This window comes from Numenius arquata, chromosome 6 (assembly GCF_964106895.1).
Source record: "Numenius arquata chromosome 6, bNumArq3.hap1.1, whole genome shotgun sequence".
Classification (NCBI taxonomy): Eukaryota; Metazoa; Chordata; class Aves; order Charadriiformes; family Scolopacidae; genus Numenius; species Numenius arquata.
The window spans coordinates 56745043-56817131 of record NC_133581.1 but is presented as its reverse complement, the minus strand read 5'-3'; the positions used below and the strand labels follow the sequence as shown (position 1 = coordinate 56817131).

The 72089-nt window shown below is 34.9% G+C and overlaps 1 protein-coding gene across 1 annotated transcript; it reads right to left on the bottom strand.

Moving 5' to 3' along the window:
- Positions 1-12004: 12004 nt before the first annotated feature.
- On the bottom strand, positions 12005-71691 carry TTC6 (tetratricopeptide repeat domain 6). The gene is made up of 26 exons (XM_074149578.1): positions 71550-71691; positions 70909-71447; positions 63973-64065; positions 60082-60212; positions 56534-56743; positions 42924-43218; positions 40706-41191; positions 37660-37789; positions 36051-36226; positions 35485-35621; positions 33017-33186; positions 32412-32532; positions 30980-31130; positions 29999-30081; positions 28831-28912; positions 27831-27974; positions 23934-24083; positions 23532-23672; positions 22794-22907; positions 21307-21426; positions 20744-20817; positions 19013-19223; positions 15567-15719; positions 15198-15368; positions 13552-13777; positions 12005-12141 (listed from the first exon to the last, which is right to left on the bottom strand). Exons 1-26 carry the CDS (start codon positions 71689-71691, stop codon positions 12005-12007), a joined length of 4587 nt encoding a protein of 1528 aa, XP_074005679.1.
- Positions 71692-72089: the final 398 nt, after the last annotated feature.

The following is a 72089-nucleotide window of genomic DNA, read 5'->3' as shown; positions in this document are numbered from 1 at the left end:
TATTTTCCATGAAAATATCTTGCATTCAAGAAATGAAAGCTACATAAAAGCTTTAATTTTCTCAGTGCCAATGAACTTTATCAAATCTTAGTACCAACTGCAGCTGAAGAAACGCATGCAAAATTCAATTACCAAGGAAAATGACCATGCTAGATTCTGAAGATATTTTATTTGCTAATGTCCATAAATAAAAATATTTTCATCAACATAAAAATCCTATGTGTTTATCACAATTCAATTAATTTGTTTTCATACCCCCATAGATTTTTCCCCCTATTAAGTGAGATTCTTACTGTTTTATTTGTTCTTGTCACTATATTATTTATTTTTTTTTCAGATAAACACAATTAGGAATTTTTTTCCTACTCATTATAGTTAATTTTCTTTGTTAGCTTAGAATTTCAGCTCATGTTTGAGTCTGAAGAGAACCATCTGGATCTCATGCCTGGAGAACTCAACCATGAGGATGAGAGGGGAAAGAGGAAGGAACATTCTCAAACTTCAGTCAGTGTTTTGCTTTAATTTCTCTCTTTCACCACAGCTATTTTCTGTTGCAATAAAACAAAATGCTCACAGGAATAAAAAGAAATGCTAAAATAATTTAGTTCTAAAAATTTCTAATAGATTCTAGATACAACTCCAACACCCCCCACCCCCACCCCCCCCCAAAAAAAAAAAACACCAACCAAAAAACCCCCAAACTATTCAGAATACCAAGCCAGGAAAACTAAAGCGTTCATCACTTACTGGCAGTATGGCACAAGAAAAATCACAAGTTTGAGTAAAATTTTCAAAAAAGAATAGTCTCACATTGATTAAGAGGACAACTGGACTTTTTTGCTTTTACAGAGAATAAAACAAATCTGAAAACTTTCTACAATTCTGAGAATAAACAGGAAACTTAAACAGCCTTGAGAAATGACATTCCAAATTTTGTTTTTAATGGACTAAGATTTTATTTTAAAGTAATTAAAATGTTATTACCTCACTTAAACTCCTCTCAGCTTTTTGAGTGAAGTAAAACACAACTTCTCAAGCAGTAAAGAGCTGTTTCAAAGCAAAGTTGAAGTACTCTGTTCCGTAAACATCAAAATAGAATTCAAATAAATTATTTTATTTTGCTGGGCTTTTGTATAAAGAAGAATTCACTGACATGGGCATGCTTCCACAAAATGATCAGGTTTAACAAAGACAACATTTTTGACAGAAAAACCTTCTGTCCAAAAATTTCTGATTAACACTAATCATACTGTCTTTAAGTGAAAACAAATTAGGAAGCAGCTACATCCCAGATTTTCAGATTCATACAGACACCTAAATACACAGATAGTCCCCAGCTGGAATATTTTAAAGTACATAAATGTGTACTTTGCTTTTGGAAATGGGAATTAGCCTTCTAATCCTTTCAGATACTTTTGAGAAATTAATTTAAATCTGATTTTGCTATCACATTTTGAACTATTCTTGTTTCCCTTTTTCTCAGAGAATATGCAGAAAATTCTCGCTTTAAGCTCAACAGTTTAATGTTTTAATTCTATTTTGTTTAAAGAAGAATTGTTTTGGGAAATCTTGGCAACTGTTTCCCAGAACAGAAGGTAGGAAATCTTCACCATTCATGTTGGACTGTGTTTTGTCATTCCTACTTGACAACACAGAGTCACACCAGTAGCTGGACTAACGGATCATTAGGGAAGGATTGGGATATCAGCACAGTTGGCTCTACTCTGCTCTTGGCTGCCTTGTTTGTTCTAAACAAGTAATCCATCTGTTGTTATTTTCCAAAACTTAGAGGAGGGACTAATAACCAGAGCTAGGGAGCTGCAGTTGCCACAAACCCCCTGGCTGGACTAAGCTGGCTGCTCTACATGTCATCCCAATTCCTGGCAACTGACAGAAAATACTGCCAGCATTCCTAAAATAGCCATCTCTCTTCATCTATCTAGGTCTAGCTTTCATTTCTGCAACATTTCAGACCATCACAATACTTTTGGATGCAAGAGTATGTTATTCTACACTTTGCTCTAGTATAACCAATACCAGAGAAATTGAAAGAGAAGAAAAAAAGTAGAGGAAAGAGAAAGAGGGTGTGTATACAATTATTATAGCCAAGTTTCAGGAAGAAATATCCACCTGCATCTGGAGAGACCTGATTTACCTCACTGCCCTGTATATCTTAGTACGTAAATCAGCCATATTGTTCACATTTCATTTTCACTCTGCTAGTCTGCCCGGCTTCACCATTCAGTGTTTCCAATCTTGTTTTGGACAGTCAAATCAGTACACCTGATGCAGTAACCCAACATTTCTGCATGCAGCCTGCACAATCTCACCAGTCGTGTTATCACCTCTTCAAGACAACAAGTTACTTGTGTCCTCTCATTTGCATTCACTTGCCTCTCTCAAAATAAGAGTTATATGGTCACTAGCAACTGGAACAAATCTTGAGTTGGCTCTGTGCCTCCCTTCTATCTGGGGGAGAATCTGTGCGCTGCCACGTGGAGGATGCCATGCCAGAAGTGCTTCCATTTACCAAGCTGATGGGTTAAGAGCACTTCTGCACATGGGCTAGGAATGGACAGATGTTCTCCCAGAACACACTCTGAAGTGTTTCACAGAGAAGGGCTGCTAAGAGAAGTACTAAGGGTTCAGGATTTCAAGTGCTGAAACAGTGCCTAACTGCAGTTTCTTTATGAATGCAACTACATGGGTATGGCTCAATATTGCAGATGCTCACACTCCCAAAGCAGCAGCAAAGAGAAAAAACAGAGTTTGCAGTTTGTCAGACCCAAATTGTAAGGTACAACTTTGGTGTTAAAAGCCATCAATACAACAGTAATCACCAGGAGCAAGCGAGTGGCACAGTGTCACTTTGGACCACAGCAGTGCTGCAGACCACAACCTCATCTATGATGCTGCAACCACCTCCAGCCCTGTCTTAGTGCAGTGGCTACACCAAAAGTTGGAGTCCTTGCAGGGCTTCAGAGACAGTTACCTGCAATGTCTACAACATCTGCTGCAAAGGATGTCTTCTCCTTAGAGGGCTGTTAGGTCCCCCTTGCACTGACCCAACCCTTTTACACAAAACTCTGCTAAGCCATGAGACCAAGAACACCATCCTGAGATGGAGAACAACAGCTGAAAAAAGTTGATGCACAAATACAGTATAGTTATACCCACGTTTTTTGGAGTGATACCTCCACAAAAAGTAATCCTCTGTGTCCTGCCCTTTTCTTATATAGATGTCTCATTTACTTTTTTTTAAATATATGAATCAGAAGTTTCACATTTACATTTTAAAATCTGCCAGACTATTTGCAGTGTCCCTTGATACAGAAATAAACACTGTAATACTTAATGAGACTAGGCAAGTCAGCAAGTTTTTCAATATTGCTGGAAAATAAAATGTACTTTTTCCCTGCGAGCTCATGAGAACAACCAGCAGAGAAGGATGGAGTGTTAGATAATGCTATTATTAGAAAACAAGGCTAATGGTTCTTGTACTAATTAGCTCCCTATTGAGACTACCTTATCACATTTGTTCTGCTTGATATACAGTTTAGTCACTAAAGAGCTAGTCTTCAATGATGCAGGTTTTCTTTCTTTACTTCATAGCTTCTGAACAGCTTTAATTAGAATTAAAGTACTATTTGGAAAGCCTCTAGCTAAATAATTTTTGGATTTCTGAGATAACTGGTTAAAGACTAGTGTACAAATTTCTCATTAAATCAAGAAGTTTATAGTTGATAACTGCATGGATACCAAGCTTGTCAGAATTATCAGCATGTAAACTAGGGCTAGGGAAAAAGTTTAAAAAGCACAAATAAGATACCATTTGTGCTTTTGAAGTAAGTACAAATGGTTTCTTATTTACACTTTTCAACTCTGTCCTAATGGAGACTGGTTTTGAAGATTATGCCTGCCAGCATCTGGGTCAGAATCCATGCAGCCACACAGCACGCACTCTGGAACCAGGCATAGAAGGAGCGACATGGGGCGGGCATTGCCCCTTGCTGAGCACCTCCCAAGAGTCCTGGGGAAGCCAGCCCTCCCCACACCACAAGCCCAGCCTTTGCAGTGGGGACAAGCAAAAAGGTTCATCCCCACCCAGAGAGCTTAGAGTATCTCTCCAACATTCATAGCCACCTGACGTTTTGGGAGAAGGACAACTGAGAGGAGCAGAACCCTGCTCCGCCACACCCTTGAGACACATTTTACCCCCTTTATACCTTTTACCCCTATATACCCCTATATATTTCTGTTTATAAATAGCAGAGGCGACATCACCTAATAGAGATGAACCTCTGTAGATGGAGAGCTCATTTACACCACACAGGTCTATTTGGGGAAGTCACTCTCAAGTAAAACAGCACATGAGCCTCCAGTGCATTTTTTTGTTTCATTTTACCTCCCTGTGAGAACAGCCTTAGTAAAGAGTCAGCTGATGAGACCGCTAAATGGCGCTGCGCATACTACTTGAAAAAAACACTTAACTGCTAAGTTGTTCATATGTTATAAATTTACATTTTAGGAACGGTAAATAAACTCTTTGCCACACTGCATCACTTTCAAACAGATCAGGAAAAGCTGATAAATAACACCATCTTTTCCAATAACAGGTCAGTCACACCAGTCTAGTTCTTGTAAACACGGGAAAAAGCAGTGGCAAGGGAGAGAGTATTTGTCATTCTTCTGTAGCTTGTAGCTTTGATTTAAAACCAAGCTCTTTTCACTGAATTTAATGAATTCTGAATCAGGATTTTCGTGACCATCACATGCACATACGCATCTAGTCACAAAAAAAAAAAAAAAAAAAAAAAAAAAAAAAAAAAGACGATTGCAATTCAATTAATTCAATTAAGAGTCTCAAGAGCAGAGAAATCAGGCTTGCAGCTCTGATAATGCGTGGTGCCTGCGTTCCTTTTACTAGAGCTGACAAAGGCTTGCTCTGGAACGTCACAGCCTCTGCTTGCCACTCTGACCCCGGGCTCTGGGGGTTTTTCCTCACCGTGAAAGCACTTTGCCTTTTTCACTCTCTGCAAACAAAGCATTGTGTCCATTTTGAGAATGGGGGGAAAAAAAGGCCAGAGAGGAGGAAAGGCTCATGAAGAGAGGTGTGGCCACTTTTTAGCTTTTCTGTTTGAATTCTAACAGGTAGCAATGATAACGCTTTCTTTTTGCAACAAAAAAGAATTTACTGACTTGGGAGAGCGAACAAAAAGAAACGTTGTAAAATATAACTGCTGGGAGCAGTTAAAAGGTTTCACACAGTTTGCCTTTCTTTTCTGAGAAAAGTACCTCATAACCAGAAGAGAAAAAAATCAGGACAGGAAAACAGCTGTTATTCAGGGCTTGTGCTGCTTATTACCTGTATTATTGAGCATGTGTATACATATATATGGGGATGGGCTTGTGCACATGTCCATATACATGTATGTTTACATTATAATATTACGGTTTTATGTTACATAAATGCTTGTAAGGTATGACAATCTCAGTTATCGTTTTATTAGAAAAGAACTGTGTGTAGCATATCAAAAAGGAAATGAGAGAACAATAGCGTCAATTAAACCAGAAGCATTAGAAAACACCAGCATATACCTCCTCATAATACCTCCTCACAACGGTTGCCAGAGCCGGAGGCTGCTGCTGCAGCGTGTTTGTTGGGAGTAGAGCTGTTCCACTCAAGACTGCAGACTGCCATCTTCTGGTGGCCTTATTTAAAGTCACACTTTGTAAGAGAGTCGTCTTCTGAATAAGGTTCCTTAAAACATCGCCTTTATGCACATTGACTTTTTCAGAGCACATTTTGCAAACACATTCATTCCAGTATTTTTTTTTTCCCTGATAACTCAAGAAATGGCTCAGGTTGCATCTATATTGCTTTTCAGGCTTTGGTCCGTTGCCAGCTTGAATCCAAATTCGTGTTCACACAAGCCCATGCTCAAGCACAGGCTTGAGGCTTGGGTTGGGGTGGGACAGAAGACATAACAGGTAACTTGAGCTTATATTCTTTCTACCCAGGGATGCTCTTACCTTAAGCATAGTAGATGGCTCAGGTATACCACGGCTGACCAAGGGGCTTACCATACCAGACTAGACCATCTGGTGTTCCATCTGCCCTTGTGGCAATGGTACCCAGCCAGTGTTATAAGAAGGGGGCAGTCGGAGTGTCCCATAGTAAGAAACATCCTTTGTGCTCAGTCTCAGGCAGCCTTTGCTCAGTAGTGTCTATATAGTGGGCATTACACCAGTCCTGCCTCCTACTCCTCACAGTCTGCTCATAGAAAGCTCAAGCAGGTTTAAGGTTGAGCTGGTACTTGGTCTTGTCTCAGCCTTATAAAATGCAGTACAGGTGTAGCATATACATAAATAATGTGGAAAGAAATGGTATATTTCTCATTCAAATTAGAAGCACGTTACTGAGAGTTTTCTTACTTCCTTCTGCTAGAGTGCTAAAATGCTAGAGTGTATTGCATTTGTTTTAATTTGTTGAAAATGACAAATCTGCTATCATTTGGCAGAGTCTTCAAAACAAAATAAGATTCTGAGATATGTTTCTTAGGGAAAAAGTGTTGAGATAAAAATAATACAGACACTAAGATTTGATTCATCTCCCTAACCACGCAAAGAGAAAATTCACTTTCATATGCATACCTGGAAAGGCAAGACTAAAACGCAATTGCTCTGCTCTAAAACAACAGTCTAGTGAGAATCCCATAGCAGCAGCCATAAGATTATCCTCTCTGTGCAATAAAGTTTTCAGTCTTCCCCCACTTAAATGAACAAAGCCAGCAGTGCATTAGAATTTACTGCATTCTTTCAGGCCAAAGAAAAGTAAACTGAAAAAACTACAAACTCAGATATAATGATAGACCACTTGCATTCACTACATTTTGACAAAGAGGTTTCCCAAACTATCTTTTAAAACTCCCAGGTTTTCTTCTAAAGAGCAGCATCTTTCCTACAAGGCTTGCTTCTACTGTAGCAGTGCAGAATTTGGTTCCCTTTCACACATTCTTCCCTTTCACTGTGATGGCGGTCTCATACAGCAATCTCGTCAAACTGCTGTCTCAGCCATACAGTCACCAGCTACAAATTTGTATTCTGAATTGGCTGCATTGCTGGTTTGTGTGGCCAGCTGGGAAGGTCTTGTATTTTTTGTCAGGTATCCTGTCCCAAATCCCTGCTTCTCAATTAAAAACAATGCCACCCACATACCCAAACTATCTGGAACTCAGAAGAGCGGCTGACACTGGAGTTCAGCTGAGAACACAACTTCTTCATTTGCTTTTATTCGTTTTATTTACTGTCAATGAAGTTTTCGTTTTGTCACTTCAATGTCAATTTTCTTTATTATTGTCCTTCTCTGTAAGCTACAAACAACTATGTACATCTTGTTCATGCTAACTCCAAGGTAAACCTAAATATTTTTCAGCAATGATTTTAAAAGTAAATTTTAACTAATTATTTTACAAAGGTGGAGATCTTGAAGACATGGGAAAATCACTGACATTTGTCATTTACAATTTGTGAAATAACAAACTGCAAAATTTGAGACCCTTACTTTTCTGTCACAGGCTGCCCACCTCACTGCCACTGGTTGTCAGGCTCTCTCTCAAACTAGATTGTTAAACTAGAGATATACTACTGATATGTAAATGTTCTCCTAACTTGAGTTCTAAATAAATTGGATATAGTCTGATAAAAACTGAGGCCTGATCAAGTAACTTCAGGCAAAGGTCTGCTGCAAAACAACTAAAAAATACCTGAACAACTTCCTCAAACTTATAAATAAACTAACTTCCCTGCTTTCTTTCAAAAACTACCACTTTCTTTTGCCTTTCAATGGAGGTAACAAAAGATCTGCTTCATCATCACTTTGGTGGTGTACCCCCATCCAAAAATTCTAAATTGTAAAATATTGAAAGAAAACGCTTTAACATTCAGTTGATAGACATATGGATGTAACTTACTACTCTGTAAAAGATTATTCACAACTTCCTGTTCCTTTATTGGGTTTCATATGGAAATATTTGCTTTGGTCCTTTTTTAATAACAAGTCACCTAGTGCATTCTCTATTAATCAAACAGTATTACCTGTTTCCCCGTCATGCATGTATTATCAGTATTTTAAAAAGGGAAGAAATACCTGAATGCAACTGAGGTTCCTTAGTAACTCTGTTTTTTTAACAGCGGTCTAGCAAAAGGATTTTCTAGAAAAAGAGAATGAAAGGAAATAAATGCAGAAGAAATGAAGCTCAGATTATCAGATTTTAAATCAAAATAGAACTAATACCATCGCACAGCAAGGGACAAGAGCTTCTCTTAAACAGCATTTGTGAAGCAAAATCACTTTGATAATCCCCAGTATGAAAATTTACTGGTTCTATTATTAGCAATGGAAGTAACCTCAGAGTTTAACACCTGTCCCATACTGGGTTGGGCAAAATTCAGAATGCTACAAATCTATCATAGTTCCTCCCAACAGGGAAGTTCAAATGCTACTGTTCAGCCTATAAAATACAATTGCAATTTATTAGTGGAATAGTGATTCTTAGAGCCACTAATGACTATTAATCTATTTGTTTTTAAAAAGACATGAAAGAAGTGCTATTATACAAAATATTTCCACCTACTTTTCAAAACCTTTAGAAAATATAAAATCTCTTTTAGGTCAGAAAGGAAATTTAAAAGAGATATTTGAAGGAAAAAAAAATATGATAATCTATTTTTCAAAGAATGCAGTGAGCTTTGATCATGAAACTTGAAACTTTCATGTTCTATTGTGCAAATAAATTCTCCATCTACTTCCCATTTTCTTTAAAAAGCACCTAACATGGTCCCTGAATTGTGAATGAGAGTGATGCTAAATGATGAAATTGGAAATACAATGGGACACCAGCCATTTCCTAAGCATTGTGTAATAGATGAAAAGCTCTAAAAATTTAACTCCATGCAGACAACCATAGAATTAATAAATATTCAGTTTTCAAGGATTATAAAAATAGATCTACACCATCCAGAATAAGAAAATTACAAGCAGAAGACAGATTACAATAGCCCATATAATTTCAGTCAAGTCACTCTATCAATAGTGAATCATAACTAATTGCATCTGGTTTCAGTTTTTCAATTTGAAGATAAAAATCTTTCAAGTGTCCAATTCTGTTTGATGTTCAAGAGAAGTTAAGCTAAAGAAAATCCACAGTGAATATCACAAGAAAAGGATCCAAGGGAAAGGTCTGACCTCTCTTCGTTCTGATTTAAGTTTGATGATGCACTATACATGATGAGGGTACCACTCTCTCACAATCCATCAGCAAGTAATTCATAAAGAGGTCAAAGAAAGGAAAAGGCCATAGGATCATGCATAATTTAGCAATTTCATCAATAAAAAATTCTTCAGATAATAAAAAAGAGCACTGAAAGAGGCATGTGGAGAAGGAGAAAGGGAACAAAAATACCACCAACACCATCCTGCAAGCAAACTTTTGACTTTCCGTGTGGATACGGAAAACTAGGTGAATAATTCCCCAATATGCATCAACAGCCATGATTATCATGCAAGGAAATACAGACACATATATTTATACTTTGTACATTACATTTAATCCACTTGGACTGGTGATGATACTGCAAAAATAAATAAGGTAAATAAATAACAAAAAAGAACGAGGGAAAAAGCAGTAAATAATTCAGTCACCTTGGACTTCAAAAACAGCTTTAGTAACATGACAGTCAATGTTAAAGGCACAAAAGGAAAACCTCTGATGAGTAAAACTCTTTACAGAAACATGTAGCTACAATGGTCTAATCAGACACGACACAGTTATTCTGATTCTTGATTTCTATATTAGTCACAAAGAATTTCTTCCTACTGTGTATTGCAGTCTAACAGATTTTATTTGTATTGTAGTGTGTACTTCTAACAGCTATTACTATTTCAAATTACTGGAGAACAGAAAAGCAGAAATTTTTTTTTTATCATCCCATGGTCACATATTTTAATCTAATTTTAAGAAAAACTGTCATTCCAAATAGATTTCTAGTAAGTAATACTCTAATGTGTAATACTAGGAGGAAATATTAATATGCAACATGCTACAATGTCTAGAAATATTTTAATTAATTGCTTATATCTATAAACATTCATTTTAAAACAACAGAGACACTAATAATGAATAAACAAAAATTAAATACAGAATTTTTTTTAACTTAGTTAACATACATGAAAGCTAAAGCATGATGCATCTATTCCAGTCAACCTTATGACCACAGATCTTGCAAGTGCAAAGTCTCATCTCAAAGATATTAAACAAGATAAGAGGGTAGTCAAGGAGAGTACAGATGGAGTCAAATGCTTTACTGAGTTAACTACTCTTATCTGATATACTCTGAATTTCCTTGTCACGGTACTTTTTTTTTTTTCAAGCCAGATATAGAAAAAGTTAAAAGCATAAAAGCATGTGATATTACAAATGCAAAAAAATTAAGATACCAGAACAAAGCTAAAATTCCAGTCACTGTCTATCTTATTGGCTAAAGATACACTGCATAGATATACAAGAACAGATATTTTTACAGAAATAGCGTATAGCAATGTGTTAGGTACTCAGAGAAAATAAAATGCAATGCTTTGAGACAAAGTAATGACAACATTTTTCACTTTCAACTCAATAGCACTTAAAAAAAGAAACCACTTGACTCTAGGAGTTATGAAATTAAATGGGCTAATATAGCTCTTTCTTTAATACTATTTTTATATAAAATAGATGATTTAATTTTGATTTTATTCTGGATTATTCTATACTATCTTGGGATTATTTCACATACAGAACATTAGGTAATTATGGGCACATATCGGCTTGTGTTATTTCTATTGTTTTGTGAAAGTCCCTCTCACCTTTTCCTTTTGCCCTTTTTCAAGGGAAAAATGATAGCATTTTACGTCGAAGCGTAATTGAAAGTACACATACAACTCCTATACCCACTGGGATTATGCACTGAAGAGCCATTTGTGCATTTAGGAATCTTTCCAGTGTCTGAACCACAGGGCTGCTTGCATGCTGAATAAAACCTTAACATTCCTTCTTTTTCTCTTTTCTGAGACAAAGACATCTGCTTTGCTTCATCCTTTCTCTATCTTTACCATACTATGCCAGACTTGGGGGTTTCATTTAGTACATGGGTAGGGCCTGACAATTTTTAAATTTTGGTCACATAGATTCACATTTCAATCTCCATGTTTAGGTGACAGCCTTAAGACCATTCTTACAGTTTAGAACACAAAATTATGATCTATTATTTATGCATTTTTTACCTGCCTCTTCAAGATGGCAAAGTGTAATATATTTAAGTGGGAGCAAATAACATCAACTTTTTAATCACAAACTGAATCAGATCCTTCTCAAATTTCAGTCCTCAGAGTAGTTCTCACACACTGCAACAGATGGACCTCCCACAATGATTTTCCCCTGCCATGTGAGTGATAGGGAATAAAAAAATCTTATAAAAAGGTATAGATGGAAGATCAGGAAGAAAGTGAGACCTAGTTAGCAGCCACAAACATTTGGTAGCCATCTTAGAATTTTTATTTCCCACATGGTCCAGGTAACATATAATTAGCATCACTTTAAGCATTTATATTTGGGGGACAAGGGGAAATGTAGTCTCTTTTTTCCTTCTCTAACCAATATGGTTGAGGTCTTCTGCCTATAAATTCCTCTTCTCTGTCCTTCATTTTGCACACAACACAATCAATTATGTATTGACACTAACAAATAAAGAACAATCAATAACTAATAAAAATTAAATGTCTTATTCCATTCTTAAATAACTTTTGTTAGTTTTGCACAATCAAGCTAATAATATTATTTAGGAGAATAAAATGTGTGTAGAATATATAAAAATGAAAAATTATAAATTTGTCTTGTATGTTGGACTTTTTTAATTATAGGTCTAAGAAACCTGTAAATAGAACCCAAGCAGTATGAGAGGTATCTTTTCATATGGAATCAACCTGTTCTTGAATGCTGATTGCTTGTTTGTAGTCTTCTACAGCCTCTTTATTGAAACCCAATTTACCACGAATATCAGCTCTAAATTTATACATCAAGGCATCATTAGGCTGAAGTGACAATGCTGTAAAAATAAGAAATAGAATGTTAGGCAATTTTTTGTTGTGTTTGTGGCTTTTTTTTTTAACATTATCACATAATTATAAAGAAAATCATCGTCCATAAACTTTTGTCAGTGCTCAAATTCTTCTGCAGACATGCTTTCACAAGAGAAAACATATTACACACATTAACTTTACATCAAAAGGTAGGCAACTTTGTATACTTTGGATTTTTTTTCCTTTTTGATGCCATTTATGAATCCCACTTTCATTTCATACTGACAGTAGAAACTATGCTTTCCTCTGAAACACAAGCAAAATCTTAGAGAAGAAAACTACTACCATCCAACTTCTGGAACATGGCACAAACCCAGTATCTTACTCAGTTTCTCCATTGTGCAAATAGGATTTAGATACTTGTTGGAAAGCTTAATCTGCTGTTTTAAAATTCTGCTTTAGAGAGAAAGTTTTTTTTAAACCAGTCAGCTCCCTGGTCTAGTCAATTTTCACCATCTAACACTATGAAAGCATTAGTCATGAAAACCATAAAGTAAAAACATTATTTTGACAAATTCCTCTTTAAAAGTAAACTAATTTCTAGGAAAAAAAAAAAAAAAAAAAGAAAACAAAACAAAATCTAAAGAGGGTTATCCTCCCCGGAAAGATCATTTCCTGTGCAACAAAGTGTTGTCAAATCAAAGTCACATTACTAAATTTTGTTTCAATAACATTAAGACAAACTAAATACAGCTTTAGTTACTGGAGGAAGTGTGCCTGTGTATCCAGAGTTGCTGAATCTCACATTAGTAGCAATGACAAAAGCAGCAATGGAGTAATATAGCTCAGCTGGTTTCAACCTGAATAAAAGGTTTGGGTTTTATAAAGATCAAGATGAAAGTTTGATTCAGTTTCTCTTCTCTATGAACCATGTCTATTCCCAAAAGAAAAGCTTATGGAAACCAAATACTGTATCAAAACTTGTTCTACAAACAGCACGTTCATTAAATTTCATTTTTATATATAAAATAAGCTATCTGAATGCCATTTTCTAGGCACCTAGATATCTCCACACATACACACACAAACTCACAAAATTTTTTTGAGCCTTGGTAAGTATAGTATTTTCCCATAATTTCTTGCCACAATTTCATTTAGGGCTCTGTTCAGCTGCTAATCATACACATTATATGAAAGTTTATCTGCTAATTTACATACTTTCAATTTTGAAAATGGGAAAAACCCAACAGTTAATTAGCATGGTTACTTTAACTTCCTCTTTTTAATCACATCGTAATATCTGATCAAATTAGGTAGCAAATATACTAGCAGAAATACACACATACTTTCTGAATCATTAAATAAAGTCAAGCAATTTGTTATCATAATTGTTAGTATACTACCAAACAGAATCATGACATGTAAATAAAGATTACCTGTTGAAATGTCTTTCTCAGCTAGTTCATATTGCTTCAATCCATTATAGAAATTTGCCCTGTTAAAATACACTGCTGCAGAGGATGGGCAGAGACAAATTGCCTTCTCAAAGTCTTCTTTTGCTTCTTCAATATTGTTCAGTAACGTATTTGTAACGGCCCGATTCATAACAGCAGCTTCATTTCTTGGGTCAAGTTCTAATACCTTGGAATAGTAGCAATAGGCCTAGAAAACACATGAATTGGAGACAAAGTACACTGCTAAAATTTGAGGAAATGGCTTATGTACAACTTGTAAATTCCAGCTTGTTTCTTTAAGCCGTTAGTATTTTTAAGTCTTTACTTGTTCTGTTTAGCGTTCTTTGTGCTCAGAAAAGAGACAGCACCACCACGTTTATCCACAAATAGGTCAACCACCATCCAAACAAACTTTTGAAAAATAACAGCTGTTTATGTTAAATTGTAATTATAGCAGAAGAAATAAGCTACACGCTAAGGCCAATTTAAATTAACATAGAAAATTGTTTATAATGCAGCACCTATTCTTGAACTTCTTCATAATTAGACAGCCTCTGTGAGACAGTAAGGAGTCACAGAAACACAGTAATGAGGAAGAACAGCCTATGCAAGACCAGTCATGGAATAATGACACCAGACGCATAAGAAAAGAGATTACATGATCACAGAAGCAGCCATATGCAGGGCACTGATCTTGGACTCCTAAGGAATTTCTGATCCAAGTCTAACTTATGCTCAAGAACAGCAAGGAACCTAACTCAGAGAAACATACAAGAACATAAAAATTTTTTTCTTTTTTTTTTTTTTCCCCCCTATTTCTTGTGCTGTATGAAGTACAATCTAGGCTAAAAATTGTATGCCAAGCCTGTACTATACATGATGAATTCCTTAATAAGTGAGCTGCAAGCTGAATTGTTTACAGAGGCAACTCTAGGAGAGATTAATTCAAGTAGATGAAATGTGCTGAAGCACCCATGCTGGTTCTGGGCTTCCATAGCTGCTGGACCACAAAGCTCCAATCAAACAAAAGCCTGAGCCTATGTCCAGGAAATGTGACTGGAAGACCAAAGGAAAAATCATTGCAGGGGCCTCTTCACAGAGACAAAAATAAATTGTCCTTGCCTTCAAACAGGTTTCAAATTCTCTCACAAGAGGAGTTTCAGTATCCAGCTCTTCTGTATTTCAAGATGCCCACTGTTTTTAAGAAGAATTAGGTGATTTAAAATTCCAAAGTTACTGTGGTAACAGGAGGAAGATCTGACTTCTTGATTAAAGTTCATCAGCACAAGACTCTTTTCATTCTCCTTGTCATGGTGCTATAGTGACTCTGGGTAAGTTATTTAATGTATGGGAGCTAGGCTGGGGAGGGATGTTACTGAACATTAGTGGGATTTTGGTATCTCAATTATAAACAAAATTTTTTGTGATGTGTATCCTAGCTGTTAGTTCATTCATATCAATGATAAAATACATAGCAGCAGGGCAATTATTTATTATTAATTACTAGAGATTAATTCATCTCCTGGTAGAGGACCATGAAATTCAATGGAAGAAAGCTTCGTGTTAATGAAGTATTCATTTAAGGAAAAGAGTTCTGAAGACAGTATAAAGAGACACTACAGACTTACCTGTGAAAACTGCCGATTATGGAAATAGATATTTGCTGCATTGAAATAGGCTAATGCATAGTTTGGGTCAACAGAAATTGCTTGTTGATAGTCCTTCATGGCATAGGGTAGATATCCCATTAACTGATTGATGACACCCCGATTTGTTAGCAGCGGAGCAGTGGTAGTGAGCTGAAAGGAAAATGTAGACACACTCTTATTCAGGGAAAAGTTACACTTCTACAGTAATTTATTCTGGTTTTCAAAGATACATTTACTTTTAACAAAATTTTAATTGGATTACCAAACTGGCAACTATTAATATACAGTATTGACTGGATTCAGAGCAACAGGTTGATTTTAGTAAAATCACTTTAAGCTAACATCTACCTTTAGTGCAGCATTTATATCTTGAAATGCGGCAAAACTTTCACCCGCTTGAAGACAGACTGAAGCTCGTCCATCATATGCAGCATGGCATTTTGGATCAATGCGAATGGCAACTGTAAATTGGCTCCATGCTCTCTGAAGTTTTCCAAGGGCCTAAAATGAATTCCAGTATGTCCACAATAAGAAAGATAAGAAATGCCAAACATACTAATGATCTCACTTTAAAAATTACAGTAGAGAATGGAAGCATGCTTATATTTACAAACACAGTTAATTAAATTACAGAAAAAAATGAATTCAAATATCTTGCTAACTCTCAAACATCTTGTTAATTATGCAATATTAATTGTCTTTGCAACTATGCAATGTATCTGCCACAACTGTTTTAACTGCAAGTATTACCTTTTCTACATCATATAATCACAGAATGGTTGAGTTTGGAAGGGATCTCTGGAAATCATCTAGCCACTGCTCAAAGCGGGGACAACTGGGACAGGTTGCCCAGGACCATGTACAGTCAGAATTTGAACATTTTCAAGGATGGAGACTCCACAACCTCCCTGTAAAATCTGTTCCAGTGTTTGATCATTGTTACATTTAAAAAAAAAAAAAAAGTTTTCTGATGTTTAAATGGATGTTAAATGGTATTTCAGTCTGTGCCTGTTGCCTCCTGTCCTGTCACTGTGCACCATTAAGAAGTGCCTGGCTCCACTTCATTTATACTCCTTCATCAGATATTTATACCTATTTAAAAGATTCCCCCTTTAGCCTTCATCTCTCTTTCCCTTCTCTTTATAAGACAGATGCTTCAAGCCCTTAATCATCTTAGTGGCTCTTCGCTGGATGAGCGCCAGTATGTTCATATCTCTCTTGTACTGGAGAGCCCAGAACTGGACACAGTACTCCAGATGTGGCCTCACTAGGACTGAGTAGAGGAGAAGGATCAGCTGCCTCAACCTTCTGCCAATGTTACTCCTAACATGGTATCATTTGGTATCATTGGCCTTTACTGCAAGGGACATCACTGACAACTTCAGCTTGTTGCCCATCAGGACCCTCACGTCCTTTTCTGCAAAGCTGCTTTTAAGCCAGTCAGCTCCCAGCTTGTAGTCATGCATGAAATTATTCCTCCTCAGATGCAGAACTTCTCACTTTTCTTTGTTATACTTTGTGAGGTTCCTGTCTGCCATTTCTCCAGGCTGTCCAGCCCATCATCCCTCTAAATGGTAGCACAACCATTTGGTGTATCAAGCAGTCCTCCCAATTTTGTATCATTTGCAAACTTGCTGAAGGTGTACTCCACTCCATCATCCAGTTCATTAATTAAGATGTTAAAAAATATTGGACACATTACTGACCCCTTAGAGTAATTCACTTGTGACTGGCCTCCAGATGGACTTTATGGCACTAATAATGACACTTTGAGCCTCACAGGTCAATCAGTTTTCATTTCACCTCACTGTCCGCTTATTTAAACCATATTTCACCAGTTTTTCATGAAGACCTTATGAAAGACTACTGAAAGCTTTGCTAAAGCGGAGATAAACAACATTCACTGCTCCTCTCTCACTCATGAAGCTAGTAATTTCATCATAGAATGCTATCAGGTTGATCAGCATAATTTCTCCTCTATAAACTCATGCAGACAACTCCCAATCACCTTGTTGTCCTTCATGTCTTTAGAAATGGTTTCCAGAATTATTTGCTTCATTGCCCTTCCAGGGACTGAAGTGAGGCTGACCTGCCTGGAGTTCCCCAGATCTGACTTCTTGCCATTCTTGAAGATAGGAGTGACATTTACCTTCTTCTGGTCTTCAGGAACCTCTACTGATCACTTATGACCTTTCGAAGATAATTGAGAGTGGCCTCACAGTGATGTTGGCTAGTTCCTCACCACTTGTGAGTGTATTCCATTAGATCCCACAGACTCGTGTGTGTTCATTTTGCTTAAATGTTCCCTAATCTGATCCTCCTCCACCAAGAGCAAGTCTTCCTTCCTCTGGACTTTTCCACTGGTCACAGGGACTTGGGATTCCTAAAAGCCAGTCTTACCAGTAAAGACCAAGGTGACGAAGGCATTGAGCACTTCTACATGTCCTTTGTCACCGCATCCCTAGTCACATTCAGCAGCAGGCCCATATTTTCCCACATTTTCCTTTTGCTACTGATGTACTTGTAGAAGACTTTCTTGCGGACCTTCATGCCCCTCACTGGATTCAACTCTTGATGGGCTGGTGACCTGAAGACTTATATGTTGGACTTCACATAGCAATAAAATTAAACCACTAGGTAGTTCAGCAAAAGCATCTTCCCTGGATGGTCAGATGGTATACCTGGATGTATACCTGGATAGTATGCAGTACCTTGTGAAGGACTTAGCGCAGTCAAGGAAGTGCTTAATTCTGGGCATTGTACCTAATATACCTATTAATTAGGCAAAGGTGGAAGGTGAATCATCTAGTTCCCCACATCAAAATACTTCTCCACTTGTGCCTATGTTTAAGCCCCCAAAGATATAATAAGGCTTAAGAAAAGGCATCTAGTGAGATTTAGGCTTCTCAGAAATTAAGCACCTGCCACTATGTGAACCTTCTGGGTTGCCTCCTGAACCTAAAAAATCTAATTCCTACCTATGTCCTACTCCTACCCTACTTACCTATGTAGTCACTCCAGGTTTTTCTCTTGCACAGTACTTCCCAAAGCACTGTGAAAGCATTAGTTAGAATTTAAGTGAATTGGCAAAGCTGTAAATGGAAATTTTCATGACACACATGCAGGACTACCTGACACAGGGTACTAACATTAGTGCCTCATTTACATCAGAAAAAATTAATTTTCAACAAGATTCATGACAATTCAAGACATTTCAGACAACTGGATATAATAAAGCACGGTAACTAAATGACAGAAATCAGACACAGACAAAAAATTTCAAGTCATATCATATATCCCTTTGCTAATATAGAAGTTGACTTTCTATGTAGGTACGTAGTTTTCAGACATCATTATATATATCGTCTTTACCAAGGGATTTTAGCAGATTCGCTAACAGTATAGTTTGGATAATTTAGATTTTGTTTTACACAGATTTGTAAACACTTTGGCTGCTTTTTACTTCAGTAAACTGCTCATACACACAAAACATGCCAGTTCTTAACGTTAGCTTATCAGAGAACCATATACGCAAATCAAACTAGCGTAAGGTTACCTGATATTCCATTATTCAAGAGCAGAACTCCAACAAGATTGAGCACAATAGCGAAAAGAAAATCATGGTCTATCCATTTAGTTTAAAAGAAAGAAGATGCCATAAAGCTTGTCTAAAGTACATGCATTAATTTCTGTTTATTATGATTACTTTATGCATTACATAAATATATGCATGTAAGATTGATGGTATTTTGTTTGATTGAACATAACACTGACAATGAATTTTGGTGTGTTACCTGCAAGTTGTATCCTAAGCAAATTCTGGCATTTATACATGTTGGATTCAGATGAACTGCTCTCAAGAAGTCTTTCTGTGCTTGTTTATAACCAGTCTCATGTCCATTTTCCATGTACGAGTTTCCTCGTCCAACATAGGCATGCACAGAAACAGGATCTAGTCTGAGAACCTGGTCAAATGATCTCACAGCTTCTTCAAACTTGTGAAGTCTAAAAATAGATATATTAATGTTTGCTGTTTAAAAATTCTATTAAAAAAATCTCAGTTTATGAATGATCAGCAAATACTACCCCATAAAGCCCACTAAAAGTAGTTGTTCTGATTAAAAGGACATTTCTTTTTTTCCCTAAGTTTTCTTTCTATATGTGCACCCTGATGGTTATAACAGTGAAGGTAGTCAGGGTAAGGCCTTGCAGACTTCAGTTGGAATTCCTTGGCCTGAGAAAGAAAACAGCAAAACTCCCATTAATTTTTGCTGGGACAAGATTTCAACAGTTGTACTCAACAGAGAGACTTTATCCGAGTCACTCATGCTGTCCAAATGTCATGACCAAACATGTTTTTGGTAGTGTGTTTAGGCACAGATGTGTCAGCCATAAATAATTTACTTCTCATATAAGCCTTCTCTCTGTTTTTTTCTCATACCAGTTCTTGAACTTATCCAAACTATGCTAAACTTAAAGAGTAAAATGAGGCAATATTTAGGGTTCCAAGCATAGATCATTCTGATCTAAGAGTAAGCCAAATGTGGAACCCCATCCTTAGATAAAACTTGAAGCATCTGAAATATACTGAATATGAATAAAAAGGATTAAATACCTCAAATGTCAACGAATGCTAGTAAGTACCTTTACACATAAAGCAAAAACTTTAAAAAGTCAAAGTACAAAATCATTTTACCAAGATGATACTGAAAGATAAGATATTGTGTCTGTGTCTACATCTGTAGACCTGTGTCTACCTGAAGCACAGTCTGACTTCTTTACCGAAAGAGGAAAGATTAAATGTATTTAGCTAACAATAACTTTAAGGGATGTAAACCAAATGCTTTTTAAAAGCACACCACTTGTTGCAAAAACAAATCAGGGCTTCATTCCAACCCCGTTGATAGGCAGTCATGAGGTTAGAGACTGCAGGATGGATCCCAAATGCATCTTAAAATGGGTTATACAGCTAAGTTATATAGTCACTTTTTATGACAGGTGATATTTGTGTGAAATAGGAGCAATCAACTCCAAATGCCACTATGATAAATAGACTAAGATACTAATGAATATCTCATTTCTTCCAATTTATATTTTTTTTAAGTGATTAACAGATTTATTTTAGTCTTTCTAAATAAATCTTATCTTGATGAAACTACCTTTTAGAATTTCCAAATAAAAAAATCAGGCGAGGAAGACCAGTGAGGCTTTTGCTTTTCTTTAAAGGCCAAAGTGCATATTTAAACAGAAATTGCTTTCTAACTAATTCTGAACAAACCAACCCAGCTCTGCTTATCTTGTAATTCTTTGTTCTTCAGTCCTTCTCTTAATTCTCTCACCCTAATATTTCCTCCTGACAGTCATGAACACATAGTTGCTCAATACCAGAAGATTCTAATACCAGTTATTAAACTTGAAAAATATCTAATTTTCTTTTTCCATTCCTCTTTTTCACTTTCCCCTCCCCCAGTTCTCAGTTTACTCAATATGTTCTACTCTCCGTCAAAAAAAATTACATATATTACCTATGACAGCAGATTCCAATAGCTTGAAAGACCTGACTATCATCTGGACTAAGCAATGTTGCTTCTTTAAAGTCCTGAAAAGAACAGATACAGAAACACATACTATTTTCTTACATTTAAGAAAACTATCTTGAGGTCAGAGCCTTCCAGACATTTCAACAAAAATAATAATTTTGACACACACGTGTGCACACACAGAGGAACAAAACAAGCCCACTCAATCAGAACCTCCATTTACTTAGGCTTCTGCAATAAATTAGTACTCATTTGGACTCAACATAAATTACTTCAAGATTAAAAAAGAAGGAAAAAGCAGGTTCTTGCTTATAAAATTCTGTGCAACTCCCATGTACAGTTCTAGCAGGATAAAACTGTAAAACAAACAAAACTGCATTTTACTTGCATTTTCACAGCCAGACTGGTATTAGGTATTGAGCAAATGAGTACTGGGCACAAACTATTTCAGAAGAATATGAAAACTGTCAAGTTGGTCTTTGTGTCAACAATGGCTTACAGATAACAGAAAACTCCAAATTTCCTTTACTCAAAGAAGGATTTTGTACCTCACACGCATTAGCATAATCACCAAGCTCCACGAAGAGTAGTCCACGATTAATTAACACTTTATAAGCTATTTCCTCACTCAATTCAAGCAGAAGAATAATTCCATAGTCTTTCAAAGCCTACAAAAGATACATAAATATAAATGTATTTTAAACATAAAATGTATTTTAAAATAACATAATTTAAAAACATAAAATGTATTTTAAACCATAATTTATCCAGAGGGATACAATGATACTTCAAAATTTAAAAGACATGCTTTCAAATTCCTACAAATCATGTGCATACGCACAGACTTCAATGTGGCTATTCCAATACTTTACTGTTTCCAGGTAGAATTTAACTTCATTTGGAACCTTTCAATAGTTATACAGATACCCATTCCTAGAGTACAGAAGCAAAGACAATGCAAATATATTCAATAGATATAATTAAAATTTATTTTGTCATTATATAAATTTCAGAGTTTTCTTAATTACCTCTATTGCTAGATTTTATGTCCAAATTCTTACTTAAAACCCCAACAAATTATTCTAGATTAATTAGTCATTAATTAATGTCAAAGTAATAATTTTAGAATTAAGCATCTTCAAACATAATTTATTGTTGTTGTAAAAACCAAACACTAGTATTAACTAAACTTGGGTGTAAATTTTGTAAAAGAGCAAATAGTGACATGACTAGGTAGACTGAAGAAGCTTCAATTCTCAAATTTATCAAAACTTGGCAGTATTTCAACAATGTTTGATCTGAAAAACTTCTAGCCCAACTATATTTTTCACCTGAAGAATGAACTTATATAGTATACTTAAGAATAGCTAGACAGTTTAGACCTAATAGGACAAAAATACTTATACAAAAATCTTTTACCTTCAGTTACTGTAATCACCTATTTTTCTTCATCATTCTTGGCCAATTAACCTCTAAGCACAAATGGCCTTTGCCCAAGGTCGATTTGACTTGAGACACCCGAGCACAAATACTTATGAACTAGCCCTGTCTCAGAAAATCAGCCTCATCAAAAAGATAGTTCAACATGATTGTGTTCCCAGTCTGAAGCCGCACGGTGCCTTTGTGTGTGTGCCCTGTTGTGCCTTTGCTTTATAACAAAGTAGAAAGCAGAAACACTTAAGAGGTAGCTCACAGGCAAGTTGACAGAAGTATAAACACATCCAGAAAAACAGAGCTGTGAATGAGGGTTGGATGTAGTCCAAACTCTTGTTTTGATGTAGTTGTCTTCTGGATCTTATAGTTCTTATATTTTTTCTTTTGTTTACTTACAGTTCTTATATTTTTAAATGGATATCAAATGTAATTAATATGATAATAGAGACCAAAAAGCTATTTTTAAAACAATTTCCTGAAGAGCACAATCATTCACGAAGACATTGCAAGAGGTTAGAAATTTTGACTAATTGTGAAAAACAGGTTACTAGCTAATATGAAGTGAGTGTTCATGTGATGTCGAAAAAAAAAATACCAATACCTTTCTGAAGTCCTTTATTTGATGATAACAGACAGCTCTGTTATAATATGCCAAAATACTGGTTTTGTCGAGGTCAATCGTCTTTGAAAAATCTTCAATTGCAGCTTTAAATGTCTGCAAATGAAAAAATGCTATGTATAAATTGTAATTCAGAGTTCATGGCACCACATGCTTTTCCTCATACAATAGCCTATTGTAAAATTTTATTTCATAGTTTTACATTTTGATTCTTCATCAGCACTGGAAGGCATCCAACCATTTCATTATATCCTTTGTGGACTATTTACTGCAGTCGGAGCACTCCTTCAGAAGCTCTATTTGTACAAAGGCTGGGCAAACAAACATTCCTTGTATTTTCTTACATCACATCCTTATACTGCAATACATAATCAACGCTTAATTTTACTATCTTACACTTTGTACCTTAACCTAACATGGAAGGTATCTTCCATGGATTTTTGTTACTTCCGTCAATCGCTAGGTAAGAATATATTCTGTACAATTTAAAAGAATAACCAGAGAGACGCTCAGTAGCTTCTCCAACTCATCAATCATTTTCAGATACATAGAACAACCTGAGAATAGTTTCAACGGGGAATGGAAAGTATAATAATAAAGTGGAATTCCTGGTTTTCATCAGGAACGCTTTTACCATTATTTCAACCTTATAAAGTGTCAAGTAAGATACATTACGTTTTAAGGGAGAATGCAAAAGTACAACAATAAAGATAGTCTCACCTTATTTTGATACTTTAAAGTTCCTCGGTAAAAATAAGCGTGCACACTGTTAGGAAGAACTTTGATTGCCTCATTGCAATTCAGAATTGCCTTAGAATATCTACCTTTACTTCCATAGTAAGCAGCACGACTCATATATGCCTGAGAAATTAAGACAGAGTGATGACATGATAAAAAACCAGCTTTGTTTAGTATTATAAAACAAGGGTTAAATAGAAGACAGAATTTACAAGTTTATAAAAACATACATCTTACAAAGCTTGTCATATCTTTCATTTAATGTTTGCCATGTGCATGCTGGCGGATTACACGGCAATACACCCATAAATGCAAAACCTGTCAGTCTTCAAACCCATCCAAAAATGCCTCACAGAAACAAACCATCAGGAGTCTTTATATTACCTGGAAATGTGATGGACAAAGGGCAAGTGCTTGATTGAAATCTTGGATGCACTTAGCTTGTCTGAGTTGCGTTCTACACAGCCCCCGCTGATAAAAAGCATCAGGATAACTTGAATGTAGTCTGATAGCCATACTAAAAGCACGATGGGCCTAAAAGGATGTCATATCATCTGGGTTAAATATAGTCTGTTTGTTCACCTGAAATCATAGGCTAAAACTGCTTCTTTTGTACAGCTAGGTATGAGCTTTTTTTTGCAGTTGGAACCCACCGTGTACCTGCATTGTTTTTTATTGCTTCCACCCATTTACTGCTACTTAAAATTTTGTAATGTTTAACACCCTACTTAATGCAATCATAACCTCAAGGAGGCACAATCTAATTCATTTAATAATCTCCTTTCTTCAGGGAGACTGCAAAAGTTTAACCAAGCACATGGTCTTCTCTCCGCAAGAGCTGAAATAGTGAAGCTTTTTATTATAATGAATGATGAATTAACATGGCTAGTATGCAACTCCTTTAAAATCCATCCAGACAGTTTTTTCCTCTACACTGTACATTAGCTTACTAAGTCCCAGGCTTTTCTGGGATCTACAGCTGTAATATCAGATGTACGTCGACACAGAAAGTCACCTTTTGCAATTGTCATGTATTGCCACATTAAATATTTCAGGCAATTGTGACAGTCTTCTTCCAAAAGAATATCGCATATGACAAACAGCCAGGGAACCAGGTAGAGAATTTGGGAGTAAAGTTAAGGGAAGAAGGTGGGGTTGGGGAGGAAGGTGTTTTAAGATTAGTTTTTATTTTCTCATTACCCCACTCTGATTTGATTTGCAATAAATTAAATCAATTTTCCCCAAGTCAAGTCTATTTTACCCATAACTGTAATTGCTGAGTGATCTCCCTGTCATTATCTTAACCCGCAAACCTTTCATTACATTTTCTCTCCCCTGTCCAGCTGAGGAGGGGAGTGAGAGCTGCTTTGGTGCACACCTGGTGTCCAGCCAGGGTCAACCCATCACAGAAGCAGACAAGGCAAGAAATTTTTCTCTTCCCTGTGAAATTCTGATATTTCAAATGTTTCTAGTTTCTGCCGTGAGCCTTTTAGCAAATCAAAAACTGAAACATATTTACTAAAATACCATATCATTAACATAGAAAACATTAGCATGAACTCACACTAGGCCTGCCACAAACCTCACTGATAGGCTTTCAATAGTTTTCAACAAAGAAGTCTCTAGCATAGTTAAAAGTATTGATTTTGTTGAAAGAAGGGAAATATATTTTTCTTAGGTAATGCAGTTTATTTCTTAAGTATCGTACGTAGGTGCCAAAGAGAACTAACTAGAGGTGTTATGAGCTATAGTAACACAGAAAACAATTAACAAAGTACAACCAACTCCATAATACAATAATCTAGGAATTCCCTTGTCCAAGTTTACTACCAATTCACTAAGCCACTGATACTCCTACATGAGTGTTTTTTGTCTATAAGACCTGTGAAGACATTGATAAACAGATAAGAAATTAATGTAGTTATATGGCAATTAATGACATATGTTAAAAAAATGTATGGAAAAAACACTGGAAAAATTACTCACAAACTTGTAAGACAGTCTAATGTACATCGTGAACTCAAAAGAAAATTGCTAAAAGGCAGTGGAGGCTGTTTAAAATACTTAAAGCAGTCAGTTATCATAGCTGTGTACAAGCAGTAGAGTGAAATGCTAATATATTCTATATAATTAATACCAACCCGTAACAAATTTTTTTGCTCCATGTGACACAGGCCTGTGAGATAATACATTTCTGCAGCCTCAAATGTATTAGGCAGAATTTTTGTTGAGGTCATCAGGAGTTTCATAGCTTTTTTAAAACTTCTCACAGCATCCTGCAATACAGAGGATATTAATAGTTGTAAAGCACTTAAGTGCAAATCTCTTAGGCCTTTTAAATTATTTTTCAGTGTTTTTTTCTTAGTCTTTAGAAGACTACGGTAAAAATGTCTAGCCTAGTGTTACTTGATCTCACTGGAGTTAGACCTACTCTTGATCTCTGAATGGTTCATATCAATAAGTGGTCAGAAAATCAGAGAAATATTCCTCAGTTTTATTTATATATCACAATGTAGCTAACGTACATGATCTAGAAAAAACATACAGTTCTGTATTTTACTGTTATTAGGTAAGAAGAAAAGGTATACCTTTTGATGGAGACTGATGATAATTGAGTACTTGCTACAGGTTTTTTTGTGTAAATAATGACAAACTATCTATTCCATAGACAACTTACATAAATTTAATAACTGTTAATATATTGAAAGGATAAATTCTGTATAGGCATTGAAGGAACGTAGGTGAATAGCCTCTTAGAACCTTACCATGTCTCATAGATCTGGACAGTAATTTATGCATATTTAATAATAATTTTGTTTAAAGGAGTGTGGAAGGAAACCAACCAAGAAATTAAGAACTCAAGACAAGTGATTCCTCAGCCTTTGAGGATTATGAAGGGACCACAGCTGAAAGTTTCAATATCAAGAAGAGTTGATATTCAAGAGAATTATAGCTTTTCTTTTTTCTTAAGTGAGCCTTTCAAGATAAATAGGTGTTTGTTTAGAAAAATCAATTTGAAATACTAGTGCCCATAGGACTGTCTGCAAATACTACACCTGCCTCACTAAGCTGTCAAGGTAGTAGAAGTTTTAGATGAAACAGGTCTGCATTTACTGCTATTTAAAAATAATTTTTCTCTATTCCTGCAATTCAAAATTACTCTTATTTTAAGAGGAAAAAGAACTGTAGATACCTGAACTCACTCACATATAATTCTAAAGGTGCGGCTGATTCTCAGGGCACTATAGCCTCAAGTCTAACCATTTTCCCATATTGAGGGTATTATGTCATCCCTCTCCAGGACAGGTGGCAGTGCAAGTCCTCACCTCTGGCTGAAACACTCTGGGAAATCAGGGAATGACCCTAATATTCATCCTCTTAACCATGACAACTGAAATACGTGTAATTGGAGGGTACTAATGACCACTGTCTTTGACTTAGCATTCTTTCAAAGACAGCAGAACAAGCAATGTCCCATTATGGTTTGAGACAAATAAAACACCCAAGCCTAACAAAAAAAGCTGAATGGATCAAGAGGTTTTATCTGGTACAAGCCAAGGCAGCAGGAGTAGAATTTTTGCAAAGTGAATGCCTTTTCATTTAAAAAGAAGCTGCAAAGACAAGGATAAGAGGAAATAGAAAGACTGTGCATTTATATACAGACATATAACTTGATAGATAGGTAGATTCAAGGTCTTATGAATCTACCTGTTGCTTGCTACTATTGTGTTTAGGGAAAGAGGACTCTGTACATTTTGTATAAACAAATAGGATTGCAGAAGAAGAAACAGCTAATCCACACAGCCAATTTCAACAATTCTGCAGGACTAAAATATTGGCTACCTGCAGGACTCAGAAGAGCGACAACCCTATGACATATGAATATTCACACAGCTGAGAAAATACCTGTAACTACACATTGTATATTCAGTTGACATACATGAATTAAATTTTTGTACTAGATTTTATTAGACAAAAAAATGCTAGACATACTTTGTTATTTTACTTCAAAAGAAGCAATATTATAACATATAATGGACCTCAATCTATTTAATTGTATCTTTTAATTGATCATCTTAAATGTCTTAAAACTAAAATTGCCTAGTTTATGCCGAACTTTTAGTGCTGCTGTTGAAATTTCTTTCTCAGGTCTTCTTATATTTTAAAGAATCGGGTACTCTGAAGGTTTACTTATATACTAGTACATTTCATAAAATAGTAAAAGGATATAGAAAGAAAAACATTGTCTTGTTTGGCATATATATAACAAACTTTTCTAACCTTAGTTTTCTTGGCTTTCATTTGTATTTTTCCTAAAATAACAAACACTGAAGGCTCAGGCTGAATTGCAGTAGCTTCACGTAAACACTCTATGGCCTTATCGTGATTTTGACAAAAGGACTGAATGAGGGCTCGCTGAACAGGCTGAGATGTAAAGGATTCTGGAAGGAAAACACCATGAAAAACAATAATCTCTTTTACTTTAACCTACATGTTTTCCAATGTAAAATACCTCTAAATTATATGCAAACTTTAAAACGTTATTAAAATATTTGGAGGAACAAAACTTATTTTAACATCCACAAAAATACAGATGTAAACTAAATTCCTACAAAAGTCTGAACAGTTATTTATCAGTGAGTGTAGTTTGAGTGCTAAACATCTGCAAATATTTACCTTCCTCTCCCCACATGTAAGAAGGCTTTGCTCTGCGGAAGTATCACCATATGCCTGCTTTGTTTTTATATTGTGCCCTGTGTACCCATACTTGGTCACTACTAGAGACAGGAAATTATTCTCATACAGTGTGGCTATTCATATGGATTCACCGAGAGCATCAGGACTGCCATTTTCTGCCTGGCACATAACAAGGAACTACTATACTGCAACGTTTTTACTGTTCAAACACATTGGGAAGGTTCAGTTCTAAAGCTGCTTGATATTTTGTTAGGAAAGACTGTACATAAGTACAGAAGAGAATCCTTACTCAATATCCTCTTAAAGCAGAAATTACCAATATTGAAAGGTAGAATTAAAAAGCAAGAACTCAAAAGATACAGAAATTCTGAAATCATAGGTGATAGTACAGGCAATAGTGTATACCATTATTACATCTAAAGGCTTCAGACATGCAAACAAAATACATCATAAGTTCCTATATTTTAGCTGATTCATTGTAACTAACTTATTTGCATCCTTGAACTTAATTTTTTGAACAGTTCCTTCGTTACAGACTGTTGCCATGGTTCACAACTATCTAGGAAAACTGGTGGAAATTGACATTACCTTCATCCATTTCTGCAAGTTGATGAATACATAAACTTGCCAGCTCATATTTCTTCAGCTCCATTAAATACTGTCCCCTGTAATGATGTCATTAGTAAAACTATTTCCAGGCATTTCTTTCAAAGGGCAAATACTACTGAAATATGTGTTTATTATTATAAAAAGGAAAAATAATGACTTCCAGTAAAAACATCCAAAGTTTTTACTTTCTTTTTTTCCTTCATCAGAAACATGTGTTGAATTTCTAATTTTTTTCTCTCGCGTCACAGTACCAAGAAATTATATGCTTACCTCTCTTCACATTGTAGGAGTCACAAAAATACATTTTCTTTGGATTCCACAGATAGCAAACCTTACAATCTCAAGAACTGCAACAATAATCTTAGTAATAGCATTTCTAAAATCCACCACAGAGCAATAGCTGATAGATACATTCTGTTTTCAGGGACAGTACTTTGCTTCTTCAGATATCAGCATCAGCGTAAGAGGCCATGCTAGTCAAACCACACTGAGAGACAAGCTGAGCAAACCCACTTTTAAAACTGGGAAAATACAGTATTATTGACTGGAACATAGCAACTAATTCTCCTAATACACCTGAGGAATAATATCCTAGCATTTCCTCACTAGTCCTTACAGCTTTTCAGGGGAAGAAACAAATTTATCTAGTAATTTATTGTTTAGTCTTGGTGAAAGTCACTACTCACTGGGCTGAATGTGGGGAAGAAGAATAGTTGAAATCTAAATTGGCCTGCACTCAATCCTTCACATTCTTTGCATTATGTGGATTCTGCAGACAAATCAGTGAAGGACCCATCCACGTGGGGAAAACATTGAAAATTATCAATTTTTTAAAAGTTCAGACTTGCCTTTTTGTCATGGCACCTATTTACTTCTTTTTCCCCAGAAACTATATGCACCTCAAAGAGCAGAATCCTGTATATGAAACAAGGCTCCTCCCTCCAAGGTAACAATTACAATAGTTGGGTGACACTATGCAGATAAAGTTCTTCGGTTTGAAAATGCTACAAAAACACTACCTTTTTTAAAACCCATTCAGAGCAGATTTCAAAGAATATAAGGGTATCTACCAACAGCATTCCAAATGGAATTTTTTTAATAAGTGAAACACCTGCGAAGTTCTCAACTAATCACTTTCCTACCTTAATATGTAAAGTTGTGATTTATTTGGATAAAGGTGAATGGCTCGGTTTATATCCTTCACAGCATTTTGTAAATTATGAATCTGTAATTTATAAAGAAAAAACAGCAATTTAATTGCTAATATGAACACAATTTGGAGACACAGTTACTATTTCTGTAAATGTGGCTCTGCAGAACGTAATGCCCCCATGGTAACAACTCACAAGGCAAATACTCCCTCTGAGAAGGAGCTCAACATGTTTTTAATAAAGGTCTGAAACATTTACCCTACATATTTCCATAATCTCCTATAGGGCAGATCCAAAATCCAGACAGTTTCTTTACTTTTCCAAAATCCAAAGATGACTCTGGACTATGGGGAAGGAGATTAGGTCATGAGATCTACATGCACATATGTCCTGATGAATCTTCATTACTGTAATGAATTTGCATTTATTTTTCAAGTATCTGTGCATGTGGTCCCATTCAGCCTGCTCCAGATGCTGAGGAGAAAGATCATTACAGTGACTGATCATTACAAGGACTGATTCATCCAGCTGGGACAGCTGCTAACTTTTTCACTCCCATTTGTGGAGAAGATAATTTGAGTTTCCTGAAAAATTTGTATTCTTAAGAAAATTTTGTTTAGAACATACTGTATTTCAAAATATGGGGGTTTTATCTTTAAAAAAATACATATTTAAAAAAAAAATTAAATATATTTAAAAAAATTTATTAAAGCTCAGATTCGATGTACACTGATATAGAAAAAATAAAATGACATGAAATATTTTTTGCCATTGCATTAGATGCCAACAATATCTTACAATTGCACCATATGTAATTCTATTATGGTGACAAGGACTACTTGAAATGTATATATATAAACAGGTTCCAATATCTGTATAACACAAAGGCATATGTATTAAAATAGTCACAATGATCATAATTATAAATAAATCTATATTAAGTGGCCAACAAAAGCAAAAGAAATTTATTACCTTATGATACGCTTGCGCTCTGCATATGTAGGCTCTAACGGTGAGAGGATCAGTTTCAATGGCACTAGTAAACCATTGAATAGCTTCGTGGTATTGTTTGAGATGCAACAGCAGTATCAAACCAATATTTAGGTAGGCAAAGACGACAGAGCTAAAAATAGATATTTTTTTCCTTTTGTTATTGCATGAAATATGTCATTGTATTAACCACAACTTATACAGGCTTCATCTGCTTTTATGACATTTACCACACATCTATTTTGTGATTGCACTGAGCTAAAGAATTCTAATTGCCAGCAGAGGACAGAGCTCATTAAAAAACACCATTTCAGTAGCTTACGGTGTCTGGCTGCACACTAGAGACTCTCTGACCACCAAAACCATCACTCCAAATGTGAATTGTGAAGAAATGATGACAAGTCTCTGTTGTAGAAGCTGGACTAGAAATAGAGCTAGCTGGTAATTTTGCATATACTGAATACACCAAGAAATACTGAATCTTTCAACACTAAAACTACATTGTTGTTTCAAAAGACTAACAAAGCTTAGGTGTTTCCCATCTAGCCTGCTCCCTTATTTTCTGTTATATCACTTGGCTAGCTGCTAGGGAGACCTGCATTTCCAAGATCTGCAATAACTTGCACAGCCCACTCTTACAGAGTCTTTTTAGGCAAAGTTCAAGACTTCCTACAGCAGAGCCATGACAAAGGATGAGCTGAGGGGTCTTTAGGCCTGTCATAGAATGGAATGGAAGCCTTTCCTCAAGACACAATTGTTGAGATTGCCTGAGGCTGAACAAGAACTCAGTATCTTTAGAGTAAGGTAATTAATGCAGCTAACTGGTACGGAGGTTTGTTGCATATTGTAAGACAGTTGGCACGGCAGGGCTGCTACAGATAACAGAAAGATTATAAGTGGTAGGAAGAAACGCAATTCAGATAAACCACATGAACTTCAGTCACCAACTATGAAGGAACACAAACAGCTTTTTTTTTTTTTTAATTTCACTGGCTTTTGTTAAAGAAAACATTGTGGTATTTTATTTTGGAAAAAAAAAACTTTTTACCTGTGTTGCAGACAGATTCCATCCCAAAAGACTAATGACATAATTATCACATGAGTAGTCAACTTAAATTGGGACTTCAGTTTCATCTTTTGTCTGCCAAACCCGAATAATTTATTTGCCAAGTTGCCATGTAAGGCAAAATAAAATTTAATTTTGAAATACATTAATAATTATATTTATCATACCCAGACTATAGTAAATAAGGCAAAAGATATTAAAAGAACACAACATTATGGTTTTGTGGGGCTTAATTCCAGTGTATTTGCTGAATAACAGTTCTGATTCTACTTTCTTTTATTACTACTTTTATGCCCCTGGGTAATCAGAATATAAACAACATATATTAAAATTCTCAAGTCCAATCACCTGTCCAAAGCTAGGACACTTTCAAAGTCAGATATTGCAAGTGACCATTGACGCTGTTCTGAGTAAACAATCCCACGATGAAGAAAAGAACAGAAGTTTTCCCAAGTGTCATTGATGAGTACTGTGGGAGAGGGAGAACAAAAATCAACTATTGAGATATTCACATATATTTCAGTTACTCCATGCAACTTATTTGCATGTTACTTTTTACTCTGATTTTCTTAAGAATTTTATAAAATATCATATATAAACCATAACATAACATATTAGATCATAACAGAAATTGTTCATTGTGGCACAGAATACCTTCAGGACATATTTATAACTCTCAGTTACACCCACTTAAATCATTAAAAGTGAAGCAGAAAAGCTTAGGAAGCAGAGGCAAAATAACTGAATAAAAACAACAGCAGCAAGAGACAATGTCTAATAGCAAACTTAGTAGATATGGAGCAAGTTATTACCAAACACTGACAGACAACCATACATTTCAATATTTTCAACATGAAATTTCTGTGTTATATTACAGCATAGTAATTACTGGTGACTGGTCATTCCTCTTTTTAATGACAAACATGCACACCATGAAAAGAAAGAAACAATACCAGAAACACTGAAGTCCTGCACAGCTCTTTTCGGATCAATCTGTTGTAGTATGCAACCTCTATAGTAGAATGCTAACCAACAAGAAGGGTCTAGATGAATTGCTGTTGCTAAGTCTTGTATTGCATTTCTATACTGCTGCTGCTTAGCATAGGCTCTTCCTCGATACAGCCTAATAAGGAAGAAAGTTTCTCTTTAAATATAATTTCCCTTAGAAAAGTATACCTACATCATGAAGTCATAGACTATTATTTATAATATTAACAGGTTGAGGCAACTTAAAAGAGTTCTTCCACTGTTTTTATGATGCAACCTTGAAGTAATTACTCAGGAAAGCATGTTGAAAAGTAGAATAAATGTTCAATTTTATTTCTCAATTTAATAAAGCAAGTCTGAAGGAACAAATTCCAGTAATCTATACCATATAGGCAGATCGCCTCACTTGAATAAATCAAATTCAATATAATAGAAACCTGTATCAGCTTTGGGCATCACAGAGTTGAATGGAACTCTCTCCAAGTTCCACAGTCTATTGGTGCAGCAGTTTCTGCATGGGAAATACCAGATTTTGTTAAATCTGATTTAAAAGAAAAAATATAAAACTTCCCTCATTACTATTAAAACTTTCTGAAAATATCCATTCTATTCTTCAATATTTCTTTCAAACAGACAAGTTTACAAAATCAGATCCTACTATTTTACACTATTCTTTCCTCAAATTCAGGAAGCTAGCAATATATTTAAACAAGGTAAATAATAAGCACAGGCAAAAAATGTGAATAGACAGCAATGGCTGTAAAATTATTTTATCATAGAATCATTTATGTTGGAAAAGACCTTTAAGATCATCAAGTCCAACCATAAACCTAACACTGCCAAGTCCACTACTAAACCGTATTCCTAACTGCCATCTTAGTGTACTTCAAATAGGGAAGCAGAGTAAGACATAATATATAAAACTTATATTTTCGTATTACTGAAGAAAGCTTTCACTTATTAAGCAGGTCTAATGCCACATCCCACTTCTATGCAGAGTTATCATGCCAAATATATACTATTCCTTTTTCAATCTAACACAGTAAAGTCAGTTCCTCAAGAATTTAAATCACTGCTTAAACCTACACAAACACAAGGCGCTGATACTAATCATACTCACTAGGACTATTCACAGAGTCCACACATCAACACATCCACACATCATGAGCCTCAATGAACTAGTGGATTTCAGAAAGTCAAATGCAGCTTTGCATTGCTTCAAGATTTTATTTCAAATTCAGAGTTTTAAGGAGCATTTGTAAATTACATTAGTAGCACAGGATCCTAATGTCATAAGAAAGCTTTGCATGATTCTGTTGTTCCCTGTGATGAAGAAGGAGGACTGACAGGTAGAAGATACACATAGGAGAGTCCTTCCCTAGCCATTTCTGTTCAGTTTGGATGGAAATAAGTTATTTGAACTTAGGCGTCTATTTGTAGATGTCTACAATATCCATTAGGTGTCTGACTTTCCATTACAGTTGACAAAGATCTAGTCAGTATAATCCAAGGAGATGAAAGCAATTCACTTCATCCAAAAATATACACTTACTGGATGTTTAGCTAAACAGCTCTCCAGGCATTATATTCAATCTACCTGGAGTCTACTAACTGTATTGATTAGAGTCCTTGATGATAACGGCTGCTCAGATACCTACATCCCATGGATAAAACAAGCTGACACCAAAATTCAGGTATCATAATCTGCCATTGAATATCTGCTTTTATTTTGCATCTATTTTCATGAATCCAGGATAGGATATAAAAAGAATGCAAATCTTTGCAGAAATTATATTTTAAAAGTCACATTCTCTAGTAGGGAAATCATATAAATTTTTTTTCAGTCTTTGTAAGTCAAACCTCAAAATCATTGTTATAATTTGAAAATAAAGATGCTTCTCATTCATAATTCACATTTTTCACAGAAAACATTAATTCAGCGTAACACTAAAACCCAGAGTGTAAAGGCAACCAATGGAAATTAGGCATAGAACTATGTAATCCTTAAGGACATTCTTCACATTTAAATCCAGCTCTTTGGAGCAAAGCACATATGCACATGCTTAAGTCCAACTGACTCTATATTTGCATTACTCTAGTGGGATCATAGAATCATAGAATCGTCTAGGTTGGAAGAGACCCTTGGGATCATCGAGTCCAACCATCTACCCTACACTACAAAGTTCTCAAGATCTTAGCACGTGGTTCTGTGCTTAGCTATATTAAGGTCTAGGGACTAATCCAAAGTCATTAAAGCAATACAAAGATTCCCCAATGAATCTCATGGCCTAGAAGTCTTCTTCTATTTCTATTAGACACCTCTTTGGAAGTGCAATTCATTTATTATTGTTTAATGCATATTCAGTCTTTTACATATTAATATTTTAACAATCCACTTAAAATTCAAATACTTTTGTCAAACTATATATTCTACCTCGCCTGAGCATTGCTGGGGTCTTCCTTGATCACAGCTGTAAAATCCTGAATAGCTGTAGTCAAAACTGAACAGTCAAAGAAATGTATTCCATGTTTCATAAGTGCATCTGTTCTTTTTGGGTTATACTGAAAACACTATAATGAAAAAAATTAAGTAGTACATGGTATTATTCCTCATTCTTATTATTTTTAATGATTTCAAGTCTTCACAAAGCATAAAAATAATATATACTTTTATTCTCAGATTTTTTTATTCCTTTTATGTCCTTTAATGTCTGTTGTAATTTCCATTACCTGTAAATTGAAGTAGAAAAAGTAATGATGCAAGCTTATTAGTGGCTAATATTTTGTAGACATTCAGTAATTTATTGAATTAGCCAGCAGGAGTAACGGAAATTACTTATTTATTTCCATAGCACTGTTGGTTTTTTTTTAAACATCATTTATTTGAAAGGATATCTGTTGTCCAAGCTGCTTACCAGATATATCCAAATACAGTTTACTTTTACTGAAGTTACACAAAGTTACTACACTATTGTAACAGTACAAAAAATGTGAACTTACTTTGGCATAATCATCCATGGCCAATAAGAATTGATTTTCCTCAAAATACAACTCCGCTCTCCTAAAATAAATGTCATCATCTGTAGGGCAGCGCTGTATTGCAGAGCTATAATTGATGATTGCCAATGTATTATCACCTTGTTTCCTGTAAATTTCAGCCATTGACAGGTATGTATCTGAAACAACCACCCAAAATATAAAAGGCACTATTTAGCAGCCCAGAACAATAAGTCATCTCCTCCTTGCAGGGTAATTAACATAAACAGTAGAAATAGAACAGCAGATTATACAAAAGGTTAGGAAGTCCCGTTTTAATCTGAGCAACAGTACTCAAAAGTTTAGAGCTATAGCTGTGTGCCCAAGCGTGGAGCCTGTGCAGCTGTAAATTGATAGCTCTCGCTGGATTCACAGGTACTAAAAATCTTTGTGCTCTGCAGACCTCTGTAGAAATGGCCCATCAAGACATTTAGCGTAGATGTGTTGATCACAAACAAATATAAAGAGATTTAGTTTAAATGGGCCCACACAATAATTATCCCACTGTATTGATCCGGTCAGGATAGAGTGAACTTTCTTTATAACTGCCCCTATGGTGCTGTGTTTTGGATTTGTGTCTGTGTTGATCACACAACAATGTTTGAGCTTTTGCTGAACAATGCTTTAACAGTATCAGGGCTTTTTTTTTTTTTTTTCCTCCCTCTGCCATCTCTCCAGCAAGTAAGCTCGGGGTGGACAAGAAACTGGGAGGGGACACAGCTGGGACAGCTGACTTTAATAGGCTAAAGGGACATTCCATACCATGTAATGTCATGCTCAGCAACAAAAAAAAATCGGGGTATAGGAAGAAGGGGGGTGGGTGGGGTGTCTTCCAAGTCCATATTCAATTAAAATTTCCTTTGTTGCAACCTGTGACGATTGCTGTGCACCTCTCGGAAGATTCTGACTCTGTCTTCTCTGTTATCACCCATGACGTACCTGAGAGCAGATTTCCCCCTTACCTTTCCCAGGCTAAGAAACTCATCACCCTCATCCTTTCCCCATACAACTTAGGCTCCAGACCCCTGACCATCTTAACAGTTTTCCAAGGACTCTCTTCAGCTTGTCTCTCTCATACAAGGGATTCCAAAATTGGACAAAGCATTGGAGGTACAGCATGACAACCTGGCAGAGGGGAATCACTTTCCCTGGTCTGCAGGGCCCGGTCTGTCAACCAGGTGGTATCTTTCCCCTTTAAGCTCCTCCTTCCCAGTTTAAACGGTTTTAAAAAGGGCAGACGGAAGCACAATAGCACACTGTCTCCATTACAGGATTGTTACTGGCTTTCCCCTGATGGGTACAATTTCCATCAGTCCTTTTTTCTGATTTTTTTTCTTTTGCATTTTTTAAAAAACACACTAAAATTAAGTACTTATTTTTGCCTTAGAAACTCAACTTCTATCCCAAGTCTTTGAATATTCACGTCTGCTTTATAATCTTTTATTAATATGGATAAAACAACTGATGTAAGGTTAAAAACATACAAAAACATTTGCAAAACTAGGACCAAAGGCAACTAGAGAAAAACACTATGCAAAATTAACTGTTAAGTAACACTTCAGTAGATACTTACCTGCTTTAGTTTTGCTCCATTTAGTCATAAAATTCAGGTCATCCAAAGCAGCAGAAATTCTGTCTTGCAAGAGGTAAATCAAATGTCTATGCCAGTAAGCATTAAGCAATAGTGGTTCTAAGCTTATAGCCTATAAGCAAAATAAGTAAATAACTTACATTGCAGAAGAAACTTCTCAAATGTGCTAACAGTATTACATAGGAAATGAGAACATTTTTTGCACTGAAATGATTTTTTTTTAAAGAAAATTCCTAGACTGGCAAACTTTTATTTTACCTAAGTACCTTAAAAATTTTATTCATGTCAATTATTTTTTAAAAGCATCATGTACTTACACATATGCACAGAGTCCAAGCTACCAGAATGTTCAGCACAAAATATTAATCAGCTGGGATACTACTGTTTGATGATTTCTTTAAAATGGTTACCTGAACTATTTCTACAAGTCAGAATTCTTCTATTTGAAAGTAAGAAATAATTAACTTGTCCCTGTGAAAAAGGAATCAGCTTTTCAAACCATGCTGTTATGATTCCTATAGAAAGTACTTAACATTCCCTAACAAAAATCACTTGACAGATATTATCAATCAAATAAGATATTTCACATATGTTCGTTACGCGTATTACACACATTTAAGAGCCATATGGAAATAAATATAGAGACTGACACAAATCTGAGACTGTTCTGCTACAACAGTAGTTTTAGTTTATAAACTATTTCTAGGATCCATAAACTACATAGGAATTGTGTTCTTATATCTTAAAGAGAAAAGTCAGTTATTTTTTCACTCAAATAGGCAATAGCAACGACAAGCAATTTTGACAGTTGAGATCGGTCAATGAACCACTTTGCCAGGGTGCGGAATTTTTAGCACATCCTTGACAGTCTGTTTCTGAAGTTTGGGGTGAATAAAAATGACACAAGATAATCATTGAGTTTCTATGAATATAGTCAATTTTCTGGTCAGATATTTTATGAAGTTTGGAAGGTAATATGTACAGATTGCAGATGCATGAAATAGGTACCTATGTTCCATTAAAAATAAGAATTACACATTTATCCCCAACAGAAGCACTAACAGAAACAGTGTTATAAAAATAAATTTCACCCTAAGACAATCTACATTTTTGGAAAGGCAAACTCTAGAAACAGAGTAAAATCTGAAGGGTGGATTTCACTATAGGACACAGTGTGAGCCTCCTTAAAATTTATTTTAGCTTGAGACTGTTAGCTGAAAGGAATGTAGAAACCAACATGAACTCAAGCTGGTTTGTACTTCACTGTTTTGTTCCTCTGCACATTTCCAAATATTTCAACTGACTGCGCTTTGCATTTTAGCAAAATAAATGCTATTTACATTATTTAAAGGTGCCTGTTATTAAGATTGTTTTCAGGGACACTGGCAGATTGATGGTGTTCTACTCCCACAGAGCAATATCAACACAAAAGATCCGGTTCAAGCTTGCATTATCGAGCACTCCAGTACGAGGGTCATGAATCTCAAAGCAGCTGCTTCTCTAAACACCAGATGCTGTGTTAAGGGACAAGATGTTGGTTAAGGAAAGAAGGACATCTTTTGCTGTATGACATGATATACAGAATGAAGTATTTTGGGGTCTCAACCCGGCTATGATGGGCTGTGTGTAATGACGTTAAATGACAATGAAAATACCACACACCGGAAGTACAACACAAATTCTCTACCCAGGTTTCACAAACATACAGAACTATATCATTGGTTAAAGAATGTCTTTGAAAGCTTTTACAGCTTCCACATCTAAATAATAGACTAAAAATATTATTGTCATTTTTGTTTTTTTGGCAACGTTTTCATTCTGCTTTGGTTGTTTCTTTCTAGTTATGCAGGGTCTTGGGTAGAAGTAATAGCAGGTTTGTAGCACTATAAAGGGAACCAAGTGTTGAAAAAATAAATGTACATAGAAAACCACTATTATTATTGTATGAAAATCTTAGTGTCAAATGATACTTTATAAACAGGAAATATGTGACTTTTCAATTTATTTGCTCACTATGCTTTTGCAGAAATTAGAATCATAGAATCACAGAATCGTCTAGGTTGGAAGAGACCCTTGGGATCATCGAGTCCAACCATCTACCCTACTCTACAAAGTTCTCCCCTATACCATATCCCCCAACACCACATCTAAATGCCTCTTAAACACATCCAGGGATGGTGACTCAACCACCTTCCTGGGCAGCCTATTCCAATGCCCGACCACTCTTTCTGTGAAAAATTCTTTCCTAATGTTCAGTCTAAACCTACCCTGTTGGAGCATGAAGCCATTCCCTCTCGTTCTGTCATTAATTACCTGTGCGAAGAGACCAGCACCAACCTCTCCACAGTGTCCTTTCAAGTAGTTGTAGAGAGTGATGAGGTCTCCCCTCAGCCTCCTCTTCCTCATACTAAACAGTCCCAGCTCCTTCAACCGCTCTTCATATGATTTATTTTCCAGGCCCTTCACCAGCTTCATTGCCCTCCTCTGCACTCGCTCCAGCACCTCGATATCTCTCTTGTATTGAGGTGCCCAAAACTGGACACAATACTCGAGGTGTGACCTCACCAGTGCTGAGTACAGGGGGACAATCACCTCCCTACTTCTGCTGGTCACGCTATTTCTAATACAAGCCAGGATGCCATTGGCTTTCTTGGCCACCTGGGCACACTGCCAGCTCATATTCAGCCGCTTGTCAATTAGAACCCCATTAATTAAAAATATATTTGTCAGCTTTGCCAGCAAAAACACTTGAAGCAAAAGACTTTCTGTGCTTTTAGTCTATCCTATCTCCAACTCCATTTAGGAGTGTTGTATCCTGAGTAAGAGTCTCTAAACAAACGTTATGGTGCTTGAGGAACACTAGGGTAAATAAACATAGTTTATTTACAAAAGCCTGCATCTTCACTCTAGTGAGACTAAACTTAGATCATGCTGTCATACAAAGGTAAAAGGTCACAGCATCCAGCTAGTTATCAAAAAGAAGAAAAAAAAGGTACTTGATAGAAGTAAAACTTGGCATTAAGCTTACTTTTTCCAAGTCGTCCATAGCTGATTTTAACTTGCCTAACTTTCTTTGTATTGCTCCACGCCTGCAGTAGTGAAAAGCTGAAGGACGCTCCTCCTTTTCTATTACCTCAGTCAGTCTTCTTACTTCTTCTTCTAAATCTTCAATAGTAACTGTTGTACCTTCAAGAAGAACAGGCTGTATTGAATCAATTAGTTCTATTTGTAGATTTGCTTCTTGGGAGTCCACCATCTCAGTTCCTTTTAGTAATTCAGCATCCTTCTCCTCAGAAGCAGTCCCACTAGAATGGAAAGTTTCATCAAACCAGCAGTTCCACATTCCATGGACCAACACGCGAGCAGAAGTTTCTTTTGGAATTCCACCCCTCACTTTTGCAAACTTTTCAAAATCTAACAAACAAGGGATGCTGTGGCTGTGATATTTTTCAATTGCTGAAGAAATCTTGATACTGAATTTATCATGAACAGGAAGCACTCCCAGAGACACAGACTTAGAGGAAAAATATATTAAAATTAACTAAAGGATCCCAAATATATTAACAATATCAAATTGCAATTTGCCAGTCAACAACTATTCAAAAACCTATTGTTAGCTCTCTTGATAATTTTTTAACTTATCAGCCATTTATCAAAAATCGTTATTGAAGCTGCAGGTAAGCGGAATTGTTCTGAATGATTCACATCCCCAGAACGTTCAGCACCTTTTCTCAGTTGCATGCTTATTTCCTCCAAAACCTTCTAACTTAGGTTTACAGGGACAATGCTAAACATAAGAAAAGACAATATTTCTGAGTGGACAATTATCAGCCTGGGTAATTGATATATCCTAGATGGATGAGTATATCCATGATAGATCCCAATGATTTTAGGAAGAGGCCATAAGAATATAAGCAGATGAAGCACCACCCAGAGGTGGAAAAAAAACATTTGAATTTACAAGGACATTTCCAAAATGATAATCTGGGAAAATTCAAAGTTCCCAAGATGGAAGCCTTCACAAATGTTCGATATCAACATCTGCTTTGAGACAAAGAAACAGAAGTCTTTTACAGAAACACTTAAACTTTATCACAAACAATACTAGTCTTGCTAACACAGAAGGGAATATCAGAAGGAAATATAAAGCAAATGTTATATATATATTTTTACATATATAAAAAATACTATGTACCTAATACTTAAAAAATTCTATAATAAGGATCCTACTACGGAAAAAAAGGGAAATTAAATAAAAAACTTAGCAGGCCCATGCATGAATAACATGCAAAATAATACAAAGATGAAATCCCCTTGGTTTAGCAAAACTGATATGAAAGCCTTAGACAGCAAAGAACATACAGTTCCCCTAAAACAAGACTTTGGGAAAAGTCCACTTTCTCCCTTGAGAAACATATAGTGAGTCACAGCTCACTATATCAGTTTATCATATCATTTAAGTATCTTTGATTTTCTTAAGAATAAACTTTCTGAAAGGTCCTTATAAGCAGAAAAAAATAAGAAGCTAAAGGGAATACTGACTTGGAGGACTAGGCCTGAGCACCAATGTAAGTACAATGTGGACACATATGACTGTACACAAAAATAGACAACATTTGGGGGGGTTCTGCAGGTCACACTTCAAGCATAAGTATTTAAGAAATATCAAAAACTACCAAGAACTTTTTTTTTTAATACTTGAATATTTCTGAAGGTAACCCATATCTGAAGTATGTAGATAAGAAATATTCACTAGAAAAATATTTAGAGTGATACATGAAAACAAAAGGCAAAAGCAAACTACTTGTTTGATGCAATCTACGAAGTTCATGGTACAAAGGTTAGTCCAAGCCAGCATTTCAGTTTCCTAAGAATTTAGGATTTCCCCCTTGTCTTTCAGAAGAAAGAAGTTTGACCATTTTAATCATGCATTTATACTTAGATAGAACTTATTCTGTTGTTGCGTAAATGGAAATAGTGTTGCTTTAAAGTGCAGTATATACTAAATGTCCTAGAGATACCTGAGCAGTATGTGTTTTTTCTTTGTATTAAAAATGTATATATTATTCCCAAATAACAGAACTATTATTACTTAATTTCACAGCAATATTTAATATTTAAAAAGATAAATGCTGTAATTAGATAATATGGCTAAAAATTAAAATACATTCTTTAAAAAGGCAATACATATTAATTAAAGAAAACCTTTTATGAATCTTTGGGGTGTTACTTAATTTCTTAATCACATCTTCCATTTTTCTAGGACTTCTCATTTTCTTTGATTTCTTTGTTTTCTTTCTTCTTGAGAAATCTGTGTATTTAATCTCAGCCTTTTGAGGTCGCTCCACAAGAACGATGTCATTCTTGCTATCCTCTTGTCCAGTCAAAGTAAGCATTTTTTCTACTGGCCTGTCTGTCTGCATTGACTGAGGATCACCACAGATTTGATTCAATAGATGCTTGGCAGGGGAACTTTTCACGATCTCTGTCTCAAACTCTGGCTCAGCTGTGCGTTGCTTCATAACCTTCAACTCTTTCATGCTGATTTTGAAATTAGCTGACATTTTTAATGTAGTTTCATCCTTGAAAGCAGTTATCTCCAGAGCTGAGACTGATCTTTTAATCAAACTTCTCTGTTAATAAAAGGAAACTTAATTTATTTAGCTGTTCATTTGAAATAAGATTTATATATTTCCTTAGTTCAAATGGACTTGATTTTATTTTATAAAAAATTGCAAAGGAAAAAAAAAGAGCGACATGGGAACTACACTGTTAGAAAAAAATTATAGTATTTAATGGGAAAAAAGATCTGCATACCTCAGGTTATGTGTCAAAGCAAAGAGATCTGAAACATTAATTCAAAGTTATTTGAAGCTCATAAATGGCTAAAATCAATCTTCTCTAAAAAGTATCATAAGAAATTTGAATTAAATACACCCAGTCCTTGTAGGGAAGTTAAATTTTAAAATAAAAAATGTATGCCACTGGTGGTGACATCCACAAAATGATGAAATGAGATATATTCATAAACTCAGAAGAAAAGACAGAAGAACTGTGTATAATGTTTAGAAGTACGATTGTATTATATGGAAACACAATTAATATCTGAATGGAATTATGCACTCGTACTTTGTGCCCCCATCTCTGAATCGCCTGATAATATCAAAACCAAAAGAATAACTCTTATCCTCTAGTGTGTAATTGTTATTAATTATTAAGTAACTACTATTTGCAATAACAAATGTATTGCATCCCAGTCTTTTTGTTAATTCCAGTTCATTAACTTGCACTATAATACTAGGCATAACACATCTTTGCCAAAGAAATTGAAATGCAATTTCATGTCCACTGCCTGAAATTTACAAAGTTCTTGAAATTACTTGCTAGTAATAAATAAAATAAATGAAAAAATAAATGAAGCATTGAATAATTTTTAATTAGACTCAAAGAAGCACTTTTTCAATGCTTGACTACAGACATCTGCTAAGTATTAATTTATATATTTGTTAGAAAGACACTTCATCAGCCTTTAGTTTATTTTAATAATAACTAAAGTACTCCATTTAAGTAATTAAATACCTTTCATTCTTTATTTGTGGTAATGCATTATAACCCTGTGAAATTTTGAAAAGATAATAAAAAAACCTCAGTGTCACAAGCGTGCCCCTTTTCTTTAGGAAAATTGTACTTTTTTTAAAAAAAAATCTAAGCTGCATACTAATTTATTAAAAAGCTGAAGCTCAATGTAAACCTATCATTTATCACTACATTTATCTATCATTAGCTGTCATTTATCACCAAATCAAATAGCTTGACTGCAAATTGCATAAATACTGAATTGCTACTTGCTAAATTCTTTAATGAACAATGCATAGTTTTGCTAAAGAATTGCTAGCTAAATTCAACAAGACTACTTCTATTTGAACATGAAACTAGTATTTTAAAAATCAAGCATCAATGATTAGTTCAAATTGCAAATTGGGTGTTGAAATTACTTTATTTATCATTTAATAGAAACTGCTGCCGTGCTTCATGTCTGTCTTCAAAATAACATGGTCACAACATTTTAAGCAAGTCCTTATGGACTATAGAGAAGTTTTAAATAACCACATACTCCCCAAATTCTTACTCAAAATAAAATTTGTTAATAAAATATTACTTGTATAATGCTATAGAGGTCATCTTTGCACAAGTGTAAAATTCACACAGTTTATTGCTGCTTTACATATCTTGTGAAACAGCTAACATAACTTCAATAGCCATAAAAGTACATAGTACTTTACAGATTGGAAACTTGACAACACTGATGCCCTGACACGTCTGAAATCCAAGGGCCTGATACCACAAATCTTTACTCAAGTATGTTGTTCCACTCATTTCAGGTTAGCTGGAGTACAGACTACTCACACTTATATCTATGCAAATGCCTGTGAAGTTAACAAGGCTTCTCATTGCAGAGCTGTGTTCTCCTATTTAATGTAACAAATCCACTTGAAAAACACCTTTGAGACTCTCACTTTTCCATCTAATAGGAAAATATTAAGTTCAATTCAGTTCAGTGGAATAATTTCTTCCACAAAAATCACAGTTCAGGAACAATACAAGTAAATATAAAATAATACCTCTGAGCTCCCACTGTCAGAAAAATTAGGCAAGGATTGGCATCTTCTCGGTAAACTTTTTGTCTACAGATAAAACAAAAAGCAAAATACTTGAATTAGTTTGAGACTAATATAAACAGAGCTTTCTGATACATTCTGCTTTCAAAAGCAGAGACTGACAAAAATAGAGCTAATGTCCAAAGAAATAAGTATTTTTACTTAAAAAAAACCAACTGCACCTTTGCCAGAGTGAAGGACTGTATTTGTCTGGATCTCTAGATGTCTTAAACCAGTTCCACTGCCACTTGTTCAAAAATCCAAGACACGTTCAATGTACTCATATAGATTAATGCTAAAGAGCACCTTCAGTCAGTGGAAATACTCTACATATGTGCTGTAGATGCTCCAATCTCAGAACATACTATGAATATGTCATACTGTTGATCACCTAGTGAATTTACTGAGTGTATGGACAAGTTTTTCCAATGAACGTATTTTAAGCCGGATGCTTCTTAAAAGTATCATATGTGACATTAGTCACACACGCATTCCTATCTTGGGAATCCCAAACAACAACAATGGCCAGGTAACATCACCACAACCAAAATTTTCAATGAGAATATCACTTCTTCCTAAGAATCTAGATATGCTTTGTCTGTTTTTACTTGTTGTTGTTAACAGACCTTGTAGCATAGTAACAGTTTTCTTTTTCAGTAAAAGAGAAGTTCCCAAAAGGTTCACATGCAAACATGGAAAAATATAATATTTTAGTAACAGCAGACTTTATTACTTCCAGTTATTATATCTAATGGCCCAGTCAACCTGTAGGCAAAGGACTACCAGCACTTTTCATCTCTGCCGGACAATTCCAAATCAGTGTATAGTTACATATACAGCCATAACTTCTTTGTGCCTGAAGTCAAAGATGATATATAATTCTGAATAGTTTTTAGCCAAACACAAAATAACTATCTTAAGTTGCTGTTGCCAGAGGGTGGTGATGTGCAAAGTTGATGGCAAAACTCTTCCCTTTTGACATATTAAATAAACTTGTCATTATTTCTAGCCAGTTCAAGCAAAAAACGTTCAAATCAGCAGGTGTTCCTTTATCACCACCAAATTTATTTTTTTATTCCACTTCCATGTCATCTACAAGTCACTTACTCTTGAATGACACATTCTCAGATAGCCACAGTCACTATTTTAAAAGCTATTTTTAAGGACAAAAGCAAGCATGTCTAGCCCCACGTTTCACTTTCAAATAGGAAACATTATCAGACAGATCTTAAGTGCTCTAATAGTCCGAACCTGCAGATGAAGCTCTAAATTTTAGTATAAAACAGTGCCTCCAAACACTAAATTATACCTGGGAGCTCAGCTGCAGTAATTATATGCTAGCCTCAGTTTGCCCATTTCTGGCTGCAAATACATCCACACATGCATTAGTTTTCCTCAGTTCCAGCTGTCTCAGCAACACCGCCAGCCAGTTCCAATCTTTCAGCTGTATTTTAGCTACCAGAACACTCACTTGTACCTCAAATTCTCTAGTAAAGAAATATTTTCAGCTTACTTACCATGGCATTTTGGTAAGATTTTACCCACTTCTGCCTCTCGGATCTGTTCACTTGAAATAGCTAACCTTATGTAAACACATATAACTGAACACTATCATTAGGCACTTTGGGTTCTCTGTGGAGCCTACAGCTCTTATGCCCTACATTGCCCCCATGAAACAGATCAACGATGTTTGACATAGTCAGGATTCTGTAACTGGAAAGACTCACACTGCAGCTTAGAGGCACACTTCAATCCTTCACTTGCAAATCACCTGCATAGTATTGCCTATCCTTTCATATCACATTCAGATAAATTCTAGATAAAAAAAAATAATAACCACGCACTTGGAAATATCTCTTTTCCCCTATTCTGCTTCTTGACTCCGCCAGTTTTTTAGATGTCTGGGCATAGTGGAACATCCAGTAAGCTGCTCCACTGATATATGTCAAATTACTCAAAACCTGTTATTTATATCACAGACCCTCCCCTAAATCATCACCTAGTGCTCTAATAATGCAAAATAAGGGGCACCTTTAAAATATGCAATAATCCTTTCCAATCACAGTCTCAAGTTTCAAAAAGTGAGATTTAGCACTTTCTACCAATTAAAAAATGAACAAATATCTAACATGAAATTGTTTCTAGAAGTCAACTACATAGAAATATTTGTCTTATGACTAGATCTTCAAACTATGAATTGTTTTGCTAATCGTAATTTCTAGTGTTCCATTTTAAAAAAATTGTACCGTAATACACACCAGTTCAGAACCACAGAAACCATGATCATCTTGCTCAGCTTCTAATTCTTCCTCATGATCAGTGAAAAGGTCTTGAAATACACCATCCTCAATAACATTGCTCTGAAATATTAATATATTTGCATATTTTAATATATGCAATACTATTATTTTAGTCAGCTATAGGAAGTATAGTAACAGATAAATAAATAGAGCCTATAACGTATTTGAGCTAAAGATTTATGATGACCAAGACTAGTATCACAGAAGTCATTTATCCTAGGCTTCTGATGGAGGACATTCTTTAATGTGATCATGAATTGCATGGTACAGAAGGGGCAGAGACGTGAGGAAACTGATTAATGCTACTTGATTGTCTAAAGTTTTTATCTTTAGCTTTGGTAATTTATGTCAGGTCACAGTAGTCCATACAGTAGCAAGAAGACAGCTCTCAATTTGATCATAGTAAGACTAGGAGATGGGGAACTATGTCAGGTTTATTCCTGCTATCAATTAATCCATGCATAAGTGTGCTTTACCTCTTGTACAGGAATGCGAACTGGTCATGAAATGCTAGTTTCTCTGTAACCTCTGCCATACGAAGGCACAGAGTGATACAGATACGGGCATACAATAGGCATGTCCTTTTACATGAACAGCTCATCTCTTGCAACACAATCATAGAATCATTCAGGTTGGAAAAGACCCTTGGGATCATCAAGTCCAACCATCTACCCTACTCTACAAAGTTTTTCCCTACACCATATCCCCCAACACCACATATAAACAACTCTTAAAGTCCTCCAAGGATGGTGACTCAACCACCTCCCTGGGCAGCCCGTTCCAGTGTCTGATCACTCTTACTGTGAAGAATTTCTTCCTAATGTCTAGTCTAAACCTACCCTGTTGCAACTTGAAGCCATTCCCTCTTGTTCTATCGCTATTTGCTTGTGAGAAGAGACCAGCACCAGCCTCTCTACAACGTCCTTTCAAGTAGTTATAGAGAGTGATGAGGTCACCCCTCAGCCTCCTCTTCCTGAAACTAAACAGTCCCAGTCCAATAGTGTAATCACAGTGGAAATTTTTATATTCAAAACATTTAAAAATTCAAAAACATTGGCATTTTCTAAATGGACTTCATTACATATAACAAAAAAATTTTACTATGTTTTAATAAAATCACTGCCAGCGTAGCATAGCAGAAGAAAAATTATACAAAAGTAGCTTTCCACATAAATATAAAGACATTAAGCAAGACAATATAATAGCAAATGGTAATTAAGAATAATTACTACCAGAAACTACATTATTGCAGAAAATTAAATTAAACAATACTATTCAATACATATTATTGCAAATTGTACAATGACTTATATACCATGCTTACAATGTAAAGAAGTGTTAATAAGACAGCAGCATAAAAGATTAGATTTAACAAATATAATGTTAGAAAAAGATGTATATTTCTGCAAAAGATGGAAACACTAAAAATATATTTAAAATATTTACCTCATATGTAGGAAATAAAATTTCCTTTAATGAAATTGTAGCAGAGAATTTTGGTGGAGCTGGAGCAGAAAACATTTTTAAAGCTTCTGGAGAGATGGAAACCTTCAAAACAAATACAATTTGGTTATCAACTAACATAATTCCAGTTTATAAATGTCTGTACTGAATCTGAACTGTTAGGTGACAAAATGCCATTTTCTGCTAAACATGATTTTGTCAAAAACAACCCCACCAAATAACAATGAAATCCTCCACAGCCTGAATGAACTACCTGGTTTGTTCTTTTAGTGTTTTTGTTTGTTATAAATGGGCACATCAGCCTATATTATTACTTCAGAGAAGAAATTAAGAACTGAGACAGGAGGTTTCAGAACAACTCTCCCCATTGATGAAACAGTCCATGTAAATTTTGGTATCGCATATTGCCAAATGTTGAAAAAGCAGCAGAACTTTATTTCCAAGGTGTTCTGTTCTTTTGTTGCATGACACAATAAAAACCAAAAAGCCCACTTCTTTCCCCCCCCTGGATTTTGTGTCTGCATTTGTCGGATTGCGCATGTACAGAACACATTTCTTACTTTCTCTCCTAATGGTTGCAGTTGTAGTTTTTTAAGACAATATTCAGCTACTTTTTTGCGTTCAGTTAGACTTTCTGATGTATGAGGGGGAAGAAAGTGAATCCTATCAGTCTGATTATTCTGGAATTGCTCTGAAATAGGAACTCCTTCATAACAAATTCTGCAGCAACAGAAAAAATGAATAAATTACTCTAATTATGTCAGATATTAACACCACGTAGATAGCTTGGTTATTAGAAACAAAGAAAACTACATAAATTTTAAATCAAATTAGAAACAAATGATGAATAAAACTTTTTTTTTTCTAAACTAAAGATTGAAATTACTTAATATACAATGGAAACCCGGTGCTAAACTTGCAATTTTTGTAGTTACACACCAAATAATTTTAAGAAGCCTTTCATGATCAGGTCCATCGTGTTTATTATAGAAGTCACAAGAAAAATATAACAATAAGCTCTAAATTAGTATGAAATGCATTACATGCATTAACTTCATGCATACCAATTACACCATTCCAGTGCTATGCTTACAGTCAGATATACTTAAATGACAAAGAGAACTGATTTCAGCACCTTATGTAATTACTTGTGAATTGGATTCTGATTATTTACTTGTTTGCCCTTTTTCTAAAATAAATCTACCTATGGAAAACAACTCACAAAAGGCATTTTTCACCTTAGAAAGTTGTAGTTTGAAGTAGTTATACCTCCCAATTTCCTATTTAAATACAGTTTCAATTTCCAAAACCAGTGAACACTTTCACACAACACAGTAACTCATAAGTATGTTTATATATGCATGTGCATATATATATATATAAAGTCCTGTAATAACTGTTCTACCTCTATTTCATTTGTTCCTGGCACCTCTAAAGGGAAATCCAGATTTGAAAGATCTATTACTACTACCAAGCCAGTAAAATTATTTTAGACATCAGTAACAACAACTATTAACATTTGTCACTTAAACAGATATTTTACAGGATTTATAAATAAAATTATGATGAATATTTTTATTTATCAGAGAGTAGAAGTTACATTTATATTCTTTGCTATTCTTCTTGTAGTTTGTTTTATAGTAAATAATTTTCTCACATATAGTTCTTACTGTACTAGCAATTACAAGCACAGAATGCAATAAATGGTGAAATATGTAATAATACACAAAAGCACAAGAAAAAACACTCAATTTCATATGTTCAGGTATCCATACATGTATCTAAATTAAAAAGCACATTACATGAAATACTTCATTTCTCAACACATTGGCATATGCCAACACTGACATCTACTGGTGTTAGTCAGGTTTGGGGTAGTTTTTCTGCGAACTAAATTAATAATGAAGTATCTTTGCGCATTCATGGAACTAAAGTGTGTAACTTCTTTTACTTGCAATTTCACTGTCAGATGTATATCTGCTATAGTGGACTTGATTCCCATTTAGGCTAATTGCAGTGTATTTCCATTTTAAGACCTAGTTAAATTATCAGAATACTGTATAAACAGGGGGAGTCTCAACACAACTGAGAACGAGCCATGTGATTTAGCAAACAAAATGACTTCTGAAGTACATTTGGACGTTAAAAAGGAATCCTTAAAATGTAGCACTGGCCCAGAAGTTGTAGTTCTTAAACAGAGAGAAAGATTATAGATCTGGGAGTAGTTCTTGAACTCTTTCTGGAATGTTCCTTTTTTCAAGTGGAAGTTTTGACAAAAGACCTGTTTCTTAAAGAGAAGAAAAACAAGAACTGAAAACCTCACTTTTGAAAAGTATTTGGCCTTACTAGTTTTTCTTTACATCTAAGTATTTGGTGGTTCTGACTCTTCAAGGTAGGTGTCTGCATAAGAGGAATGTCAAGTGAAGTTATACAAGATACAAAAAGGTATAAAGCAATCAAAATATTCCTTAGCATTTGGTGGTTAAAAGTGTTTTAATTGAACAACGTAAGAAGAGCTGTCTCTCTTTTAGGGCAGTTTTGTCATAGTTTTCAAGTCAAGGAATTTATACTAAGTAATCAACTGAGAGTCAATGCAAAAAAACATTCAGATTTTCCACTTCTGGAAGAGAAAAGCAACATGGAGCAAATCTCCAAGTAATAATAATACTGATCTAGTAATATTCTATTTCCATCTGCCGGTAAAAAACTGTAAAATCAGAATGTCTCAGGGAGATGCAGGTATTCCTGCATGAAGGAATCTTAACAAACAACATGAAGCTACAAATCCAGTTAAAATTTTTGTAGGGTATCTGCCATGAACAGGTTTTACTATCCATATATAATCTTCATAAAAATATATTTAACTTAATACTTATGTTCATGTCTAAAAAAGCAGGTTTTTTTTAACTCTCAGATAACTGATGCCTGCAGAGTATGCCAAGATTAAATAAGGGAGCAAATGCAAGGCACCTTTGCTATCTGATTAAATAAACTTAATACAGTCAGTCCCAGGAGAGAGCTGTAGCTGACCTTGGGAAGTTTACATCTTGATAAATTGATACATCCTGCTCTGCAAGATGTTTTTTGTAGACGTGAATGAAAAGTTATATATATTTTTAAGCCTGCGGATACTTTTCATAGAGAAGACAAGACATTAAAGCAAGAAAATTATTGCTTTCTTGATCTGTTCTACCATAAAATCCTACAACTGTAGGCTTCTTCAGACTTTGTTACAGTCAAACATCCTTTCATGGAAGAATTCAAAACTAGTACCGAAAAAAAGAAAAAAAAAAAAAAAGATAGGTCTATTGCTATTTAAACAGCTGACAAAGCCATTTGAATTTTACTATCCACTACACTGAAATCGTGCTTACCCCCACATAATCATTTATATTTGTGAAATTAGCTAAATGCAGGGAATTGGTCAGTAATGAAATGTGAACAGCTTAAATGGACCTAAATTAGTGTCAGGTAAATGATAGTTTTGACCTTCAAGGCAGATAAGGCAACCAGTTTTAAAAATTAAAACCAGAAGATGATGTTAGAGCATGCCACTAGATGGCAGTGCTCCAAAGAATTTACTTTTCAAGATTTTGAGGATTAAATGAATTCAGCAAGGAATTTTGGTATGGGCTTCTTTTTAAATTTTAATTCTCTTCATCTCTGGGGAATGTAGCTCTGCATGTAAAAACTTCTTCCCCAAAATTTTTACTGGTTCATAAAGCTCAGATTCACCCTCAATTTCCTCAACCTGTTGGCTACTTGTTGAAAACCAAACCATTCTCTTCTTCAAATCCCATCCTCCCACAGCTTCTACAATTCATCTCTCCTAGTTCCATTCCCGCCTAACTCCTTCAGCTTCTTGGGTATTTTAAGGAGTTCTGTCCTCTCTTCTCCTCTTCTTCTACTCTATTGCTAGTAATGTTCTAATCAAAGACCACAGAGAGGTTCCTTCTCCATGATACTGAATCAGAACGTGTTTCATCACTCTGTTCTGCACCAAAAAAAATATCAGATGATCTTCCTCTTAGGGATGTCAAGCTGCCAGTGCTAGCTCAGCAAAGCTGAAAGATAAAGATCTTATGATTCTTTCAGACTTCTGATCTCTGAAAAGATGATCTTTTCAGCCTTCATGTCCTCCCCACTACTTTCTGTCTTCATCACTATGGCTAGCATCCCATTATTCACATAAACTCAGAACACAGGTATCATTCACAACATTCTAAAATTAAAGTCTTCTTCTAATCTCTCTACAAAGCTAAAGTGTTGTATCTAATTTCGTACCTTGCTTGTTGCAGCATCCGTTTCTTTAGCCTAGACAAGCATCACCTTGTTTTGTTCACATTCATTCAAAGTGCTACTGCAAAGATCATAGTTGCTTGCTTTGAACGTTATCCCATTCTTTGAAGTAACAGAAAAAAAGCTCATTCAAATATAAGATGGTCCTCTGCTTTTAAAGCTTTCACAGCCTTTCCTTGTTTGCCATCTCTAAATCAGTAAAGTGTTTTTGTGACTCCTGTTTTTGTGACTCCATCACTGACTTCCTAAGGTTGGGTTTTTTTCCTGTTTGAACATCTTTTTGCCCACCCTCATGCTGCCTCTCACATCTGAGAAAAGCTCACTACAGCTATCAATTTATTCTCTCAGAATTTCCTTAAATCCTCTTCCACCATGACCTGCAAAATAGTTAATGGCTGGGGCTTGGTACGCTGAAATCCCTGCTAACAATGCTGATCAGTGTCCTTATTCTTACTGAGTCCTTATATTCTCTGTCTATATGTATCCAACAAACAGAAAATGCTGCTGAATCAAAAGCAAACACTCCAATTATGGCCATGAATAATATTCATATGCTACCTAAATTCCTGACAGAAGCAGAAGCTCACAGAAACCAAAGGGAAACATCAGGGCCTAGTCCTGTACCCTGAAATAATGCCATCCTTGATGGTTAGGGTAATCTTGACTACATCAAAAGAATTCAATGACTAAAAACTTTCATAAAGCAATTTATGGATTCATATTTTATGGTCAGAGAGAAGCATTATGATTGCCCAACCTAACCTTCTAAATAATACAGATAATAAAATTTCATCAGCATTCCTGCATAAAGCTCACAATTTGCTGGGTGAAACTCAGGATATATCTCAGAAAGAAATCTAGTTGTGATTTAAAGGCTATAAGTAATGGATAATTTCAGAAGCTGCTGCTTTCATTGCTATATGTTGAAATTTTATTGCTACTCTCAATTTATCTAGACTGAAACCTCAGCTACTGGGTCTGTTATATTTTCATTTAGCAAACCCTCTTGCATCATAAACTATACCATGGAAGTAACACATTCAAATCAACTCTATATCTCTTGTGTAGAACCAACATAATGATCTTTTAAATGTCTTAATACCAAACTGGTATTCAAGAAAAAGACAGGAATTGACACTTCTGCTTGCTCCTCTAGAATGGTATTTGGAACACTCTGTTAAGTGCACAATGTTCTACAAACCTTTATACAGAAGAAGAATCACAGATTTAGCCAACAGGAAATCTGTTGCCCCTCTCTGGCACTTAGATTTTTCAGGGACTCCAGGGAAAAATCTCCCTCCATTTCAAATACAGAACATGAAGCCCTTTTCTAAGGGTGGATGCATCCATTCTTTCAGGGAAGGGCAAACTTTTTTCTTTTATAAGACAGGAAAAAAAGCAGAGTGGTGATCTCCATCTCTTTATGATAATTCATTATTGAAGCACAGAGCCAGGAAATGAGAATTCAGTTGCTTATCTGGGGATTCAAACCTCACTCACCATTACATTATTTGACCATTCTGGGTACAGGAAGTTGTGCTGTTGAGCAGAAAAGAATGCAAAAGTCATGCAGCCAAGAGAGAGAACAAGTGGTGACATGACAGTCTCAGTTGTTAGAGCACTTACCTGAACAGAAAAGCTCTGTATAATATTTCTAATCCTAAAACGTTTTTTTCTATATTATTGCTAATGTCTCACCTCCTTTATTTTAAGGTAAACAAATTTAATTTAAAGTTCAGAGAGTATTACACAGCCATCTTCTGTTGCTTTATCTTTCAAGACTGTAAAGCTCCTTTCAGAATTACTGCTTTTCAGGATACAATCTCCCCTCCTACAAAGAATGACCCTAATTCTCTATTCTTATCCTTATGACCTTGCATTTGGCTGCACTAAAACGCATGTTTTTCAAGTGAGCCCGAGTTAACAAGCTACACAAATTGCCCTGTAAAACTGACCTAGCCTTATCCTTATTTACCACTCTACCATTCTTAAGATCACTACAGCCTTTATGAGCAATAATTTTATATTTCTGGAGCTGGTGATACACAGAAACCATAGTAGCAAACTGCCAGTCTGAAAAACCATCAGGAAAAACTTGAGAGTATTAAGGCTCCAATTGTGAATTTTTTTGACATTACTATATAAACTAGAAAGGCACAAAAAAGCAAAAACATAACCAAAGTAATAAGCAATGAAAAAAGAATATGCTTCATATTCATTCATATGCACATTATTTTAGTGCAAAAAATGTCCAAAAAAGGCAAATGAAAAAAACCCAAATATTTAGGAATTCATTACCATCAAATACAAAAATTGGTAATATAATAAAAATGATAAAACTGAGAAGGCTTATTCCAAAATCCATTTACATTTCCTCACTACTTCTAATAGAACAAAATTTTTGATGGATCTCTTTTTACATGTTGCATCAACCTCAGAAAAATCAATTACTATGCATTTTGTTCTAATTCAGCTCCTCATTCATTAAAGATGCAGGATCCTGTAGTTATCACATGACTACCTTTTACATACGCAATGAATACTTTTGACTACAAGTTTATCTAGATCCTAGTTCTGTATGTGCTGCGTTTTGTGCATGCATTGAGTTCAACAGAACTACACTCAATTATTTAAAGTTGTGCTTGCTCCTAAGTGCTTGTAGAATGAGGACGGAGGTAAGATTGTCTCTATGATAAAGGGCTGGTGGGTGTGCACTTTAAACCTTTTACTATTGCAGAATTTCACATTCACAGAAAGCCTACTCTATTTGCTCAGTCTTTCTTGTTATTTCAATGGGACCTCTCATGTGAGTAGAATGAAGTATAAAAATTCATATATTTATAACCTAAATTGTGAAAAATAACTTAAAATATGTCTACAAAATGCAATTTATTTTAAAAACAAACCAAAAAATTACATTCTAAGCAAGATATAAGCCTTTTAGTACCCTTGTTTGTTCTAATTATTTGAAAACACATCTACCAAATAAGGCAATTTTTTTCAAATCTGTTTCTTTGCCACTTCTTTGAAACTACTAAATACTGAAACACCATGAAAGTTATTTCTCAACGTATAATGTTTTAACTTACAAAATTAATTAAACCATAGTAACTCTGAATATAAGTAAGTTCATACCTTTTCTTTTCAGCTTGCTCTCTCAAATAAATATATTTGGAACTCAATGGTTCTTCCTCCTTATTGTTGGTGTCCTCTGATGTACATAAGATATTGTGACCTCTTACGTCTAAAGTATGATGAACTCTAGAAGCCTGTTGTAAATCCGGAGGCAATATAAAACTAGGAAAAGCAGTACGTAGACGATGAATGCCTGGATAATGTCTACCTCTAGAAAAGAAAACATAGAAATCAAGAATCTTAATATCCATTCTCTATATTCTAAAGTACATAGTTCATCAAATACTATATCACTACATATATCAGACCAAAGGACAGAAATTGCTAACATATATATTTGGTATAAAGTGCCTTTCTACTAGTAGTATTCTAGTAGTAATTTCTACTAAAAGTAGAAATCATACTACTTAGAAAGGAAAAAATAGGTAAAGCTAAAATGCTGGTAATAATTTTAAAGTAAAAAAATAAGTGCAGTAATCACAATTTTACTTTCCCAACTTGAGTAGAGCTTTCACTTGCTGCACTGAAAACTTAAACCAAGTAATGCAGATTTACAGCTTAAATTGGGTATGTAAATAAATGTTATGTTAAACATATACATTCATCTGCAAATTCTCTCCCATCACAGAGTACCTTGTAAATACCCTTAAAATTTTGAATTAATTTTATGATATCATATCACTCGAACTTCTTCCGAGCTTGTCAATTCAGCTGTTTATTACTACCTTTGAAAAGTTAATAACTAAAAAATTCTACCATTTTACTCTCCAATCTGAGTTGTACTGAAGGTGATGAAAGTCTATTGACTTCCACAGGCCATGGATCAAATTCTAAAAGCAGTCTCCAGCTACTGTACGAACACTACAAAGTTAATAAATGTCTAACATGCAGACAGTTACAATGAGAAGAACAGTATATGGAAAATGGCTGAGAAGTAAAAAACTCAGAAATGGTTCCCTAAATATATGCTATTTTGAATTATATTTCATAAGTGCCTTCATAATTTAAAGAGAAAATCCCAAACAAAAATGGTTAAAATTACACTGAAGACACTTCAGTTTTAACTATTTTTCTGAGGTTCTCATGAGACGATGACAGCTTCAAGAACTTGATTTTTTGTTTTACTGAGAATTATACCTTATGTTATAAACAGATAGTATAAAGGGGAAATCAGGAAGAACTACAAAATGAAGTAAAGAAAAACACAAGATTGATTTATCAAGCAATACATATTTAAGTTACAAAAATAGTATTTCGTATTTGCTTATGTTTTCTGAAAAATAATGACAGTAAGTAAAAGATAAAAATCACACATGTAAAGAAAAAAAAAGGCAAAAATAAGTGTAATATAGGAGAAATTTGACTCACAATCATGAAATTATCACACCAAGTATATACCAGATATATCTCTGTTACATTTATATAGTCTGAGTCCCTAAGTTTATAGGCACATGACAAGCCAACAGGAAAGATTGTCAATTAGTCTTTTTAATTTAAATAAAACTGCTCAAAATATTTTTTTTCTGAAGCCATACAACTTTAACATATAGAAAAGAGCCTAGTTTATGCTTCAACAAGGCAGTTTCACCAGATCTTACAATCCAAAGTCTCTACTGAAATTAGTGGCAATTTTGCCTGAATGAAAACAGTGTCAAGGCTATGAAATAAAATATGAAAGTTAAACACAAAAATGAAATACCTGGTTTGAAAAGCGACTCAGTCATGCAATATTCAAGACTGATTAGGATTTAAGGCACATGTACAGCAACCCCATTTAACGCAAAGGATTTTTTTTTTTAATAATTAAATACTTTTAAAGCACAAATGGAAATAAGTAACTATTTTGGAGTGTGAAATCAGAGATCAGTGCTTTAATAAGAAGATTACATTAATTTAAAATTAGAAAGAAATACTTTACATTACATTTTTAACTCGATAGAGATAATATAATCTTCATAAACGTTTATAGTAGTTTACCTCAGGATGCTTTAACACAGTTCACTTTCTCTGCAATGCAATTACCACAAAATTAAAAAATACAAATAAAATTAGATGGCAAACAGTTTAACTCTGAACTTACAACAGTTGGAGTGATTTCTGTAAACGATGGCAAGCAAAATAATTTTTAAATTATTTAGGAACTTTTTCCTCTAACTTTTTATTTATTTAAATTAAATGACAAAACAATTTGAATGTTATTTTAATTGTATTATCATTACAGCTCTTGTATAGAAGTTTATCATTTCATTGAATGAACTAACTGAATGCTTTATCAATGTAAACTGAAATATTTGGGGCATGCTGCAGGTAAAGGTGAATGTTTTTACAGCACGCACTCTCCTAAAACAGACTATTTATCATTCTTTGAAAAAAGGGGACATGAAAAAACAATACTATGTGTGTGGCCTACATTACCTTCACTTAATGCACTAAATACGGGTTTTTTAGAAAATTGTGCAGTTTCTGCACCATTGATAATCTGACAGTAAGTATTTATTGAAGGTAAAACACTCATTGTCTGTTGACACTATTTGTTTTAATATATAATCTTGCTAACCAAATGATCTTTAAGCAATGCAGATAAGCAATGGCATGCAAAGGGTCACTTAAATGCCAATTTGGCTGTTTCATAAACTTAAGCATTCTTTTCCCATGACTATTCTCAGCTACTTAATTGAAAGTATTATCCATTTACAAACTTTAGGCCTGCCATAAAAAGGCTCTCTTCTGTATCCAATAGACCTTTCAGGACCCTAAGAACAACAGAAGGTAATAATTAAAGGTCCTTCGTTTTTTCCCCGCTTTTCCCAATAGAGAAGTGAAGAAGCAACCTATAGTACATCTAAACAAAGCTATCTATAAAGATCTTATTAGCAGTGAAGACCATAAAACTGAAGAGTCTCACTTGACATGGGATGGACGGGATCAGTTAAATTAGGACACGGTCTGTACTACTTTTGTAATCTGCACTCCTACTACAGAATGACAGACACAACCTATGACAGGAGCAAGGTAATAACCAGTTGTCCTTAAATTACAGCTCTCCATGTAAAATCTTCTGAATTTCAGACAAGCACTGACTGTAATACAAATTCAAGTTAATGAATTTTTAATACATCCTCTCTATTTAAAGATGATGACTTACAGCTGGCATTGCTTATATTAAATTTGTGGTATTTTCCATTGTTTGTTTTTAATTATTTTGATTAGATTATGCTTGGAATTGTATGGACAAATTCAACCCCCACATAAGCAACTTCAGTTTCTGCTGCAGTCAAGAGAAGTTTCATCTGCATACAGCAAGACTAAATAGGCCCTCTGGATTTTAAAAACCGTAAATCAGAACTATTTCAAGGAGATAAATAACAAATTAAAACTAGAGATAGCAAATTAAACTTGATAATTTAGATCAGAAACTGCAAGTGTTCAGATCCAAGTTTGGGGGGATGGGATTACTTCTTCTCAAAACTTATCTATCATGCTACACACTAACAACAATATATTTTCAGTATCTTTCTTATAATAATGAAATATGATTAAAGAATTACTTCACATTTGAAGCCTGAGGCAGCAAAGACTGTTGCAAGTAGTGTTCCTCTTGCAGCTGTTTCTGCACTTCACCTGGTTTAATTTTTAATATTGCTTTTCCGTCCACCTGTAGCACATCCAAGGATGGAGCCTAAAATGTTCATGAACAGAAGATAAACACAGTATTACAAACTGATAGGTTATATGGATATTTTCACACCCACCTTGGAGTAGAACAAGAAGCAACGACACAGTAGTTTAGAACTGCTTTCACTACTCAGATTACAGCAGCACCCACAGCTATTCAGGATATGGAATAAGCAGAAAAGTGTGATAAAGCAAAATTTCCAATCGACCCTACCTAAATTGCATTTCTGAATAGTGTATGAGAGGACTGTATTTCAACATATTACAGACAGAATAATCAAAAAAGCATCAAAATCATACTACTACTATTCAGAACTATCGAACTTAGAAAAGCATAAACACATCTAAAATTTGTATTACATTTTTAAGCAAGTTAAGCAGATACAAATAGTTTCAAGGATGATATTTTTTAGAAAAGTTTCTTCAAGGTTATTTTTATTAAATATTGAAACTTCATCAGGAATACAGATTTAAGGAATTCCTACTGTTTCCACCCACAGTTGCTCTTTCCTATTTATTAAAGCACTACGTGCTTAGTTTGCCAAAATTTGCATGGAAAAATTATGGAAGTTTATAGTTCATAAACAAGTACATTAATCACCAAGTAAAAGACACTAAAAACTGAAGAGGATACCTAAGAGAGTCACTACCTTCTGAAAAAGCTTACTCAAAATTAAAATGGTTTCATATTGAAACCAATACCACTGTTTATATCGGCACATACATGAAAAAATATGAAGGACCACAGCCAGATATTTGAAGTCTACCAGAGAAACTGAAAGTCAGCCAAAATTTTACATAGAGAAAATAGTCTAACAAAAATAAGAAATACAGAAAAGTTTGAAAGTAGTCTGTCTACCTGAAAATTTATCATTAAAATGAGCCAAATACAAGACTACAATTTCTGCTTTTGAACACCAGGTAAATGTTTCTGTCATGATCTCTGGTCCAATTTAAAGAAAAAAAGGAAGCTGATTGGATGCATTACCATTCCCAGCTTTTGGAATGTCAAGATACTCAAATAATGTGAAAAAAAATGTCATGTAAATGATATTCAAAGTAACAGAAGATATTCAGCAACCAGTATGGCTAATGAAAACCTCCAAAACTAAAATTACAGCAGCTCTTATTTTAAAATCATAAGCCAAAGTTTAGTGATCTCATCTTTTATGTGAAACAGATCATGAAGGGCAACTTAACACACTCTTGCTAATGAATTATGGAAACTATACTAAGTAGAGGGGAGTTCCTTTAAGCCTAAAATCAAAGAACATGAGTCAACCCACTTACTATTAGATGGACACTTTACATGTATATAATCTCACATTTTATTTCATTTTCTTTGTAGAAATACCAGTGAACGCACTTCTTAATCAAAATAGTTGTGTAATTCAGTTACAGATGTAACATAAAATTACAATAACAAGAGCAAATATTTGCATTTTTTCACCTGATTGCTTTGTGTATAGCCAAATTTGCAAGTTGATCTGCACAATCAATCAATTTATCTTGGAATTGCATGGGCTGTGCAGCCCACAAAGCAAAGCAAAATAATCTCAAAAATAAGATGTCACAAAAACATGCAATGAATAGTGTTCAATAGAAATACTAACATCACCGTTACTCTGTACAGAAATAGTTCTGCTAAGGATACAATAGAACATTTAGCTAATACATATGGGTTGTTAAAAACATTTCCTTTTTCTAAAATTTTGTCTCCATTATTTTTTCTGTGTGTATAAGTGAAAGCATGCACTTTCAGTTTAAATAATATATTTAAATCACATAGTACTTGTGTTAAATAGAACCAAGTGTATGTTATCTTTTCAGGCGCCAATCTTGCAGACTACTCTGTGTTGTAAGATGACTGAACACACACTGATGGGTGTTGCGGCAACAATACCACCAGTGCATTACAGAAGTGGCACGCTGCCCAAAATAATACCGTCTAAAAACTTCATCACAGTACCCCAGTACTGTTTAAATAACTGGGAAACTGTTCTGTTGGCAAACAGTATATAGTTTAGAAGTAATAAATAATCTTACTGTATTCTTGAATATTATAAAAATTACCATCAGTGACCTTGTACTGTGTTTTGTTTACGCATCATTCAGCACATTTAATTTAGTAACCAACAGATCAAATGATGTTGCAGAGTATACTCAAAAATACCTCCAAACATCATTATCAATTATATAAAATGATATAGCCAAGTACAGATAGCACATGAAATTTCAGTTTCAGAAGGATTAGAAATATTTCTGATCTACAGATAGACAAGTATTGTAAGGAAAATTTCAAAACACAAGATTTTTTTCTAATTTAGCAGAATTTTTAAGACGTAATAAAATTCCATTTTCAGCCATCATCTTCAACAGAACAACTCCAACCCATCTAACCAAAATGATTTTGCTACCACAAGAAGTTGCTAGGAAATATGACTCCTTAGCTGTTGAAGAATGCCTGCCAGCCGGAACTGCTCGGGCCAGCATCACCAGGTCACATAGGGCTTTACTTCTTGTCCACTGCAGCCCCATTGCAGAATGCGGTACCATGACCAACAAGGAGTTTCTGTCATCTCCCTGTGACTCGCTCCCAGAACTCCCCTGTCCCTTCATTCCTGAGCGCAAGATGTGTGCATCTTTGGTTCTTGGCTATCCTAAAATCGATCAGGAAAGTTGGTTGCTAACGCTCTGGAATTCTAGGCACTTACCTACCTCTCTCTATCCCTTACTCCATGCAGCTTGAAAAGACATAATCAGGGCCAAACTACAGTCAGTGGGAGGAGCTGAAGAAGCAGCTGAAGTATGGCCCTTAGGCATTCAGAAGGTTTCTCATTTTGACTAGACCTCTGCCTTATGATGACCCTGAAACGACATACTCGCAAATATTGGGCCATCAACAAGCATCCCACATGCGTGCCTCTCATCCTCTTTTCATTTTGGTCCGTTTACCTCCTTCTTTTAAACACCTGTATCTGTCTTCCCATGCAAGCCGGTGTTCATCTCATTTATTTAAGTTTAGGCCAAGGCTATCTGGTGTATCATCTGCACATAACACCACCTAGTGGAAACGCACCCCATTGTTGCTTGCCCTTCTCATAATACCATTTTAAATATTATAAATAGTATTATTCTCTTTTTACAATAAGCATATATAATAATTTTAAGACAAAGTAATCATCTACATTTGAAGCTGCAGAAGGAACCCCGTTAGTGTTTTATTTCAGTATCTAGTTATAGCCTTGAAATACCAGAACGCTAGAAACCAACAACATATGGGAAAAGACATTATATGGTCTTAGCAACAAATTTGTTCTCTGTGGTACTGTCTCTATAAACTTGATACATGTTCTCTACTAGAAATGTAAGCTTTATAGAGTTGATATCCTAATGACAGTTTTTGTCATGTGACAAATATCACAAAACCAAAAGGATATTGAGCATTACGCCATTTTCAAGGAAGGCATGCACTTGTTAAATGTAGATTAGGATTCTATTTATACATTGTTTCATTTGTAATCTTCTTTCCAATCTCATAAAGAAAAGCCTAACCCAGCATCTGACCGAATGAACCTTAATTTGTTTTTTCCTCTAACCTTAAGCTGCAAGACCAGTATGAAGACCTGTTTTATAGAAAATCTTTTAAAGGGCAGGTGGTAAGGATACAGCTTGCAGTGCAGACTTCTTGGATGCTCTAAAGCATCAAAACCTTAAGAATGGGAAAACTTATACTATCTAACAATAGTACTAAACCTGCTTACCTGCTTCACTTGCTTCTTATACGTTAACAGCTCAACTTCAGGCTGAGATTCATTTCCTGCTGCTTGAGATTCTTTCTGAACTACTGGTGTCTTCTGAGGGAAAAAATATAAATAAATAAATACAATATTTATTATATGCAATTATTCTGTCATCATCCATGCATTTTATGAAGCACCTAGAACACTGTATCAACTTTATCTTAAGCCAAATATTTCCTCAACAGCTAACTAGATTTCCAAAAATAAATATAGTAATAGGCAAAGGACCTACAATGATTAAGACCACATAATAATATTTATATTTATTTATTCTTATCAAAGATATGGTCAGTTTCTTCTACAAATTGCACTTGTAAGAAGAAATTGCAAAATATAGGAAGAAATATACATCAGAAATTCATATCAAGAGATCTATGATCCTTTAAAGCAAAGTCATTAATGCCACTAAACATTAAGCAATCTCCCAAACATATCTAAGTTTAAATATCTAAATTTTAAAAACAGTTTGAATGAAAGGCATAAAATGATGGGCACTAATATATATGAATATAGATTAAAGTCTTATGATTCCATTGCCCTAATCGGCATTCTATTTAATAAAAGCAAAACTCCTTATATCCAGCAGTTGGAGAATCAAACCCCATAAGAAAAGGAATGAACAAGAGACACAAAAGCAAAAGAGAGAAATATAAAGGTTTACTTGTGATTTATGAAGTACCAAAATGTTTCCAAGGACTATTCCATTTCCTTCCCTTCCCAGTTTTATCAGTTTAAAATATGAACTACCTATCTTAACAACTCTGCAAGCAAATAGAAGCACTATTAACTTATTATATTTTAACATTCCTAGATAATGCAGAATGTTAACAGGCTTGCTTGGTGAAAACTTGGCAGGACTTGAGATTCAGTTTTTATTTCCTCATGTTCAATTGGCGCCTGTTGTATAAGCAAGAGAAGAAAAGTAGTTTCAAAAAAGAATGCTAAAAAAATATTATTCATACTACCCGATACAACAAAACAACATCAAAACACTATACAAGCATAAATTAGAGTCTGGGTCTTCATTAGACAAATTATTTTGAAAGGAACAAGTACATTCAGAGACAAATGATCTTAGGCTCATCTTTTGCAAACATTTACACACATGCTTAGCTCTTTACTATAAAGAACTTCTCCATGGAACTGCTTATAGAAGAGAAGTTTAAAAACTGACTGCAATTTTCAGTTAATCATTTTCTCCACAGGAGAAAATTATAATCCTTCCAGTAGCAGAAAAGCTACCACAAAATTTGAAGTTTTTCTTAGTTTCCAGACATACTATTCCTTCTAGTCAAAGGAATGGTTCAGCAAGTCCCCCTTTGGTTACAGTATATCTATGTGAAAAAAAAAGCAGAAATAAGATGCAGGAACAACTCTTGAAACAGATGGTAGTTTTAAGGACAGTGTGCTTTCTAAGCACCTGGTTAGCATACATGTACGTAACTCAGCACACATGTACTTTACCCTTTGTGCCATATACTGGCTTAGGAACCAAGTTTTAAAGATAACAGTAACAAACAAGTATCACATCTAAACTACATTTCATTTTAGAATACAATTCTTTAAAACTGCTACAGAAATGTTAAATATTTCTGGTGAAAATATTTCAGAGCCACAAGCTGATGCAATAACGCATTAAAGCTATCAGTTGAATATGTGTTAGAAACAGTCTGCCGTGTCATGAAAAAAACCTTTTCCTGGCATTGCAAATGTCCATTTGCTTTTTTAATGTAAGAATCTTCCACCCAGTAGAATTTTTATTCCATTGAGTGTATTGTCCACCTAGCAATCTAAAAATAGTATTTTTTTAACGCCCAGGATTTTTTGCATTTAACCTCAATACATATAAAAAGCATATTCTGAGCTGCAACATTTTTTTTCCTTGCATATTAGAAAATGGAAAGGAAAAAAAAAAAATGGAACCTCCAGGCCAACACAAAGTGATAGATGCATACACTACCCCAAAAAAGTAAACTATAAAGCTATAAAAAGCTATGGCCTTGCAGAATATTGTACACGTTGGTACTTTGCTTTTAACCTGAGCCTTAGTAATTTATTTACCTTTGACAGAAAAGACAGCTTAAGAAAAAAACAATTCATATTACATATATTTTCATTACCATGAGAGCAAGGAACTAAAATAGAGGAATGTAGTAACAACTCTGACTAAAAGGAACAGAGCCAGCATTATCTTCCCAGGCTATACCAAACCTTCCTCGCCTTTGCAGCACGTGCATGTTTTCAAACATGGTGATTACCATGGACTATTCATTACTACAGTCCATCTTAGCCAACTGGAATTCTTTCCCCGTGTAATATATTAACCAATTCATGGAATCCGAGAGAAATTTTCACAAAGCTTTTCATTCAACCAGACTGGATCAACTTACATTTCTAAACTATTGCATAATATGTAAATTACAATTTTACATATTAATTTTCCTGTTCTGTCAAAACCAACAGAATTATATGAGCAAATATTGTCTTAATTTCATTTTAGACACCTGCACATGTTATATGATTGATTTCCTTTGTTGGGTGCGGTGTTTTCTCTTTTGTCCACTCCTCATGGGAGAATTGCAGGCACAAAGTTATTGTGTTATTTTAATAAAATGATGTGTACTGTCTATATATGTACTGTGAGCTGTGTGTTTGCATTAACAAAAACATGGCCAAATATAACTTTGGGAAATAAAAGGGTTGAGAACTGTGGCAACTCTTAATTCCTGTGGGAATCTATTCTTGAGTGTTCTGCCCATTCTTGAGGAAGCTGTTTCCTGCACTGATATCTTAACCTTGTGATGGAAACTTCTACTGCACCTTTAAAAAATAGCCTTATTAGCCATAGCCTTCCTCCTGCAGGTGTAGAAAACTATTAAGGTACCCAAACACTTTGGTAACTCATTAGAAAGCATTTTAACATTTTCAGTCATTTCGGTAGGTTTATGGTATCTTTTGTAGCTGAAAAGACTCATTGTGAGTCCTGACATACAGAAAATTAAAATTTTGTTGTTGTTGTCTGGGTTGTTTTTTTTTTAATAATTACCTCTATATTTATCTTACTTAAATATTTTCATCTGGTATTTCTTTGATTCCTCATTTGATAGTTACATGCTATTAAAATAAATAATCTTCCTCTCTGTTTTGACAAGTCTCTAACACCAGTGCAGAAAAGACCCTGGTAAATGACAAAACAAAGTCAATCTAGAGGTGTGAACATACTAATATTTTAAAACAGTACTTTAACATGGTGAATTTGTACAAATTATTTATACACAAAGCTAATCACCCTGTGCTCCTTTGACAAAGCCTGAAACTCTCAGAGATTACAATCTACCTGATTAAAAGCAATTTGTTCTAATATTATACCAGTATCTTACTGACCCAATGAGGATTAGTCTCCCATTTTGTTAGACTTCAGGGTAAAAAGACAGTCCTTGCCCCATGAAACCTGTAGTGTTTTTAAGACAAGCGTAAATGATGTGGGCCTAATGATCATAAGAAGTGGAAAGTGATTGTTAATAAAATGTAACAAACTGCACAACTGGATTGCTTTAATTAGTTGTTTGCACTGGTAAATTCGAAGAAATAAACAGATTTCAGAAGTCCACACATGTAAACCACCTACCCAACATCTGTCTCTAGGCAGTTTCTTGCAACGTTATGAAAATAAAACATCTTTTTAAAAAAAAGAAAGTAATATGAGTTAACTATTCCAGAAAAAAAATTTCAAATGGTAGTGTCCACCCTTGAAGACTAAGAGGCTCAGCAAGTGGCAGGAAGCGGCATAGCCTTTGCCATGATTAACCTTATTCAGCATAGTCAATAATGTATGCTTCCTGAATTAATAATATAATAGTAGGCTCGTAATAAAAAGCATCATGGTCTTGATTTAGCTACATTTTAATGGATGCTAAGACCGTGAGAAGAACATTCTGTAAGGAAAAAATAAGAAAACCAATAGGAAGAGCTAGGGCTTTCCCACTTATAGAGAATTAAATGAAAAACTGAAGTATCTTCTTCATTTCCATGACACTTAGAATACACCTTATAGCACCTAAAGGGAAAAAAAAAAATATTTTCAATAAGCCTCTTAAAATACTGTTTTATCTGAAAGCAATATATTATCTGTTGTATGACTTTCATATCAGCTGAAATATAAAGAACATAGAGCAAGTGAGATACTGTAAAGTTACGAGCAAATATTTGTTTGTTTATAGATACGAAGCAAATACAAGTATATCTCTTCTCAAATTTTAACAATAATTGGTCTTCATCAAACCACTTTTGAGAGAGAATTAACGCATTACAGAGAAAATCTTCTCAAGGCCTCGTTATTGAGATTAGCTGATGAGCTAGAGATGTTTTTTTAAAACTGAAGTATACTTTATGTTGGCTTCCTGATAGTATGGTGCACTGTATAGTCCTTGTTTAATGGAAGCATTCAAATTTTATGTTATTTTTCAAGAACAAAAATGTTGTTCATTTAGTTACCACCCTCACAAGCTCACTGATCTGCTGAAAACAATAACTAACTAAAGATGGTGAGCTGCAGGTTCATCACCAAGAAAGCTGAACACCAAGAAAATGCATTTCTGAAATGAATATAAATACCCTCCTATGGATACTAAATCCAACACATAACTTAATAACTCAATATACTTCAGGAGCAGCATCAAGCCTCAAGGCAACAAAATTACTCCAGGCATTGGAACTGATATTATTCTTATAATAAAAATTCTACTTTTTAACAGAAAGTGTGGTAGGAATCATTATTCATAACTGATTTTCCTCGAAGGAAACAGGGCTAAGTACTAATGTCCCACTGACCTGGCATTCCATTCCCCAGATAATGCTCTTTTTGATGCTGGGGGAAAAACAGTGCTCAGCCCCCAAAGCAATATCATAAGCTATCCATGCTAGCCAGTCATTAATGCAAGAACAAGAATAAGATAAAGAGAACAGAATAGGTTTTTTTGTAACAAAAGAAAAACACATGTAATTCTGAGAGCTTGTTTTCATTTTACTAGTTCTGTTCTTTTCCTTGGTATTTCTCTTTCATTTAAAAGAATACGTTTCTTACTTCATTAGAGAAGGCAAGCCTTGAAGCCCAGTGTAACGTAAATAAACCATGCATAATAATAATAAAGAATTGCTCATCTTCGTCCTATTTATAAGGTCACTTAAGTTCAAAAGACGCCTGCTGCAAATGCCTTTGATTTTTTTTAAAAAAAAAGTAATCAGCAAGGGTGTCATTCATTCTCACTAATGTCCATATGTCTATACCTAAAAAAACACTAAACCAGAAAGCCATCACCAAGTTCAAATTTTCATTTTACTTTAAGCCTGATTGATGTAAGTTTTAGGAATAAAGAATTAAACATCACAGTACTCCAGAGGTCAGATTTTCGAAGCTCAGAGCCCAGTAGCTCCCACTACAAACAACAGAAACAGTTCACTTCAAATTAAGAACATTAGGACTTGCTAGGGGCCAAATTTTTTAAATCTTACATACAGTATAAGCCACTAGTAACTAATAATTATTTTGGGTAAGTTGAACAAGAAACAGTTTTCCAGATCCAGGATCTTCTTTAGCCCCCTTCCAACCTGCCCTGAAGTATTTTTGAATCCAGCTGGAAAATTTCAACCAAAGGGAACAGTCCCAAATTATTACATTCCTAAAATGCAAGTCAATTAATGCCACACTGAGGAAAGTCTTCTCTGATTTCAGTCCTAATTGAAATACACCAGAAATTATACAGAGAGTGGCAGACACTGTGAATGCCTCAACCACACAATCAGCTCCCAGAAGAACAGAACAGAAGAAAATCAAATCAGAGGACATAAATCTATTGGAAATGTAGTTTCAGACTATTGCTGCTCATTGACTCAGACAGTGAAATTAACTCAGTTCAGGATCCTGTTTTCTCCTAACTTTTGTATTTAATCAAAAGACAGTCAATCTCACATTAAGGGAATGTGAGGTACTACACTTACATTCTATGAGAGGTCTCTGTGATCATAAAAAGTAGCATTTTGATAGCTGTGGGAAACAATGTTCTTTATCACCTCCTAAAGCACAGGTTCATACACTTTTCATCAGTCTTCCATATTTTCTTGCAGAGGCAGCTGCTGCTGAAAAGCAGTAGTTCACCCTCCATGGATCTATTCATTCCATGGCATCCCTAACAAGTGCTAGCAGGAATACCAAGTGTGATAGTGATTTTTGTGACATAAGTTTCAGCCCTGTTGGAACTAGAACAAAACCGTCAGTCTGGCTAAGAGAGGACAAAGAACCATCTGATAGTAAGTTATTAGTCTAGTTAACAAATTAATTAACAACCCTTTGGTGAAAATCTAGGAAACTTTGCTGTAGCATCTACCTGATGCCTAGTATTACTGATATCTTCTGCTGTAATTAAATGAAGTTACTCTCTCTTACAGCTGCTTACACAATCTACCTAACGGTGGCAATAAGGAATTTGTCTCATTGAGAGTTCACAAGCTAAACAATAACTAAAAGAAGCAATACTTTCAACAATATCCCAAATGCATTTAATGCACTTCTTCATCTGTCAGACTAGAATACGTCATCTTAAAAAAGAGAGAGTAAAGAAAAAGAGGTATTAAACTATAAGCAGTATAATAAAAATAACACCCCAAAAGAGCTTATGATTTAATATATATTCATATCAGTTCATTTTTAAGGGACATAAAAAAAAAATGGCAGAAGAAACAGTTAAGAATATTCTATGACACATTAGTGTCTTTATGCATTTGTTTTGTCTGGCTTCCGTGTTGTAACACATTGTAGGAGCTGGAAAAAAAAATATACAGCTCTTATAAAAGTAATATTTACCCAAGAGAAAAATATTGCTTTTGTTCTGGTTCACCTACTTCCATTTTTATGTTGTAGTTCTGGCCAAGAACACTCTCCAGGAGTTCTTTGATCATCTGGTCTGAGGGAGATGGAGAAGTAGACTGCAGGGAAGCAATTATTTCATCAATAGACCTTGCAACCACTTTCACAGGCAATGCTGGTGTGGAAGTAGGCTCTTCAGGTTTGCTCTGCTGGAAGTTCTTCTCGTATATTTTTGAAGTGTCTGGTGTAGTCACATCTCTTACCTCTTCCAACTGTTCTTGAGCAGACCTCACACTTGGCTGCTTGCTTCCTTTTCTCAGTACTCTTCCCAATTCAACATCTAAATCTTGTTGCTTTGCTTTTGAAATCACTCTTCTTCCCTTCTCACAGCTCTCCCTGGTTATTTTTCCCTTTCTTGAAATGTTTTTACTTGTATCAGAATCTGTAGAGCTAAATTCATCGCTGTCTTTAAACACAATATCTATTTCTTCACTTTTATCTCTTTTTAAATTTTGGGGATCCATCTGTAGCATATGCACTCTGTCCTTTATTTTACTAACAGCTTTTATCTTTTCTAATGAGATAAGGGATTTATTAACATGAAAATTAGACCTGCAGTAACTTGGCATCTGAGGTGGTGCTGGGTGCTTGACCATTACAATTTTTTTAGTGGTACCTGCAAATGATGCTATTACTGGCAGTTTTACAACTGTACTTTCACGACTACAAGTGGCATTTCCTCTGTCAACTTTTTCAGAGCAACTTCTCTGCTTTTTGTCAGCATTGTCTTCTTCCACAGATTTACTTCTTTGCGTCATCACCCTGAGATCAGGAGTCTGTTTTTTCATGTCTCTTACTTCAGAAGATATCCTTACTTTCTGTGAACATCAGAACACCCAATGAATTAATTAGAAATATTTTTATTTATATTCATGACAGGCTTATGTGGACTCTTTGACCTCTGGAGAGGATAATGTTCTAAACTGACACGATTGATCTGGTGTTAAATCTTCCAATAAAGGCTAAATGCTCACGTTTCTAGGAGCAGTAACTATCGCTTGTTTGATCTTCAGACTACCCCAATGAGATTCCCTGCATATAGTCTCACGTTCCTTAATCGCATTCAGCTCTTCCACGTAACTCAGTCCAAAGTGCTCATGTTTTTTAGCAGTATTGTCCCGTATGAAGCCTGTAAATTCAAACAGGAATGAGCTTT

What these genes read in the sequence shown, in the direction of transcription:
- TTC6 (XM_074149578.1), bottom strand. Translation starts at nt 71,691, where the DNA reads ATGACGCAAAGAAGTAAATCTGTGGAAGAAGACAATGCTGACAAAAAG. An exon ending in TTTGTCCATCACATTTCCAG is followed by an intron (nt 23,673 to 23,933) that starts GTAATATAAAGA and finishes TTAATTTCTCAG; the next exon opens with GCATATATGAGTCGTGCTGC. An exon ending in AAATAAAGGACTTCAGAAAG is followed by an intron (nt 21,427 to 22,793) that starts GTATTGGTATTT and finishes TATCTTTTGTAG; the next exon opens with GCTTTGAAAGACTATGGAAT.